Source organism: Platalea leucorodia, assembly GCF_965183815.1.
Source record: "Platalea leucorodia genome assembly, chromosome: 13".
NCBI lineage: Eukaryota > Metazoa > Chordata > Aves > Pelecaniformes > Threskiornithidae > Platalea > Platalea leucorodia.
Window position 1 is genome coordinate 6,600,515 of NC_138835.1, and position 70,464 is coordinate 6,670,978.

The 70,464-nt window shown below is 50.0% G+C and overlaps 1 protein-coding gene across 1 annotated transcript; it reads left to right on the plus strand.

Moving 5' to 3' along the window:
- Window positions 1-7,878: 7,878 nt before the first annotated feature.
- On the plus strand, window positions 7,879-57,191 carry PMEPA1 (prostate transmembrane protein, androgen induced 1; the record flags this gene model as incomplete). The annotated part of the gene is made up of 4 exons (XM_082325632.1): window positions 7,879-7,981; window positions 48,217-48,371; window positions 55,509-55,562; window positions 55,663-57,191. 4 exons carry the CDS (start codon window positions 7,879-7,881, stop codon window positions 56,209-56,211), a joined length of 861 nt encoding a protein of 286 aa, XP_082181758.1. The 3' UTR covers window positions 56,212-57,191.
- Window positions 57,192-70,464: the final 13,273 nt, after the last annotated feature.

Here is a 70,464-nt window from a genome sequence, read left to right on the forward strand (position 1 = left end):
TGCTTCTGTTTTTCCTGGCGTATGTCTTAGGAAACAGAGCACCCTCGGAGAGCCTCGTCCCCAGAGACAGCACGTCAGGTTTGGGGCTACAACACCCCAAGGCACCGCAGGAGGTCAAATGTACATTCTAGGGTTGTTCTCATCTGAAGTGAAAACATTTTCTTTTCATTCTCTTTGAAAATCAGGCTCACAAATTATCAATTTTGTGTTAGAAAATAAAGCCTTGTGAGGGAGGATTCAGCTCTCTGCAGTCGAGTGGGATTGAAACAACCAATTTTAATATCTGTGATTCACCTCTGAGCCCAAACTGTGATGATAGAGTGCATCCGGGGATCAAATACTGCAGAAACTCTCTTTTAAACAAAAGGGGGGGGGGGGGGAAAGACTGCAGATAAAGTACCAGATGTAGGATTTTGGACTATTAGAGAAGAGAATGGATGGCTTGGTTTTAGCATGTAAGACTAATCACTCAGTTGAAATAATTTCAGCAGCTGAGTAAATAGACTTACGGAAAAGGCATTTATGGGAGCATTTGCGTTCCAGGATCCTCCCTCTTTCCTAGTCCTCCTGTTTGTTTGTTTTTCTGTCTCTTTGGTGTTGAAGCTTCCAAGTTAACAGGTTTATTAGGTAGTGATGACGATGTCAAATGTGCAGCTAGGCAGTCCACATGGCCCCTCGACTGCACCGCAGCCGTACGGGCTGAGCAAATGGAGTGCAAGTTCAACAGCCTGTCCGCGAACAATGGGCCTCTCTGCAGCAGCGGGGCTGTTCAGCTGCGCGCTTGGCTCCCCGCCACCCAAAGCCGTGACCACTCCAGCACAAGCTCAGCCGGTACCACACACACACACACACACAAACACACACATGCATCTTGTCGGCTTTTCCTTCCGCTCTGGTGTGATTCCCATCGGCAGCACCCAGCTCGCTGCCCGCCCGTGCCCCAGCAAGCAGCTCGGGCCAGGCCCAGGTGATGTTGCTGGCTGGTGTTTTCCAAGGCATCATGGAGGGGCACTTTGAGGGTACGAAATAACTTATTATTAAGCCTAAAGGAATACAGAGTTCAAGGGCATGGCCGCGGCAGCCTCTGCCGGCCCTGCTGCTGCTGTCTGCGCGCAGACCGCTGCCAAGGGACGGTGCGAGTGCGCGGCCGAGCTGGCGCAGGCGGGCCCTGGCTGTCAGTCCTTCCTGCGGCTGGGCACAACCACAGCTCCGGAGTCCCTGCGGGACGATGCTGTACGCTAGTGCCCGCTGCGGGCCTGCAAGCTGGCCTCGCCACCCCGCGCAGGCAGCATCGGTGCAGCGACGCGCACGCGACGTTTAACTTGCGCCCTTCTCCCCAGCGCGGGCGCCACAGACACCCGGCTCTGCAGCTCCTGCCGGTCGCGACAGCCCCGTCGCCCGCGCGCCCGCCCCCAGGCCCAAGCACCCCGGGCTGGGCCCGCGGCCGCTCGGTGGGTGCGGGGCTCTTTAAGGCGGCGGCGCGGGAAGGCGCGAGCTGCGCCTTTGTCACGGCCCCGGGTCAGCGCGCGGTCACGGCCCCGCCCCACGTGGAGTCAGAGCCCGCATGGCCGGCGCGCCCCGCCCCCCTTCGCTGACTGGCTGCCTTGCGCCCGGCGGCCGGCTCCCCCGCTTCTGATTGGCTGAGCGCTCGCGTCATTTACATACGGGGGGCGGGGAGCGCCTGGCCCTGGCAGCGGGCGCCGCCTGGGGCCGCCCCCGCCGCGGCCGGGGGGATTTAAAGGGGCCGAGCCCGCGGCGCGCGTGGCGGGGGGCGGCCGCGGGGGGTGGGCGCTGCGGGGCGCGCCGCCCGGTTGCGTGCCGGCACGGGGGGGGCGCGCGCGCGGGTGTCCCGGGGAGCGCCGCAGCAGCCGCGGGGCCGAGCCCCCGCCGGAGCGAGTCTGGGCTCGGGCCCCGCGGCGCGGGGGGGCCCTGGCAGCGGCCGTGCCGGCGCGGGGAGCTCCGCGGCCCCGGTGGCGGGCCCGGGTGGGCGGTGCGAAGGCGTTTGCCTGGGCGTGGGGCGCGGGGGTGGCGCAGCGGGGGTCACGCAAACCGCTGCCTGCGCCCCGAGCCGGTACCGGTACCCGCACCCGGGCGGGTGAAGCCGGGAGCGGGGCTGGGGCGTTCCGGGGCAGGGGCACCGCCGGGGCCCTTCCCCGGGGCGGGCAGGCGGGGGCTCCGCGGGCCGCTGCAGCGGAGGCGGGGGGCGGCGGCGGCCCGGCGGGGCCCGGGTTTCCCCGGGCGGAGCGGGGCCGCCCGGGAGCTGCCGCCCCTCTGCGGGCGCCGAGGCGAAGGTGCGGAGCGGAGCCCCGGGGCCGGCGGCCGCGCCGCGCGCGCAGAGCCAAACCCAGCGAAACGCAGAGCAACTGTGTTTGGCAAACGTGAGCGTGCTCACGCGTACGCGTGTATCTGACCCCCTATGGGGTCCATATGGGCATCACGTAAGGACAATTTAATCCACGAACTGTTTGCAGCGGCTCCGGTTCTAAACCGCTCTGCAGAAGGAGCCCAGCAGCAGAGCTGCTGTGGGTGGCTCGGAGTTGGCTTTCGGCATTGCTGGGGGGCTCCCTCGGATGAGCCCGATGTCTTCCCTTCGGAGTGTCAGCTCTCCCTCGGGGAGTTCAGGGTCACCTTTGTTTGCTTTGGAAAGCACCGTTCCTCTCCCCAAATTGCCCGTTGTTCCACCAAGGAAAAGTCGGAGATTATTTTATGTTTATGCATTTAAAACTCTTTCCTTAGCACTGTTTTATTTTACATATGCCATCCTGGTTTTCCTAGCACAAGAAAATGAACTGTTTTCAGCTGGGGAGCTGTGACTTCAGAGGGTGATTATTTTTTGTTAGTGAAGTGATATATTTCCTACCAGTGCCTCCAATAAAATGTAAAGGTAGGGTGGAGTCTTTCCAGTGACGTCAGATGGAGTTATATCAGGCTCCAAATGAGACAGAATGGGTTGGAATAACATTCTGGTGGCTTCAGTAAAAATTTTCATTACAAACAAATACTCATTGACTTTTTAGCCCTCCTGGTTGGGAACCCAACCCAGCGCTGTGCAGAGATGGAAAAAAAGCACTCGGGAGGCAGCTGTGAACGCCCGGGCCGGTGGCAGCAGCTCCGGCCCCAGGGCCGTGGGCCGCAGGCAGCGGAGGGGCTCGGGTGAGGGCAGGGAGGGCACCGCGCAGCCTGCTGCGGGGAATGCTGTGTGAGGGAGGTTATCGACACTTGGCAAAAGGCGTGACGTCTCAGAAGGAAAATGCTTTTGCTGTTCCAAACGAGGATGAAGGCTTGTCTACCCAAGACTGAACTCATAGTATCTCGTACACTTTAAATCGTCCCTGAGATGTAGCTGTACTGACTTCCAAAGGCAAGCAAGCCCTTAGCTAAAACTGGCGAGCATCCCCATCCCTGCCCAGTGCTGTTCTCTTCGGTCGCAGCAGAGACCTTGTTCTAATCGTCAAGGAGAAAACTTGAGCTTCTGGTACCAAACAGTTAAAAAAAAAAAATAAAAATTAAGAGGTTAGTCACCAAGAAGTGGAAACCATGTCTGGAATTGTTAGAAATAAGGCTTGCTTGAAAATAAATATAGAATTATTCACCATGGTAACTATTGCCCTATTGCGTTAGTGCATATTGATTTAACATTAATCTGAAGACTAATGCTGTGAAGTATTTGGTGTCTTTAATGGACAACTGTTTAGTTAACAAAGCTTTGGGGAGTTGTGGAGTTTTTTGTTTTGTTTTTCCTTAGATCACCTCAACCAGTTTTGGAAGAAAATGATTTGACTCTTAGGGTTACTTATTTCTCACATGGAGATCTCTTTCCAATTACATTTTATGAATTTGCCCTTAGTGCTGCACTATAATGAGTATGCAGGGTCGCTCAAATCTTTAACTAATGCTGAAGTGTTGCAGTGAGGAATAAAAGGAAGGATTTAAATGTCACCGCACAGGCAAATGCCTGACTTCTGGTCTGGCAGCGAGTGAAATCGTATTGTAGTCTAAAACTGGCCCGAGCAGACCGATGGGTTCCTGTAGTTCAGTTTGTCCAAGGACCTCGGATATTGTTGAAGCTCCTGTGTGTCCCTTGCCATGGATGAAGAGCCTGAGGCACAGCGAGCAGCCCCGGCTCACCCTGAAATTTCGTGGCAAAACCAGGCAGCGAAGGGAGATTTTGCGGTGCCAGGCTCACCCTGGAGCCATCAGAGGTGTCTCTAGGGAGGACATAAAAAGAAACTGAAAAAAGCTGATCAGTGACAGAGTACAGGAGCCAAAATCAACAAAAGGGTATTCTGGAAGTATCCCACCAGCCGAGCAGCGCTCGCTGCTGGTACAGAAGGAACTCTGACAAACGGCAGTGGGCAGGAGGGTGGCTAGCATTAGTACAAAGAACAGGGTGAAGCATTTAAAGTTAGCTGATGTACTTCTAATTTTTACAAGCCCATCTGGGATGACTTTAATTATTTGTTCTTAAATCATGGTGGAAAAATGCTGATTGTTCTTAAAGCCACATGAGTCGTTCAGATGAAATCGGGACGGTGGTAAACAGTGCGTTTTTAAACCAGCATCAACTTGCAAATAGTTATTTTCCTTTTTTTTTTTTATTTTTTTTTTTTTAAGGAAGGTTAGGAAGATGTGTGAACTTGCAGCAGCCTGCATCTGAAACTGGAGCCTTTATCCACCAAAGCTTTGCAAACTTGTAAAAACTCCCCCTAGAACAAGCTGGCTGATTCACGGGGTGAGGGCGGACGCCGTTCCCCCCGCCGGAGCCGGCTCTTTCACAGCTCGGTTGCAGCCTGGGCACGGCGTCCTCCCAGCCCGTGCTTGCTCAGCCGTCAGTGCTGGGCAGGGGCTGCCAGCTGCCTCCCCCAAGGCTGCTCCTGCCACAGCGCCCGTCCCCAGCGCGTCCTGCCTGCGAGCAGGCCTCCAGCCGTGCCCTTCCACGTGCCGCCCGTCTCCCGTTCCCTGGGCCGCTGGGCGATGCCGTGCCAGTTTGCGAAAGGCAAAGCTGTGCTCATCGCAGCAGAGAGAGGGACTCTGTAACCCACCGGTCAAGGAACTGACCTGCCACGGAAGAATAATACAATGCTTTAAAGCTGCATTTTCTTGCTTAAGACCATTTAAGGCTGTACCGTGTCTGTGTCTTAAAATACAAGAATTCTGACTCAAACACGAACTATGGCCACGTCCACACAGCCGATGAACTCGAAGGGCTCGGCAGCGGTGGCAGCTGGTGCTGGCAGGCGGCTGCTCTCTCCCGCAACACGAGGAAGGGTGTAGAGTTCACCTTGACTTACTTGTGGAGGTAGTATTTTTTTCTAAGTGTGAAGGACTGTTAGTTGCAAGCTGGTGGACTCAGCTTAGCTTACAGCTGCCTTTTCTGGCCAGTCAAGCAAGGTCGATTGGAAAAGGGTCTCTAATATTCAGCTGCCAAGTGTTTTAAAAAGAAAAAAGATATTTCCAGCTAAATAATAATAAAAGCGGGTTCATTGATAAAGCTATCTGAACTGACATTTGTCTGCAGAGTTTTGACCATGTGTGTGCCTCGCTTTAACTTTCAAGCTGGCCTCTCTGGGGCTTGCGTGCTCCCGCCCGCCCGAGGCCCACGTCCCCGTAACAGCGGTAACGCTGCTTCACGTTTTCACGAAGCGTTTCTAGAAATTTGCCTGGCACAAAAGAAACCAAGGCTCCAGGACCAACCTGAAGGAATCGGCCGAAAGGCAGGTAAGAATTACCCCTCCTGCGTTACCCATGAGGAAACCGAGGCTGGGAACAAAGTATGAAAATAGGATTGGAAATGCTTTATTTCCAGTTCGAGTGTAGACCTTTTTCTCAGGTTATTGTCCCTCCTCTCCCCGGCCTGCACACTAACCCCCACCTCCGGCGCCTGCGTTTGGGGAAGGACACTCGTATGGTGATTCACGTCTGCTCAGCACCGGGAAGCACAAACTTCTCAAAGCTCGTTGCTATCCGAGCCGCAAGATCCTCTTCCGTGTTTCCTTTGGATTAGTAATTGTTGGGAGTTACCACCTGTCAAGTGGCAAAGAGTAAAAGATTAAACAACCTGGCAATTCCGTGTTCCTTCTCTTCAGGCATTTTCACAGAACTGGATGGGGCCGCAGGCGTGTATTTAACATTAGTTTGTAAGTAGGCATGTAGAAATAAATTCCATTTTTGAGGGGGGAAAGGAAGGTTAAACCTTGCCGGTAAGCGCCGCTGTGCCTGACCTGGCTCTCGACACCAGCCGTCGTGCGCGGTTTCTACAGCGTTGCACCAGCCTTGGGCCGGTCGCCCGTCCCCTTCGCGGCAGCATCTCCCGGGAGCACGGGCCCAGCTGGGGACTCCTCAGATGCTTCCAAATCCTAAATCAGAGCTATCACGAATTATGGGAAAACATGCTTTCTTAGAAGATAACTGAAGCTGACTTTTATCTCCCGGTAACAGGATTCACCAAGTAGTGTAGCAGCTACTTCGCACCACTGTAGTGAAGCTTGTTTCAGCATTTTCATTATAAACCTCTGTTTTCACAGGTTTATTTCCCAGAAAAAAAAAAAAAAATTAGAATGTCTTGACTAAAACTTGGCACGCTGAGCACTCAGGGAAGAGATGACGTTTTTTCCTTTTACCTGTCTAAAAAGTGAATGGGGCCACTCCATTTTACAGTGGGTGGTTTGAAACAAAAATGGGAATTTCTCTCTCGGATAGTTTCTGAGCTTTGTAGACGAAAGCAGCGTTGTTGGCGTTAACGTTGGCGCCAATGGCAGAATTTGCACCGAGTTCAGCTGTGGCCAAATCGGCGCTTACGGGTTTTTCCCCCCACGTTTCTTTTCCAATCTTTCCCATTTTTTTTCTTTTTGAAACGCGGCATTTGGGAACCGTCTGCGCAACGAACGCCAGCAGCGCTGCGGCTCCTGCGCCGCGGTGGCTGGGGCCGGAGGGGCCTCGGCGGTGGGGCCGGGGGCTCGGGCGGGCGGCCAGCTCCGGAGGCCTTCGGGCCCGGTGGCACCGCGCTGGCGGAGGGTGGGAGCGGGGGGCGCAGGGAGCCCGCACCGGCACCCGCACCCGCCTGGCAGCGGCGCGCTCGGCGGTGCCGGCGACCACCACAAAATGACGTCTGAGTGCGGGTCGGGTGGGCGAGACCCCCGCGCCTCCCGGGCGGCGGCCGCGGGCCGGGCCGGGCCGGGCAGTACCCGCCCTCGGCTTCTGGGGCGCCGGCTGGGCGCCGCTCGCCCGCGGGCGACTGCGACGGGCTGCCCCGCGGCAAGTCCCGCCCTTGCGGGGCGAGTCCCGGGGGGGCCCGGCCTGCGCGAGGCGGCGCGGAGCCCGCGCGGGGCAGCCCGGGGCGCGCGCGCCCGCCGAGCCCCCGCCCCCCCCCCGCGCCCGGCGGCGGCGCGAGGGAAAGGGCGGTGCCCGTCTGGCGCTGACGTCACGGCGCCCGCCCGCGGCTGGCGGCGGCGCGCGGCCGCGTCCCCGTGGCCGTGAATGAGCGCGGGGGGCGGGAGCGGAGCGGAGCGGAGCGGGAGCGGGCGGGCCGCGCTCCCACCGCGCTCCCACCGCGCCGCGCCGCCGCGCCGCCGCGCCCCACAAAAGTGCGGGGCTGCTGCGGCCGGGCCCAGCCCAGCCCAGCCGCTTCCCGGGCCGGAGGGGGCGCGGAGCAGCCGCCGAGCCCAGCCGAGCCGCTGCGGGGGGCGCTGCGCCGCGCTGGGTTTTTTATTTCCAATTTTTGATCGCAGCTGCATTTCCCTCCCCCCGCCCCCCCGCGCCGAGGAGGAGCCCCGGCTTTATGTGGTGCTGCCCGGAGAGCGCTCGGCGGCCGTGAAGTTCTTTGTGTCGCCGTCGCCGCCTTTTTTTTTTTTTTTTCTTTTTTTTTTTTCTTTTTTTTAAATGTATAACTTCATGGGTCTGAACAGCACGGCCGTAGCTATTCAGCCCAATGTGTCCTGCACATGCAACTGCAAAAGGTCTTTGTTCCAGAGCATGGAGATCAGTAAGTACTTGTGCTGCCGCTGCCGCGGGGCCGGCCCCGGCTCCCCGGGTGCGGGGGTGCGGGGCGGTCGGGCGCTCCGCGGCGCCCCGCGCCCCGCCGCGGGCAGGGAAGTTTCCGCGGGGGGCTCCCGGCAGCGCCGGACCCTGCGCTGCGATGCGCTTTCTCGGAGTGACTGTTTCATCCCCCCCGTCCCCCGCCGCCTTCCGTGCGAGCTCTGGTCTCTCATCTGTTGCTGTTGGGGTGTTTCGTGGGGGTGTGACACGGCGCGGGTGAGTGCGTGACACGGCGTGACAGCGCGCGGCGGCGGGCCGGGGGCGGGCGGGTCCCGGCGGCCCGGGCTGGCGGAGCGGCCCCGGGCGGAGCGGCCCCGGGCGCAGCCTCCCGCCCGCCGCCGGCTGCCTGCGGAGCGCGGCCGCTCCCGCGCTCTGCTCTCCCCCCCTCGCCCTCCCGGCATCGGGGTGCGAAGCCCCGGCTCTTCCCCATCTCGGCTCCGTCGCTGCCCGCGTCTCGCCCGGGCCCCGGCGATGCTCCGGCCGGTGCGGCCGCCCCTGCCCCCCGCCTTTCCCTCGTGCGGGGGGTGATGCTGGGGGCCCCGGCCCCCGACCCCCCTCCGGGGGTCTCCGCTAGCCCCGGTGTAAATCCCCTTCCCCTCGATACCGGGGGCGGGGGGAGCGCTGCGGTCCGGGCACCCGAGGAGGGCGTACATTTGGGAACCCGCACCCCGCCTCCAGCCCCGGGGGGTTACGAAGGGCCCTTTGCCTGTTCTTGTTCATATTTTTCAACCCTCGCAGAGTGTCAGTGAGTACGGTGCCTGACCTAAATACCCACTACTTTTCTGTTTGCTCTTTCCCTCTTGGAAATGAAGTGCATGGAGGTGAGAGAGAAAGAATATTATTGCTGAGGAAAGAGAAACGAGTTGGTTTCTCTGGTGATTTAAAGCAAATGGTATTTTCTGTAAAGGGAAGGTTTTCAAGGCATCCCGGGCTGGGTGGGTTGTCGGGACTGTACCCCGCTTCACACCTTGTTCTGTGCTGTGAAATCTAAACCCTACCCAGACTTAATGCAAAATGGCCCAAAATGAAAACTTGGGAAAGAGTCTTGATTTTGCATATATTCCTGGCACTGCGATGGGGCAGGCTCGCACTCGGTGCGTGCAGGGGAAAGTCAGCTGAGCTGTGCCTGTTTCTGCTAGCACAGGATTTGCCCCGTTACCTCCAGCGGGGTTGCAGAGCAGTATTTTAGAGCCAGCATCTGTCCCTTGGTATTTTGGATGGCTTTTGTCCAGTGTCATCTGCCTTCGCCTTCTCCAGTTTCATCGTTGTTTAATTCAGGTGTCTGAGTGCTGGAGAAGGTCTGTAGGCATTTGTATACCGGGTACTAAAATGTGTTCATTCTGAATTTTAGCATAAACCATACCCTTTGTACTGTATGCACATTTAATCTTGATTTAATCTCATTCGTGTTCAGACAAAACTAAGCTGGATTTGCCTGATTTTATTAACACTACCGGTACTGAATAGACCATTATTCTTTCCTGACTTTAACAGGCCGGGCTAGATGTGCATACCAATAGCAGTGTATAAATAATGAAGATACAGTTCTTTTTTGCGTCAGCCGGTTGGTGAACATAAACTGTGTCCCACAGAATTGCAAGGATGAGAGACTTTACTTTGTGTCTGATCAAGGCTCATGGTTATGATAAAAGTTGTGAATTAAAATGTGTAATGTCTTTTGAAGAAAAAGCTTCTCTTCCAGTGTAACTCTTGGCATGAGGCTTTGTTGGAACAACTCAGGCTTTTAATTTAATTCCTTGACTTTTTAGAAATAGCATATTTTATATTTTTTTTCCCATTTTTTCAGCATACGAATGGCTTGGTAGGAGGCAGGTGCCAGTTATGGATGCGCGTGTGTGTGTGCGAGGCTGGGGACAGTGAGGTACGCTGGAGGACACCTTGCCTGAATTCGGACGGGTGTTGCGGGAGCCTGATGCCGTACGGCTCCCGAGGTCCTTCGCCACTTGTCCCCAGCCAGCACTGCGCCTGTCCCCCCGCGTCAGCCACTCGGCTCTGGGGTCCTGACACTCAGGCGCAGAGTTCCCATTAGCTCCTGGGAGCCCTGCATCGAGCTGCCTTAATGCTGCCCTTCCGTATTTCATTTTCGGATGGGTTTCTTTATCGCCAATGTTATTTATTTATTTCCTGCCGACGGCAGGCAGCGTTAGCTCACCTCTGTGCTACGGGAGGGAGGGCTTTGGTTGCACTGCAGGAGCTGTTACCTGATCGCTTCCTCCACCTGGGTGCAGTGGAAAAGACAGAGTTGAGCCTCCCCAACATGAATTCATTATACAGCTTTTTCCTCCCTCCGTTCGCTTGATTTCATTCATCTAATACGACTTTGAGGGAACCTGAGAGCAGCTATCACCAGATGCTATTTAATTTTCTAGCCAAAAGTTACCGCGCAGGAATGCTTCGGGAAAGTGGCATAACTGTAAACTCTTTTAATTTAACCCTTCGATTAGGTTAACTGTACAAGCGATCCCCCCAAATATTTCTTTGCAGGCTTTATTCCGTATGGCAGGCTGCGGCGCTGCGGCGGAGGAAGCAGCTGGTTTCTGTGTGTGGCGCTCCCAGATTAGGATTATAAAAGGGCTTTTTGGGGGCGGGGGTGCGGAGTCTCGCCCGCCGCCGCCGGGGCTCTAGTGCCAATATGCCAGGCGGCGTTAAGCAGCCAGACGTCTGCGGCAGTGGTCTCTAATCGCTTCGGCTGGGTGAAAGAGGTCAGGGGTGATTGTCGTGGCGGAAGAGTCTGTAAATAACTAATTATTTGGCGCAGGGAGCGGAGCGAGGCTGCGTGCCTGCGTCGCCGCTCGCTCGCCTGGGGCAGCTCAGCTCCTGCCACCGGCTCGGTCGGTGTGAAACGCCAGCGCCAGCCCGCTCCGTCCAGCGCCGCGGCCCCGATGGCAGGAGGGGCCTCACGCCTGCGCCAGGGCTGCTTTGCACCCCGCGGGGGCTTCTCCCAGGGGGTTCGGGTGCCAAGGCTGGGGATCCTGCCTCCGCGGGCACCCGGGCGTCCCTGCGAGAGGATGGCTTCAGGCGTGGGGCGTGAGGGCAGGTCTCTCTCTGGGCTGGGTGGCTCTCGGAAGAGAGCTCGTGCAGTAACATTTGCCGAAGCGTTCGGGAGTTTAAGAGGTGTCGTTACATCTCCCCGAGGAGATGAGGCCGTTCCCCTTGGCTGGTAGCAGCGCTCCGATGCGGTGTCGGAGCGGTGTGCCCGGTCAGTTGTGGGCTGGGGCGAGCGAACCGTGAGAGCGAGTTTCTGTCCAAGCAAGGACTTCTAGGTTTTCACATTCTTTGGTTTAATAACAAACCAAATGCAGATGGCTCAACCAGGGATCATGTCTCCTTTCCACTTCAGACTGCTTTTTTGGCAGATACGTTTCTTTCCTGACGCTGCGTCAACAGCAGTTATGGCTTCTTCCAGGGCAGAGAGGATAACAACCACGTACTTCTTTAGTCCGTGCCCCCCCAGGTTTTTCTCCAGGAGGTAGGGACATGGAGGGAAGCCGGAGCTGCTACCAGTGTTTCAGCAAGCTAGAGGGTGTTTGCAGTTTGACTTCAGCCAAACTGGGAGTTCCCTGTGTCTGGCTCTGGCTGTGTGTCTGTGACAAGCACTGCTTTTTGCCCAGACCAGCGTCCCCAGGTACGACCCAGGAGGAGCGGAGCATGGATGGCTTTTGCTTACAGTGGCCTAAGAGCTGTCTGCGTGTGCCCTTGGCCGTCCCCGGGGACCCTGGTGGTCTGCGGTCCCAGCTCTGCGGGTCCCACCTCTCCTACCCAGGGCAGCAGGGAAAGTCCTAATTCCCTGAGCCTGGAGAGCCCAGGGGTCTCAAAATTACAGTTTATTTTGTGCCCTCAGGCAGTGATTTTAATCTTAGTGTTTTATAATCGGTGTTGAATGGGAGAATGAAAAGACACAGAGGAGGAAATGGAGGGAAAATAGTCAAACTTTGTTTTTTTTCCTCTGGGTGAACACCTGGATTGCGTTGTGCTGCACAGCAGGACCAGCACACATGGCACTAGAGGTGATCTGTGATCGGAGGTGATCATATACAATGCAAAGTGGAGACAAGACATGGCTGATTCTTTCTTTTCAGTCAGTATCGGGGTATATTCAGAGGAGGATGTTTGACACAGGGAGTCCTGTTACCTTCTGCCATGAAGGCATCCTCTACCCCATGAAGGCATCCTCTACCCCCTGGATAAGCCTTTGGTTTGCCTTTGTTTTATTTAGGAGTATGTTTTCAGATCCTGGTTGTGAGAGGACCGGCACTGAAGGATGTGTGGGAAAGAGCAACTATATTCCTTTCCTTAAAGCCAGGAATTCCCGAGGTAGGGCCTGGGATCACCTCTAAGTTTTCAGGCTATTGAATTAGCCGAAGTACCGCTGCTTCCTTTGCAGATGGAGAGAAGAGTACCTACAAATGTATGTTCTTACTTATTTTTATTTGCTGTTGCTCACAAAATAGACTAATATTTTTAGGTTTCCCAGGCTGAGAGTTGGTGGCTAGATAAATCTAGTTTTAGAATGAATTTGTAAACCTAAATTATAAATGGGTAGACGTGAGGAGACCTTTCCAAGGGAAGTACCAAAATACGTGGTGTCACTAATAGACAGTGTAATTACAATCTAGCTTCTTTCCTGAGTAACTCATTGTGCAGTCATGTCTGTTGGTCTTGTTTCAGGTAATAGCAACCGTCAGAATTTGGTAACCCTAATTAGCTAAAAAAGGTTATTTATTTGCAATGGTGTTTTGTGTAAAAACTGCCTACCAGTTTGCTTCCTGGAAGGAGATCCCGTGCGTGGTGTGCGGTTTGTCTTATCAGATCCCTCAAGTTCTCCCATACGCAGTGCATCTGTTGCTGGCGGCGTGTTTCATCAAAGTAATAAAGCCTGGCTGGAAAGCCTGCGAGGAGGGAGGTACAAGGGCCACTTTGCTGCAATTAAGTGGAAACTTGGTTCACACCATGAGCATACTCCCAGACGTCCATAAAGCAAAAGAATCATTAATGTCGACAGGGATGTTTTATGCGGTGTTCTTCCCGTCTGTGTAGCTAAATTGCAGGGTGATGACTTTATAATTATTTTGGGTGGCAAAAGGTAGGTCACTTGGGCAGATCCCGGGTGAGGAAACACATCAGAGACCTGCTCCGGCTGAGAGCGGCGCAGCTGAGTCTGGCCCCAAGGATTTCAGCACAAGGCTCCCCTCTGTGAGAGCAGGATCTGACCCATCATCTCCGTCTTTCGGAGCTGATGGTGTGGGCTGCTGCATCGCTGCTTCCTCGCTGCGCTGAACGTAACAGCGGTCTCGGAGCTCCTTGAGGAGCGATGCACGAGCGCAGGGTGCGATGGAGCGGTGTAACAGCAACACCGCTGTTAAGCGCAGTGCGGCCGTGGCAGGAATAAGCTACCTGAGCTGTTAGCGCTTCAGTGCTTGCAGGAGGGGGCCGTATGCGTATACAGCTCTGAGAGCTGACAAGTTTTCAATACTTGAAAAAGTGTTGAGGTAGTGTCTGAAAAAGTATCAGGGTAGGGTCTGTGTATGTATACAGGCATAAGTGCTTTTGTGAAAGTGAATTGATTTAGTAATACAAGAAAGTACTTCAAAATGAACTGGTTAATGAAATAGTTGGTAACCAGAGAATGGAGTTGTGGGGTTTGGATTTTTTTGTTTGTTTTTTTTTAAAAGCAGATAAATTTCAGCTGTAGAAGTTTATCATCCAAATCAGAGGATTTGGGGAGCTATTGAGAGTAAAGAGAGCTTTGATGATTTGGCAAGGAATACAGCTTCTAAGGCAGCACTTTGATCTGCATTTTAAATGCTTCTTTGTAATGACAGTTTCACAATTTCTTTTCTCGTTTTAAGTCAGTTTTGCAGAGGTATGTTTTGAGAGAAAATAGTAACAGCACACATTATTCTTGTTGGCTTCGGAGCCAGCTAGAACTTGTAGTTCATCCCAGATCTTTTGGCTACTATGGTAAATTTATGATTACACAGAAAAGGAAATTAGTAGAGATGCTAAATATTATCAAAGCTTTGCAAATCTTTTGAAATATCTCCAGTGTGAAACCTAAACTTGCATTAGCATTATTGCTGCGGTATGTTGTACAGTATTTATCTAAGTATCCACCTAATATTGCAGGTTCCTGATTTAGCTTTTTCTTCCGGCTAAAGGACACGTTACTGTTTAGCACATGTATCCTTTTAATCTTGCGTTGCACGTGAAGACCTTGATTCTAGTGACTCAAGCTTTCTAAACACAACCTGGTGCTGCTGTAGTGGAGCTATTGGGAACCTTTTTCTTCCCCTTCTATCTACAGCACATCCTCAGATAAACCCTCGGCGGAGGGAGAAGGTTATTGTCGCCTACGTATTCTTATACAAGAGAGCTTGTTGCATTAATTTATGTAGTATGGGTAGAGTAGGAGAGAGGGTAGGAATCGGGAATGTTTATTAAGGCTTTCATTTAAATCTTGCATGGCGTCTTTCCTTCTTGTAGCCAGGTTGGGATAGGGTTTATACCTCTCTTGAGAAATCAGCAGCCTTAAGGGTGAGGGACAAACAAGCAAGTTTTCCTGAATTGATTTAGATCTGTGTGGTAGCTCTTCTGGTGCTGTTTTTGGCCTCTCCTGAGCTATGACTCTAAGCTGTACCAGGCTGGCAGCTCTCTGCTTCTGGACCAAGTTCAGCTGGTGTGTAGAAGAGGGCACACATTTCATTTGCAAGCTAAATTAACCTGTGAGGTTGGGCCTTCAGTTAAATGTAAAGGGTAGCATCACTGGAAGGTCTTAGACAAATAGCATCATGTATACATTTAACTTGCATCCTTTTCCAAACTGTCAGTGATTTTGTTCAGTTGGACGTTATCCTTGTTATTCTGCATGTCTCTCTGGTACAGGATGCTGATTTGAAGCATGTGAGGCTGTGTGTCCCTGAGACCTGGAAATTCAGCCGTCGTGCTCACAGATGCTACAACCGGTGCACTGGTCCGTATTGCAGGCTCAGCTGGGCATCCAGTCCACCACCACCTTTAGGTTTTTTTTTTTTTTTTAACTTAACACTAATTTTTCACTGCATACAGCAAGGCAGCATTGCTAATGTCGTAATTGATAACAGTATCCCCTTTTTTCTCCAAGTAGTCAGACTTCCAGTTTGTAATTGATAGAAGACTAGGCTTATGCTCCATCTAGAAGAGGGTGGGTTTTTCTGTGTGGTGTATGTTCGTGTTGTCACAGGCTGTGGTGTTACATAGAGATACCTTGCACATCTTTTGAAACTTGCCTCACAAGTTGTCAGTGTTGGTGAATGTCCACAGTGCTTTCAAACGGTTCACACGTTTGTGTTCAGTGTATTCAGTCTCACACATACCTTTAATAAAATGCCTCAGACTGGCTAATTTCTCACTTGCAGTATACGTTCAAAAATCTGCATTTAGAAAGGCAAGTGCTTTTTCACATGGCAGTTCTCTGGTCCATTCATGAGACCCGGCTCGTGCCGACAGTGCTGAGGAGTTGTGCCTGTGATGGTTTGCTGGCGTGAGGTGTGTGCGCTTCAGCAGGTGCAAAAGGATTTCCCCCATTTGCAAACTTGGCCCAAGCAGCCCAGCAAAGCAGAATTCAGCCTTGGAGAATGAAAGCTGATTAACGCCCAGGCTTGAAGCATACCAAGAATGAAAAGAGGTACTTGCACAAAAATCAATACTACTTTTCAAGAATGTATGCAGGACGTGGTTTGGGGATTTTTTTCCATCTCTTCATTCTGTCCAATATGTTAAGTAGCTGGTTTGTTACTCTAACCCCCTACAAATGATTGTCAGTAATAATTCTGTAAAACTATGAATCAACTCTGCATGACTTTGTGCAAATAGACTGAGTAATTTCTTTGTTCTTTTCTTCTTACTTTGTAATTGGAGTCTGTAAAAGCCCAACGGTTTAGTCTTGTGGAAAGCATGATTCATTTATTGGTGTCTGTGCCGACTAGTTATCTTTCAGTAATTCCAAAGTGCTGCTACAAGCCAAGAGTGATTCATACATGGCTAAGTGCACAAACAAATGGGGTCATGGCCATCTGCAGAAACTTTTCTAATCTATTTATGGTATCGGAGAAAGAAGTGGGTGTATTCAGGATGATGGAATAGGTGTCAATTACATTAGTGAATATAACCGGTTAAGTAACACTAACCATTACTCAAAACCACATCTACTCATTGCTAAAGATCACGACAGTAGGTCCTATTTAACTGTTAACATAGGTCTGATACGAGAGATGGATTGAGTGTCTAGCTTGCCTCCTAAGGAGCTCACCATCACAACTGCTATGGTAGTCTCTTCTACCTTCCTTGAGATTTAGATGTTAACTTGCACTAAGAGTATTTGTAGTAGCAAAGTCTGGCTCTTTAGACCAGTCTTCTGCAGACCTCAGTCGTTATATGCTTTACGTGCAGAATTCGGCCTAATACTTAATTAACTTGCTGTTGATGATCAGTGGTAGGGTTTCTTATTTGCACATCGAGCAGAATGGCTGTGCAACATCTTAGTAGAGACAGTGGTGGTCAGCTGAGTCACTTTTCCTTTCAAATGCATCTTCAGTGCTTTAAAATCTCAGAGGGAAGACGACCTGCATCTTACGAGGTAGCCTTCCTCTACTTCTGTCCCATTTCACTAATTGTGAGAATTAATTTTCCCTTCTGTAACTCTGACAACAAAACAGCCCTGGCTGCAGCCGCGTCAGAATTGCTTTGTTCAGATTTTGGTCTTTTGCTTTGGGGGAGGCTGTTTGCTTCTCCTGTGCTCGCAAGTGGAGGAGCCGGGCCCCAGGGCTGGCTCTTGGATGCCTGAGTTGAATGTGGGAAGGAGGGAGTCTGAGACTAGCGATAGAAGATAGCAGGGGCAGGAAGCATTCCTGGGGCGTATGGATGAGGGCAGCTGGCAGGCTCGCTCCAGACTGCTTACTGCTACTGCCTGCCTGCTCTTCAGTCTTGCACGCTGCAGCTGGGGCTTGCACCTGAGATACGTGTGTCCAACAAGATCTTGCGCTTGCAGAGCATGCGATGGTCTCACAGTGCTTTAGAAACATCCCACGTCCACAGGATGGATGAGCGGTAGTCCGGAGGCGAGCTGGAGGCACAGGTGGACCAGCACCGTGAAGTTTGGAAGTGGCTGTGGCCCCGTCTCCCCGAGCCCCGGGAGACTCGTGTGGACGTTGCTTGGTTGTGTTTAATTTCTAAAGGACTCAACTGGAGCACAGAGCTCATGGACTCAAAATTTCTATAAATTGAATTTAAGCATCGGCACCGGCCAAAAATATGGAAGAATTTGGCAACATGTCGTTGTTGTCCTTTTACTGACGTTTTGAACACAGCGACTGCTTCTGCTGCACCCTCGCTGCGCATGCTCTCACGGAGGGAGACGGGGCCCTGGCCGACACACAGAGTACGCTGCGGAGGGGGAAGTGACCCAGACTTTTGCCCAAAGGACTGATGAGCCTCTCCTGATGTCTGAACAGCTTTCTTCTGCCCTTGCTTTATTTAAGTCAACAGATTGTGTAAGCCACATGCTAGATTTACCTGCAGGGCAAGTGGGAAGGAAGCAGTGCCATTTGGATGAATTCCCAAAAGACGTCTAACTGCTGAGCATTAAGACTAACATTTCCAAGCCCGAGTCCCTACAACCGTCCTCCTGAATCTGCTCGCCCACTCCTCCATCCGTGTGCAGTGTACCCGTGGCTTTGGCTGCCATGGACAAGTCCCCATGGAAGCTGCCTGCTGCGCCCGCTTGCTGGTGGGTCTGCTGCAGGTTGGGCTCTGTGCTGAGCAAGCTTGGAACTTCTCCCCCTTAGTGGATTCTGTTTAATATGATTAATATTGTTATTTCTAATAAAAACAAAAAATCCCCCCAAAAGTGAAGCTGTGCCCTCAGCCTCCTGCACCCTCCTGTGCTGCGTGTCCTGCGGCGCTGAGGGTACCGGCCGGCTGCTAGAGCCGCAGGGATGAAACCCACAGCTCAGGAGCTTGAATGGCCCTGCGTTGGACTTGTTCTTGGTGCACGCTCCAGACTTGAAACCAGGCTGGATTTCCTTGTGCTCTTCACAAGTATCGGTGCAATGAGACCTGGTTCCTCGAGAGTCGGAGAGCATTGGTGTCCCTGGCGCTGGCATGGTCTGCAAGGGCTCGGCTTTGCTGGAGGCGGATGTCTTGGCTACTTTCCTGGAGGAGCAGATCCTGCGCTTTCTGGTTTTGTTTTTTTTTTTTTTTTCTCATTCTTTCTGCCATTATTCCACCTTATCAAGGGTAGTCTCTTAGCTTCAATAACTTAGTCCAGTATATACAGATTAGGCTCTTTAGCATTGAGCTCTGAAAGTACCTTGGCCTGTTAGGTGCTGCCTTTAGGACACTTAAGGAACAACATGATTTATGGACACCTGCTTCACACAATTCAGAGTAAAATTGTCTTAAATTGCAGTAATTTCCCGTATAATAAACAGCAGTCTCACTTTTATTGTTAGACTTATATTACTGTAATGGGACTTTGCTTGAATTGGAAGATGCATTTTCGAGTTCAGCATCTCCCTCTCCAGTGTGCTCACACACACGAGGTGTGTAACACTTAATGATACTGATCACTGGTGTGCAATGCAATGGATATTTTCGATTTCTCTAGTGTGACTTAATCATAGCAGTACATACAAATTTCACTTTTTCCAGCCTTTGCTACGAATGCAGGCAATGGCTGTCCTGTCGACTGATGCGCCAGAGGTGGGCTGAAGAATAAGGAGAGGGGGGCAGAGGTCTCTGGCAGGGGTCCCGCGTGCTCTGAGCGAGGAACAGAGCAAACTATGGGGTTCTATCTTGCTGATAGCTTTTAATCCTCATCATTCTCATGGATTTTCCTGATAAATATTTCTCAACATCCATTGACTTGCCATCCAGGCCTGAATTGTAAGGAACAATAAACATAATGGACAGCCTCAATTTAATAGATTCACTATGAGCTTTTTATTAGTGCAGCTTTTCTTTTAAACAAAACAAAACAAAAAAAACCCACCCCAAAAATGACTGCATTTATTTAATTTAAGTTCAGAAAGTAGCTCTTTCAAATCTGAGGGAAGCATGCTTGAGTGGGCTCAGTTCAGCTAATTTGGTTATGCAGCGAGGGAAGGATCCATCCTGCTGTGCAGCCTGCAGGGTGCTGGCTGGTCTCGAGCGGGTTAACAGCCACGTGCAGATGCTCAGGAATTTCTCTTTTGACTTGACCGTGGGGTTTTGCTGCTCTTCAGACCACAAGTGCACTCCAGTCACAGCAGGTTCATGAGTTTAGAGATGCTTTTCATCCCCTCCTGTTCTTTCTGTTTGCTCGGGAAGGGATCACGCTGTATCTTGCAGCCATGTGTCTTCCTTGGTTACGCTTCTAGAGATGTGCAGACCCACGTTAAGCATCTATTAAATTAAGCAAAATGGCCTTTAGAAAGCTACATTTCAAGTGGAAGAAATGTTTTATGTAATGTAAGGGTATGTGAGGGGACCTAAATACAAGCTTAAATTGGCTGTTACGAAAATAGGTATAATTGGTTTTTTGCACAGTGATTTTACGGCTTCCGAGTTTAATGTCCTGATGAAATCCTGCATCCAGTCCATGCGCAGCCGAGGAGATGGGGTTGAGGAGCCTGAGTAATGGGACTGGTTCTCGCAACAGCCTTGCCCTCATTTGCAAAATGAGACCTACCTGTCATTTGCTGAGGCGCTGCTTTGTTAGAAAGGTGTCTGGAGCAGCGGGATCCTCTCACCTGCATTGCCCTTCAGTCTCTCCCTGCAGCACTTGGCCGCACCTTGATGGTGCTGGGGCTGGGTAGGGGAAGGGGCATCCCTTACTATGGTTGTAACTACTCACAGGTGAAAAATGCAGAACTCTTGCAGATGTACCCTCCTAACTGCGCACATGCAAAGAACTGCAGCCTTGTTTTCCAGACTGATCAATGCAGTTGAAGTCATTGGGTAATTTAGTAGCTGGATGTGCTTCTGGGGGCTTGGCGTGAGAGCGACTGCTTTGCTTCCCCCCTTGGGGAAGGCTGGGGAGGGTTTCCCTTTGAACTGAGGCTTCCCCGGTCCTGGCCGGGGCCAGGTGATGCTGTGGGCTGCCACCCAGCCAGTCTGGGATCGGAAGCCTAAGGAAGTGGAGGATATCGCGTTTTGGCCTTGCATCCTCGTATTAATCCAGATAGTCTTTCCTGTTTCTATATTTAAAGCCTTTCTGTTCTTCTGTCTGGAGAGACAGCGTTGACTCTCTTGGGTAAAGGCTGACCCATCCTCTTCTGGAAAGCTGGTCCCCAAGTAGATTTTCTCCATAGAAAACAAAGCTCCTCTGAATCTTGCTGGCAGGAACTGGAAGAATAATTTTTCTTATTTGGTGTATCTTCAACCAGTTAGGACTTAGAGCTGGTTTTCCTTCTAGCTTACTAAAGGTCTCGCAAGGATGAAAACTGTTGCTTTCCTAAGAGTGTATTAGCCAACACATGGGAGGAAAGCCTGGCACTGTGAGACAGGGCGGAAAAAGCTGAGACAGGATTTGCTGCTTCTTTGAAACTATCCCTTTTTAATTGTCCAAACAGCGTTTCAAAGAAAATCTCTGCTCTTCTCTATCTTCTTCCAGCATTATAATTCTATATAATCACTTTTCTTTCTCAAAAAGAATAGGGCGTGATTTTTTCTTTTGCAGAAGGAGGAAGGGATAAATTCCAGATGTTGCTGGGATACACTTTTTGCCTCTGTTTAATGTTTAGTGGCTTTCAGTAAATAGGCTGTGAGAGGTGGAGCTGATGTTTTTATTCCAGGACGAATCATCTACAATAAATCCCATCTGCCGACGAGGGAGCGTATCTTGGGTGTGACTTGGTGCAGTGAGGAGCTGATCCTGGCTTTCCGGCCTTGCAGAAAGGCAGCTAAGGCTGAGGCTGGCCCGAGTGCTCCTTTGGGGTCTTTGCCCTTGGTCCTTCAGGGTATTTGCCCTCCCCTTCCCACCTCACTGCTGAGTTCTGGCTCCGTGAGCGAGAAATGCTGTGTGAGGGTCCAGCCCCCTGCCCGTGCGGACCCCGGCACCGTGGGAGTGGATGCTTCTGCTCCAGTCTGACTCAGTGCTTTTTTGGGAGCAGCTCTGATCTGTGGGCAGCCCTGGGCGGGCAAGGGCTGCCCTGTCTGGCATGCCGTCCTGTGTGGGTTGCCCAGTTCAGCAGGACTCTCTTGGCCACGCTGCTGGCAAGCCTGGCTTTTCTGATGCTGGTGTTGCAGCCCAGTAAAGAGCATCCATCTGCCCCACACCATGGCATAAGGCTGGATCCAGGAGCTGGGCTCCAGAGACAGGCAGTGCTCTTCCCTCCTCCCACAGCAAAGCCTTGTCTTTTCAGTGCATGCAATGCTTTTACCTGCTTTTGGAGCCTTCTTGCAGACTAAAACAAAAATTTTCCAGCGTGCGTTGCACACAGGCGTCGTGGGACAAACGCGGCAGCGCCATTCCCTGTTTCGTGTTTTCACCTGTTTAGACTAAGTACATCTTTGTTTTGTTGGCAGCCTATTTGGTTGCACAGACAGTGTAAGACAAAACCACTAGCAGGTGTTGGTCCAGCCAGTATAATTACTGGTTCCTTGTTGCTGCTGCTGGTAGGCAGACAGTGTGAGCCACCCTTCACATGGAGTCGTCTGGCAGGACTGTGGCTGCAGAAGGGCTCCGGGCACTGATCCACAGGGAATATGTGCCGACTGCTCAGCCCCTCCTGTATCTCTTCCCTGCTGCTGATTGCATTAAAAAAAAAAAAAAAAGTTATGCATATATGGAGGAAGGGAGAAGAAGCAAGGGTCGCTCTGGTCAAGTTTATAGCACTGACTTTTAAGTGCAAGTTCTCATTTGCATTTAAAAAGTTGGCAAAATGCATGGCTAAACCAAAAGGCCAAGTGTGAGCACGAGAGCCAGGCGAGCTCAAGGAGAAGCGAGAAGCAGCGTCTTAAAATCTTGCCTGACTTCAGAGGGTTCAGACTCGCTTCTCCCACACATCCCCGGCCATTGCCAAAACATCTTGGGCGAGTCATCATGTGGCGGAGCACTGTGCTCGTATGTGCACAGGGTGTCACGCCTGGGGCGTGCGCAGCGCTGCCGAACGCCGTCGGGGGCATCGCCTGTGCTGCGGAGCAGGGTGTGGGGGAGAGCTGTTGCTTTCTATCCTTTTGGAAATTTAACCAGAGAACAGCTGATACTCATCCGGCCAGCTGCAGGCATGGAGGCTCTTTTTCTCAACCTCTCGCTTCCCTTTGGACTCCCATACCTTTTGGGCCTCCCAAGCCTTTTTGGCTTCCACTTTTTCTCAGCCTCTGCTTTTTCCCTTGCCCTGCCGCCCTTTTTGGGCCTCCAGTTTTCCTCAGCTTCTAACTTCCTTTTGGCCTCCCACCCCTTTTTGGCCTCCTGTGCCTTTTCTACCTCCACTTTTTCTCAGCCTCTCCTTTTCAATTGGCCTTCCACCCATTTTCAGCCACCCACCCCTTTTCAACCTCCACTTTTTTTCAGCCTCTACTTTTCCCTTTTGGGCCTCCCACCCCTTTTGGCCTCCCATTTTTTCGCAGCCTCTACTTTTCCTTTGGCCTCCCACCATTTTTGGGCCTCCCACCTCTTTTCTACCTCCACTTTCTTTTCAGCTTCTACTTTTCCCTTTTGGGCCTCCCACTCCTTTCAAGCCTCCCCCCCCCCCCCCCCCCTTTTTGGTCTCCACTTTTCCTAAGCCTCTAATTTTCCTTTGGCCTCCCACCCCTTTTTGTCTTCCACTTTTCCTTTGGCCTCCCACTTGTTCTCAGCATCCACTTTTCCTCAGCCTCTATTTTTCTTTTGGTCCCCCACCCCGTTTTGGCCTCCTGCCCCTTTTCTGCCTCCACCATTCGGCTGCCTATACTTTTCCCTTGGCCCCCCACTGCTTTTTGGCCATTTTGGGCCTCCCACCCCTTTTGGCCTTCGCTTTTTCTCAACCTCTACTTTTCCTTTGGCCTCCCACCCCTTTTCAGGCTCTGTGCAGCGAGCTGGCTGCAGAGGAGCGAGGAGGAGGAGGTCACAGCCTGTTGCCACATGTTGGTGTTCGGCTCCACAGAATTCCTTTCTTTTCTTCCCCATCACGATCGATGTCGGTGCCGCTGCCAGCGGGGCGGCGGTGGTGTACACGCCTGTGCACGCTGCCTGTGCGAACGCAGGCACCGCCGCACGTTTGCGTGGTCACTTTTGAATGCCTCCTGCGCACGAGGCATTGATTTGCAATACATCTGAACTCGTTCCTCTAAATCAGCCTGACTTAAAATCAGTGAGCTGACTCTGAGCCTGCGGATCCCAACTTATTTAGCTGCTGCAGTAATTTACAGCAACTCTCTGACCTGTAATCTTTTCCTATGGTGAAAAAGTTGCTTATCTCTGTCCTCTCGGGTGCATGGAAAGTAACTTTTTAAAGCTCTATTTTGGAGGAATGATCTGTTAACATAACCCCCTGAACCTCCCAGCCTGCTCTCCTGCACTCGTGCCCGCGGCTGTCGCGGCAGGAGCGGAGCCGCGGGGAGCGGGCGGTGTGTGAGCGCCCGAGGTGCAGCAGCCTTGGCTTGGTGCGGCTGGGAGCCTCCCTTGCTCTTGAGTTAAAGGCCACTTTTATAGGCCAGGAGGACTCCTTTGGCATCAGACTGTGGCAGCTACTAATTAGTACCAATTAACCATTATCAGTGACAGACAGTTCTTATGGGCATCATAAAAAAGTCCTGTACGCAGGTTTTCTCTGGTGAAATCCCCTGCGGGACTGCAGAGCGCTCGCCCAGCCTGCGGTGGCTCGCAGCTCGTCTGAGGTTGTGCTGGCGGGGCCGGGGGGATCCGTGTCCTGTCATCCCATCAGTTTTGCAGATTCTAATGCGCTGCTCACTGACGGGTGAGAAGTCACGAGTTGTCTTTTATTCCAAACTTTTTGCCGCTTTGTTCCTCACTTGAAAATACATCTGCTGGGCATTGCATCTGGGGTTTTGTGCAAGATTTTGCTGTGGGTCTTCAGCACCCCATAGCCTCTGCCCCCCCCCCCGGGGATGGGGTGTCAGGAGACCCTGAGCTTTCACCAAGGCTCAGCAGCACGTGGGGCTCAGCTACATGTGTTTGCAGAGGAGACGGCACATGACACATAGCCCACCGGCACCTTGAAGCGCGCAGTGCTGCCCGGGGCCACGGACAGGCATTCTGGCACTGTGGAACGTGGCGGGAAGGTCTCTGGGGTGGGCTGAGTGATCCCAAAAACTTTGCAAACCTCCATTAGGCTTCAGCATGCCATCAGGTTGTTGGGCGGGAGTGCTGGAGGAGAGCAGTCCTGGGGAAGCCCATGCAGTAGCGTGGCTGGAGAGAACCTGGTGCTGCAACTTCTGGTGTGGGAAAAGCACATGGGGTCATTACCAAGAGTGGTGAGACCCGGCTTGTAGTGCTTTTGGTACTCCTGGCTGCTGCGGAGGTGGTAGGCTTGGGTGCAGATGCCAACCATGGTTGGCTACAGGGGAGGCTCTTTGAGAATGAGTCCCCAAGAGGGGAGCTGGGGTGTGTGGTGCAGCCGGTCGGAGGTGGCTCCCATCACTGACGGATGCTTTCTGTTTTTCTTTCAAATGTCTCCAGGCACTGAATGTTTAGGTCGCACCTTTCCAGGTAAACTGGGTAAGTGAAGTATTTCAAGAGTTGCCAAGATCTAATTATGAAGGCTGATTGCATGATTGCAGCTGCTGTACTGTAAACACCCTGGTTACTCGCTTGATGAAACGGGTGGTACGTTGCCTTGCCCTGACAGCAGCAGGTACTGCTGGTCGGGGTGCAGAGGGGGAGGCAGCCGTGGCTTCAGAGGTTGATTGTGCAAAGCTGGTATTTTTTGTCTATCAATAGCTGGCTGCACTTTGGTAATCCTGGATGGGATTTTTTCTTCTGCTGTTCAATGTAGAAACATCTTCAAAAGCTGAATGTCTTTTTAAACACGAGTATTCTTCCATTTGCTGTTACTCTAGCAAAGTAATGAGCTGCATTACATTGGGCAAAACCACCTGTATTTTGTGAAAGTAGTTTTCCAACCTGAATCTTTTTAAGTCATGGCATGTCAGACTTCTGTTGAGTGTGGCAGGAGCTGCCCATGTTCAGGACAGACGAAACCAGGCATTGGGAGCCCTGTTGAACCAGGCTGCTGGATTTGAGCTGAACCTGTTTGCAGAAGAGTCTTTGCTGGTTTAGTAAGACATCGTAACATTTATGGGTCTCTCTCTCAGTTTAGAATTGAATTTATGAGAGTACCTCAGAAGTAAGGTGTCTTTGCTCAAATGCCGTCTCCCAAGCCTGCTGGGGAAGAACTGACTAAATAAAGTGTTAACAAGTGGTGAATAAATGATTTTAATAAATGGCTAATCAATTGTTATAGAGCCTGGGAAGTCAATAGAGCTTATGACCTTGGCTTATAACCATGCTCAGATCTTTAATGTGCTTATAATACCTACAAATCATTCATTAGGCTTTTATCAAGCATCTATTACTAAAAGTCATAATCTAAAACAAGGCAAAAGAGAATTATTTCAGTTGCTTTATTTCGAGCCTGATGGGACAATTTGGTTGCACAGCAAAATAGTCCTTGCTTGTGCAAAAAAGCTGTAAGACACCACCGGTCCCACCCTCAGCATTACCATGGTGCAGGCATCAGGCGGGGGAACAGCAGGAGCCCGAGGCCGGGAGCAGCCGGTGCATGCAGGGCAGATGCAGCCCCGGTGCTGGGACACTCACACCAGTCTGTAGAGAAACTGTCCTGCAGCAATCAATGATTTATTTGTATTTATTTTATAGTAATGCCTTAAATGACGGATTTCAGCATATGAGCTGGGCGGGTAGAGGGAGCCCCAGTGTCACGCTACTCTGAGCAGCGCAGCTCGGGGCATTTTCACTCTAGCAAAAGGTGTTTGCTGGTGCTCGACTGTTGTAAAACTTGCACCCGTTTTCTTGTCCTGTGATTTAGGAAAGTGTGGTGAGCAGGGATGTATTCTAGCTGTGCTGCTCTTCCTGCTTTCCCTGGTCTTCCCTGTCCCATTTTGTGTGTATGTTTGTGCCTCAGGGAGGGAGGCAAAGATGCAAGTGAAAACATGCGGTTTTCTTAGAATATAAATAACAGAAAATTAAATGTCATTTTTTTTTTGTTGTAGAGTTGTTCCCTGCAGTCTCCAGTTGCTTGCTCCTTTGCCACACTCTTGTACTCTTTGGGGTTTTTTAATCTTACTAGATAGATACTATTTGGAATATGGTGTAGGACACTTTAGCGATGTTGCTGCTAGCTTAATTGTGCGCCCAGCGAGGAGCTGTGTTTGCAGACATCAGTGCATGCCCAGAAAGTCTCCCCAGGCTTCCGAAAGCTGCAGTCTGCCAGACATGGCTGCCTCTATCGATGGCTTTTTGCCTCGCCTTTGTTGTCTGGGTCCTTGTCTGCAGCTACAGCCTGGGCCAGTATTGCCAGACATCGCCGCCTCCAACGCCCGCTTCCTCCAGGAGCGCCCTGGTGCTGCCTGCGGAGCTGGGACCCTTGGGGAGAGACGCCTGTGCCCATCCCCGTGCTGCATGGGCTAAAGCCCTGCACACGGGGTCAAAACACAAACCCTGGGCAGAGAGCACTAACTGAGACCAACTCAAGGGAGGTTTAGCTTTCTTTTTTTTTTTTTCTCCTTGGGTTTTTAAACTGTTCCACCATCTTCGTGGTAACTCCTGGATGTCTCCGGTGTGGATGCCAGATTCTTGAATTTCTGTAAATGACTCGTGGACCTCTCTCATCTGCTGAGAGGGGATCAGTTCAGCTGAGCTGCAGCCTCTGCCCAGAGCTGTGCACTGGGGCAGGGTCGGATGCTGCCGTCGCCCCACAGGGAGCAAAAAGGGGTGCTGCAATTTGTGCTGGGTTTTTTGTTGGCTCTCCTCCTTCTCGCAGAGGGTGGCTGGGAATGGGTACAGAGGGTGAAGAGGAGATGCCCTCACCAAGGAGCCACTCATCTGATTTAGGAGGAGATGCAGTCCTTGAACTCTTTAAAATCAGAGGGCAGGGTGGAGGGTTTGCACAAAACAAAATTCACAAGGTGAAATATGTAACTAGATGAAAATGCGTGGGCTACTGATTTCTTAGAGGTTCAAGTGAACTCTGTCCGAGTGGACACACAGACCTCCCCTGTTTCCTAGAAGCTGGGTCATGCTCTGCATTCACTGCAATGCTCCCCTGTGAAAATGCCCATATGCATCATTCTTTATTTTACTGTTGTGGGTTTGGGCATTTTGTTATATTGGTCTAAATGGGTTTGTTTCCATAGCTGCATACTGCTGATAAAATCCCAGTGTAGGATCTCTCACTCTCCCTGTGCATGTGCACCAGAAATAAATCACATGCAGTTGTCAGAAGATGAGCTGCTGCCATGGCAGGAGCCGGGCTGCGAGGAAGTTTGGGCTGGACCTCACTGAGACTGCAGGTGCGTGGCATCTCGCCCCGGTGCCACCCCACAGTGTCCTGCTGCAGCTCCCAGCTCTGCAGGCAGCGTTGGTGCCTGGGTGGCCCCAGGGACCTGGAGCACCTGGGGAAGGAGTTGCTGCAGGAGGGATGATGTTTTGGAAACGGGGTAGGAAGTGATGGAGGCAGGGGGAGAAGAAACTCCCTGCCCCTCACCTTTTTTTCAGGTAGAAAGGTATGGATGTGGTAGGGTGTGTTGGTGAAGGATTGGCATCAGGTGGGTACCAGGATAATAAAAATCTCTTGCTCTGAATTCAGTGTGTTCACCATCAGCTGTTAGTATTTCACCTCTCATCAGAAGGGGGTGGGCTTTTAATGGCTATGTAAACTATCTCAGCTGCTGGGGCTGATTTTGCTTGGCTTGGGGCTATAACTCCAAAGGTCCAGCCTGGGGGTGGCAGAAGGATGGAGGGTCTCCTGCAGCTGGCTGTGCCCATGGCTGCGGGTACCACGTGGAGCGGTGTTCCTGCCCCGGTGGGTGCTGCTGATGCCCAGGGTGGTACCGCACCAGTGCCACCACCTCGGCACATGTGGGTCTCTCTGGTTTCGCTGTCTGTACAGCTGGGTTGGAGGACGTCTTCTGGCAGAAAACCCATTTTCGAAGGGGTAGTTATCTTTCCTTTGGGAAGAGTGAAACTAATGATTTTTGTTTTTCCAAAAGTTCTGATCTGCAGGTCGGGGTGTTTGAGTGCGGGACCAGCCCCGCTGTCTGCCAGGAGCGCTCAGGGCAGGTGTTGCTCCCGCTGCCTGCGGCGGCATGGTCGGGGCATGGCCAAGGGCACGGCCGGGGCGTGGGAGCATCCCTGGGGAAACCCTTGTCCTGAGGGCGCACGGGGGGCGGCTGGCCGGGAGCGCTTCCCCTCGCTGCTCTGCCAGGGGTGTTCTTAAACCCCTGGCTACTCGCTCTCCTTTAATCCATCTTTTTAAGTACTGGGTAATAGTGTTTTCTTTCTGGCAGAGATGAAGGAGGGCTTTTAATAGGTCTTTTGTTTTCTCTTCCCTGGCAGTAACCTGCCATTAGCTCTAGCATTTATTTAGGGCATTTGTATTTTTAAATGTGGGGACCTACAACGCTGAGAAGCCAAGGGGCTTGTCCAGGGTCACGCAAGAAATAGTGGTAGAGCTGGGTCTCGACTTCAGCTTTTCTGAATGTTGAGCTGATCTCTAGGCTTGGTGGAGAGGGAACATCTTGCTTTGTCCTCTTTTAACTGAGACAGACAGGGAAAGCAGAAAATAAAGGCTTCATGGAAGGAAGCATATTTGTTTTGCTCTCCTGTTGGTGATCTGCACAGAGCTGGAGTGCAGGATGGTTGCATTTGGGAGTGTGAAGGTGGCGTGTGTGAAATACATGGAGGCAAAGGGAAACGCAGGGCCGGTGGGGCTGGAAATCCAAAGAGTTCCTTCATCTGCGCTGGGCCCAGCTGTGCTGGGAACCGGGAGCTGCCCTGAAAGCCACTGCTAAACCCTGTGCTGGTGAGGAAGGGTGGGCTGTGTGTGGCCTCCCTCCCTCGATAACCTGGCGCGTTTTGGGGGCGATGCCTGCCGATCGCTGCAGCTGGGGTTTGCACTGCTGCTCCTGTCCCGCAGCGCGTCTGTGCCTGCCTTGTCTGAGGCAGCCCCTGTGTGCTGGCAGCACAATGCTCGCCTTCACTCCCCGTCAGACTGGAGGTCTAGACGCTCTCCCTGCCTTTTGTTAGCGGGGTCACAGGTTAGGGAGCGTTCCCAGTTCCTTTTCCCTCCGCTGGTCAGGAATCCTTCCCAGAATCAGGCGCTCCAGTCGGGACTGCAGCGGGGACCCCTCTGGAGGGAGTCACCCCGCAACCCAAACACACTTAGATTTAAAATTATCGTGGCAGCTCCCAAAAAGAAATGTACTTTTGAAATGCAGTCGGGATCACCCCCACTCCAGTTCTTGCAGGCACAGATGCTCAGCTGACACCAGCTAAATAGAAACCTTTTAGCCCTTGCCAGTAAGTCTAGAGCAAACTGCCAAAAAGCATCGAGGACCAAGATACAAAACGAAGTCAGGCCTGAGCAAAGTACTTACAAATGCAGGATGGAACTGATGTGCTCTGTCATTTGATTTTTAGCACATGAGATGCTTCAGTCTCGGGGTTTTGTTGAAATACAATGGTGGAATTTTAAAGGTTTTCAGCAGATACAAAGCTTGTAAGTCCCCTAGCAACAAAGGAAAGGGTTTTTTTTCCCCTTAACGCAGGCATTTTTGACATGAAGCATTTGTGAAATTTCCGGCCCCCCCCTTAAAATCAAAGATGAATTTTGCTGAAGGAGACATTTTTAATGGCTTTTAGACATATTCAGAGATGGGACTTGAACCCTTGATGTGCATCTGCTCGTTCCCCCCGGCCCAGCCCACCCTGGCTGGCGGAGCGCTCCCGCGGCCTCAGCCGTCGCCTGGCCCGGAGGGTGCCTTTGTGCTGCTGCTCAGGAGAGCAGCCCCTTGCCTGGGGGGGATAAGGGGCAGGGAACGGTTCGATAAATAAGTTGAGAGCAAGTTTCTTGCATGGTTTCTTCTTCTTTTTTTCTTTTTTTTTCCTTCCTGGCAAGAAGATGTAACAAAAAATTGGCAGGTTCATACTTTTTATTATTGAATTAAAATCTATTAAATAATAACAGTGAGCCAAAACCTGAAATGGCTATTAGGCAGTGCTCTTGGTGAAGTGAAATGCTTCTGGATCTGGCTCACATCTGCATTTTGTGTGTATGTGCATGTGTATTATGTGTGAAGAATGAGTATATGAAGCTCAAATAGAGGTTTTAAATAGAAATAACACTGGCAGCTCTTTCTCCGTGAATCCAAGGCTATTATGTGTCTGGCTCTCGCCAACATGAATTGCAGAGGAAGTTCATGTAAACTCCATGGCTGATTTGACAGCTGCACAACCGTGGCGGGTTCGAAGCCTGGATGCTGTCGAGCAGAAGCGATGACATTTTTCTATGTCTGGTGATTTACCTCTTTGCAGAGGGTGAGGGGGGACCGGGGGAGCCTGTTTCTCACCCCAGCCCTGGCACCCACGGTGCTGTGCGGGGATGGGCACGAGCTGTTGGGTGGTGGTGGTGCCTCCTGCCCTGCCGGGGTCTGGTGCTTCCACGTCTTGCCGAGGGGTCGTGCTTCTGGAGTCGCTGAAAGCTGTGCCAACGCAGGCGTGCGAGGTGACTGCAGCCGAGCGTTCGTCAGGGACCTTGGTTTATCCTTATGGCAAGCCCTGCAAGTTACAGTCAGGTCAAGGCTTGAACTTCTTCCCTAAAGCTTTATCGGTGGTCCTGGATGCTTCCTCTCTCAGGTGAAAGTCACTGACTCGTGCTGCCTGGGGGACGCAGTGGGGACGTGGGCCATCCCACCGGCGGTGGTGGAGACACGTCAGCTGGGCAGGGTGTCAGCCACCCGCTCCGCTCCCGGGACGGCGGGGCTGCTGTGGAGCTCTGCTCCGTGCATCCGTGTAGGGGCTGTGCTGCAGAGCCCGGTGGGTCGGGTGGTGTCAGGCCCCTCCAGCACCGCGTCTGCAGCCCCTGGATGCAAACCTGCGCCTTTTGCCCCTGTGGAAATCCTAGTGCAGCATGGGGAGCAAAGTGCACCTGTACGCACCGTGGCAGCAGGAACAATTTGAGGTTAATTCCTCTGCGAACCCGCAATGCACTGAATGATGCTGCTTATATGGGGTGGGGGGGGAAATAATGTTGAATTAAACTCTCCGTAAGGGAAGAAAAGCATCCAGCCCCATTCTTTACTGCTCATTTTAGTAATTTCTTCCAGATAACCTACACATCTGTGTCAGTGCAATTACAGCAGAAATTCTGTCTAATGAACAGTTGTAGCCCTTGGGCTATTGCAGAATGAACAGTGAAGTTGGAAACAGTCTTATTAAAATAATAATTAAGAAACAAGGGTGGGGAGACAGAGGGAGGTGCAAACGAGGTGGCGGTGGGATGCTATAGGGTGAGGAACAGAGAGGACCTGCAGTCAACCCGGTTTTGAACTTGCAGGGGTGACTCTGACCCTCCCGTAGAAGCGACTGTATGGTGCGGTTGGACCCGGGGCCGGGCACCCCCCAGTGCCCCTCCCTCGCCAGGGGCATCTGGTCATGCCGCGTCCCAACGAAAGTCTTTAAAAGCCAGTCTTGCGCTTTGCTAAGAGCGGCTGCCTGTAGGGTCGCTGGAGGCCGGTGGGGCGCTTGCTCCATCGTGGGCAGTGTTAGCCCTCCTGTTAAGCCAGATCAGCTATTTTGCTTATATATTTTTTGGAGATTTTCACTCTCTAACAGGTGATAAAGCTCAGGAAGGGAGAAGAATGTTTCTTGTGTTAGACAGGATTATATCTGGTTTAGCTTTTTCCAGAAAGCTGTCCTTTCTCAGTAAAAAAACATGCTGTGCACACCCACATAGTTTGCTTTAACTTTTCTTTCTCTCTTGCTCTCCTGAGGACAGTGACTGCCCAGGCTAAACTAGATCAGTGATGGAGACTGGCCAGTTTCTCTCATGTGAGATAGTTTATTCTTTTGCTTTTAAGTAAAAAAAAAAAAAAAAAAAAAAAAAATCCTTTCCAGTGTTAACCCTTGGAGTTATAATAGTGTCTATCTGCAAGTCATCATTTTATATGAATAAATGAATTAATACTTGGAGCTTGCTTTTTCAAACTTAATACACTCCTATTTAGAAAGGCATGTGCTGCAGAAAGCTAGTGACGTCTCAGATTAACACAATAAAAAAAAAATAAGCAAATGCCATTAAAAAAAAAAAAAAGGCCAAACAAATCCCACTGGAATGATACATTGGAATGATTTTAGTGGGATTTATATCTACGAGCTGTGGGGTTTTTGTGGTTTTTTTCTTTTGAAATGGTTGTGAACCAGAGTGATTACTTATCATTTTCATTTTAACTCTATCTGACAAATCGTTTTAGATGAAGAAAGCAATACTGCATCTTTAAATGGCTACTCTGTCAGCGCATCTTGCAGGGCTTTAAATGCCCTTTGTTATCGCAGTCTAGACAGGACGCAGGCGGAATATTTGATATGTTATAAGGCAAAGATTTGACAAGGTTGAATTAATTTACTGGCTTATTTAGAACTGAATTTCAAAACATTTTTCCATACAAACTTGTCTTTCTCTCTCTATCCTGTATTTTTTTTTCGAAGTTAGTACAGTACGTTTCAACTGTTTAGACTGGGAGAGGAGACATTAGCTTACTGCAGCCTGCAGTACTTTAATTGCCCTTTTTATGACTGTCTAGACATCATGCAGATGCATGTTTGTGGTGAGAAGACATTTCCCCTCTGGTTATACGATAGTCTGAAGCCTTTACATTGCCTATCTCCTTACCCCCTCTGTCTTGGAATGTGCTTTGCTCCCTCCGTCTCTGAAAATCACTTTTTCCCCTGTTTTATTTTTTGAAGGACACTTCAGTCCCCATTTTTCCGTTCTTTTCCGCATGCTTATTTGCAAATGCTAATGCTTTCTGGGGGAATAAAGGTATGTGGAGCAAATCGCTCTTGGAGCCTCACCAGCAGGTCACGCTGCCGAAGCCACAGCTGAGGGATGGCTTTGTGCACTGTTGTTTCTGTGCCCTGTCCTGTGTGTACCTGCATCTCTCCGCGAGTACAGCAATACATATGTATGGCTGTGTTTGTTTGGGTTCCCCTCGCCATAAGAGCACAGCCTTGCAGGCCAGGTTTAAGAATGAAAATATCAGCGAGGTTTGAATGGGTTCAGAGTTTTAGTTATGCAAATCGGATGCATTAATTAACCCCGTTGCTATAGCTACTGCTTTATTGTTAAATGCAGTGAAAAGGGGACAAGCTGTGTCCGTGGATAATCCTCCCCTCTGTGCTCTATCCCCCTTCCCCGTCCTCCCGAAGTCGCCCTCCGCCCCGGTGCGAGGGCAGCTGCCGCCCTCCTCCCGGGGGCCGGGGTGCCCACCCGCCGCCCGCGTCCTCGTCCCCCGGGCAGGTGGCGGGTGGCCTGCGGGGCCGGCTTGAAAACCAGCTCTGCGGAAGGGATGGGCGAGCCGGGGGGCTCCTCGCCCCCATGGCCTCTTCTCTCCAAAACCCATTGTCGGGGCTGACCTCGCGGGTCGGCTCTCCACCACCGCCCCGTGTCATCAATCTGTCATCTGGGGGCTGCGTGGGGACGGGACGGGGGTGCTGGGGACAATGGGGCGCGCAGGAGGGACGCAGATGTGCCAGGGGACGGGGATTGGGATGGGGCGGCTCGTCCCGCCACGGCCAGGCAAGGGGAGGCCATGGGAACCCAGCCCCGTTCTCGGCTCCGAAAACTGTCTCTGCTGAGCAAGCGCTGCTGGGTTTTACACGGGAGAGCAGCTTCTCTTTTGGTGCGTGCTTAGAAACTCAGAAATGCACAGTGCCACAATAAAATATGGACCTTCTAGGATATCTGCTGTAGGAGGTAAAACCTTTTTCAGGCTGTTGCTGCGGCTGAGGTGGAAGTAAATTTATTACCTTCAATTTTATCAGATTAGGTGCATTTTAACTCGCCTCCCCCATTCACTCTGGCATGTGTATGTGTGTATATATAAATATAATTTTTTTTTTTTTCCCACATCTCTGTGAAATGCACATGCATTCGCTCCCATCTGGTGGTGTTCAGACCAGTTCAAGAACTGAAACTGAATATTGCAGTGACCAAACACACTCTGTGTGTCTGGGCATTTGCATGCATTTTGCATATTTTTTTCTGCAATGCATAATTATGTCTGTAACTTAAGATTGTCCTTGTTCCATGGGCGTGACTTACCTTGTGAAAGGTCACTCCTTTTGTAAGCAAAAGCTGCAAAACGATATAGACGATAACGGCGGTTAGGAGGAGGCAGAGAAGGGAGAGGTGTCCTGCTGGACGGGGCTGAGGAAATCCGGTTGCAGTTACAGCCCTGTCATGACCTGTGTGGTTTTGGCCAACTTGCTCAATCTGTGTTTCGACACCCGTCTGCGAGCCGCTTGTCGGGGCAGCCCGTACAGCGCTGCTGCCCGCGGCTGTGTCGCCCGGAGGCCCCAGGGGAGTGGCAGTGCCGCGGCCTCAGGACGGGGGCCCGGCGGGGTCCCCGGCACTGCTCCCCAATGCCGATGGGCTCCTCAGGGCTGCGCCGCGTGGATAAGCGAGACGGCGTGGGGGGAGCCATGCCGATTCACACAGGAAAAATGCCACAGGAGCAGAGGTTCCCCGGCCACAGCTCGTGGTGTTTCGTGGCTTCTCTGCGCCTCTGCCGCATCCCTGAGCTGGGCGCTGGGCGCGAGCTGATGGATGTTGTGCTTGTGGCAGGGAGGCGCGGGCATTGCTGCTTGTCCCCATGTCCCTCTTGGGGTGCCCCTGCTCGAGCGCGGGTCCCACAGGACTTGCCAGGCACCGTGCTGGGGGTCTGGTGCTGGCACTGGGGCACCTGAGCCGCAGCTGGCTCTGCCGGGGCCATGGCATGTTGGGAATCGGCCAGTGAATGGTTTTCCCAGAAGTAAGTGAAAATGGAAACTTTCTGGAGGACAGCCAGGGTGGAGGGAAGTGGAAAGTGAGGACAGTGGGGAGGGAGACACGGTAAAACCCGGTATATACAGTGTTCAGCTGGGAGAGGCTGTGGTCCGTGCTGATGACAGCCATAAACCTCCGTCTCCGCACCCGCGCGCTCTCGCCGCTGGCTGATTTGCAGTGAGGTGTCCCACACGGAGCAGGAAGGTCTGTGCCATCTCACCGCTTTGCAGGCGAGGAGGAAGCTTTGCCGTTGCCTTTCCTTTCTGTGCACACAACAAATGCAGTGTACTGGATCCTCGTGACCTGCAGAATTAAAGTTGCCTTGTTTTGATGGGCCTGGTGACTAATGAAATGCATGTTCCTTAGTGTCTCCACAGCAGCAGGAGGAGGGAGCAGGCTACGGCACTGCGGGCAGCGGTCGGTGGCATGCACCGGGTGATGTGGCACAGGCGGCTGCGGCCGACTGTGAAGCCGCAGGTGCCGTCAGTGCGAGGCAGCTCCATTGCAGCAGGAGACGGGGCTCAAATGAAATTGGAATCGGAAACCCAATCCCTGTAATTGCTGTTAGCTTTCTGGAGAGGTGGCAAAGCCCTCCCTGGATGGAGCACTTGCTCTCCTCGGAGCGTCCGTGACTGGCAATTTGTCTGTCGAAACAGATGTGGGCAGCAACAAACATCTATTTCTATAACTAGAAACAAATTTGGTAATTGCCTCTTTCAACAGGACTTGCTCAAGCAGGAAATGAAATTCCTAAATGGCAGTTAGCAAAAGTATTTATAGCTAAGTTCATAAATGAGATGTGCTTTCCTTTGTCATGAGTTTCTGCTGGGTGGAAAGAAAAAAAAACCCTGTACTGTAGCAAGCCACATATTGATCAGGAGTGTTTCCAGGGTATACGAAAATACTTATTAATGTGCTTATTTTTACTAGCTGTAGAGATACCCCTGACAAAATCTCTTTGGTCTTTTAGGGTCGGCTGGCAGGGTTTGATCCGGATATTGTGTACTGTGTCTTTTCACTCGTTCTTTGATAGATATTTTTCTGGTTCGTGCTATTTATGTTTGCAGACTGTAAACTCTTGTTCCTGTGTCCCTCTCTGGATGCTTGTGCTCGAGGGGGCGAGGTGACACGCTGCCCTCGCCCCTGCCCCAGCCGTCATCCAGGCCTGATGCCGTCGTGCCACCTCTCGGGGAGCAGGAGATGCTCTGGTTGTTCTCAGCTTGGTAGGGGCCATGAGCCTTTCTCAACGTTTTCTAGTGAGCAAGCAAATTTACCTATCTTTTAAGTGCAAAATCAAAATTACTTTATTCTTTTAATCCAGTTTAGCTGTCCTTACCCTTGGGAATAACTTCAAAAGCAATGTACTCCTTCCAGTTATCTCAGTAGACTGGGATCAGGCTTACCGTGCATAAAATATGTTTTCTCAAAACCTTGGAAAAGGGGAGGGCGAGAGAAATGGGCACAAAAAGGGAGGGAAAGGGTTGGCGTATGCAAGATCTTAGAGAGTCCAAGTGTCCCAAAGAACCTCGTTAGTTCTCATTGCTCTGAGGGAGCTGGTTGATGTCTTTAGGAGTTTCTCTAAACAAGTCTGCAGTTGACAGGTCCCTGCTCAGAGCCAGGAGGTGTCCCAGCTGACAGAGCTGCTGACCCCAGCTCTCACGTTTGCCATTTCCATGTAAAAACTGAGTGCTGCCACGCCGATGCTGCCAGGCCGATCCTGCCTTTCTGGCCCTTGAATGCAGCTCCCACTCCCTGCAGCTGCTGCCATGGCCATGGTAGCTCAGGAAGGTCACCTTTAAAAACAGGCACAGCAGTGTGATTGGGACAGTTACCGTGTTTTAAGGCCTAAAAAGTTTTCTGAGGCTTGATCAGTTTGATACTTTCGTGGCTATAAGCATGAAATGGGGCCATTTCCTTTAAAACAAACAAAAAAAGGGGGTGGGGGGTGCAGGATGAGGCCATCATTTGCTAGTGACTCAGAGGATGTGATGCTTTATTACCCGGGGTGACAGATGAAGAAAACTAACTATATTAAACACACAGTTATGGCCCAAGGATTGACATTTTGAACATGACTTCTTGGGGTCCCATCACCCATTTTCCAGCAATGTTTTTCCTCAAACTGCCTCCTTTTCTGAGTCCCACTTGCTCTCTGCCCTCCTGCCCTATTCTCAGCCTGCTATCACTAGCTCGCACGGCATTAGTTCTGCTTGCTGCATTGGAACCGGCCATGTTGAATCTGGAAATGCAATTTAGCTGTTAACTGTATTGATGACGCACGACGCAGGACCAAATCCAATGGGCTCTTCCCAGCTGTCCTGCCTGTTGTCACGGGCCTGATCCTGCTCTCTTTGATGCCCCGGTGCTGCTGCTGCAGCTCCAGCCTCAAGATTCTGCTGATCAGTGGCAGCAGGGGCAATATCAATATCAAGATCATATTCTCTATCTCCAGTACTTCCTGTGCTGCCTTGTAAACACATACAATTGTTGACAATCTGATGGGCCCTTCGTATGTGGTTTTATGGAGGTATTATTTAGAAGATAAATGCAGCAGATAAATGCTAACACCCGAATATTGCAGTAATGACTTTGCCTGGTCTGCTTGTTTCTAAGATGACCTAACAGGCGAGCGGCAGAGGGTGAGTAATCTGCCATCTGAAGTTCTTTGTTCTTTCATCGCTTTTTCCCTGTCCACAGGTCTCCGAGAGGGAGAACACTGGTCTCTTTAACAAGTGGGGCTCCGCATCTGGTGGGTGAAATGGCCTCTGCAAACCAGGAGTGGTGTTCGGTGCTGCACCTCTCTGGCAGCCTTTGGATTCCAGCTGTTGCCTGGAGCTGTTTTGGTTCTTGCTTAAATTAGAGCAGTTCAAATGTAATGTTTAGCATAATGGGCATGTCCTCTTTCCAGGCGGGGCTGGGAAGGATGGGCCAGGGCAGAGCTGCTTGCACCGGGCTGCGTTGCTGCCGTGCCAGGGTATTTTCCTCCATGCCGTATGTACGAACAGGGGAGGGCGAGGGGCTGCAGTCAGGCACAGTCCCAGTGCTGGCCCTGCTGCCTCTCCCGTGGGATGCTGCAGAGTCCAAGCCCCTGCAGCTGCTCGCTGAGGAGTTTTGAGTTTATTCCCTGCTAAAATCATAGCTCCGAAGGGTGACTAGATTCAGATGGCTCTTCTCAAATTCACATTCTTTAGCCTTGAGTAGAAAAAATGAGGTCCACTCTTTGGCTACATTGCTTAACCCACATCCTTTTACAGAGGCTTTGATGAGCATCTGGCATAACAACCGCACTTCGGCTGGACTCGATTCTGCTGAGTTTAACCCTCCGGTCCTTCCAGGGAGCCACATGCTGCTCCAAAGTGTGCCCAGATTGTGGTGTAACGTCTATCCACTGCTCTGTGAAAGTGTACTTGCAGCTGGCAGACATAAATGCAAGCTCTTGGGGCAGGCGTAAAACCTGCTCTAAACCAAGCCCAGGTAGGCGTGCACGAGGACCAGGCAGACCTAGGCCAGCTCGTGCACCCGTCTTTGGTCCAGGCCTGCTGCACATCAGTTCAGTGATGTCAGCTCCTGACCTTTCCGGTTCTCTACTTGCAAAAGATGGTGTGTTGGTATGTGTAAGGCAACATGGTACAGGGTGTTCTCGGCCTTCATTTTCCAAAAGTGATTAGGACTTGTTTTGTCCCCTAATTATTGGGGCATGCAAGGTAGCAGTAGGCTCTCAGCTGTTCGTGGCAAGGACTGTCCTTGTGCTCTCCTTGTTCTCGATGGTGCCTCTGGGCAGTGCTGAAGCTGTGGTGCTCTGAAATGCAAGCGAAGACTGAGGAGGGGAGCGGGTCGGGCTGTCAAGTAGCTGACAGAATGGATAAGGGTGTCTCTCCTCCTCCGCAGCCTGCTGGTGTCCAAGCCCCTGCCCTTGCCTCTGCCTTCGGCCAGGGATGTGGGTGCTGAGAACGGCTGAAAGTCAGACCCATCACTTCTGGTTTAGGGCAGTGTCTCTTCCTACCCATTGGCAATAAGTTTTGTGCAAAGATGGCAGCCCAGGTCTGTCGGAGAAAATGCTGGGTCATGTGCCTGTCGGAGCCCGTGGGTGGGGAGGGGAGCAGGCAGGGACCTCTGGACCAGCGGCTGAGAAGGATGCTCGCTATAGGATGCGAATGAAGCAGCCCAGGTTTTGGGTGCTGACAGACACTGACTGATGCTGGAAAAGGGGGACCTTGGTCCGCCCCTATTCCGAGACTTGTTTTCCATTTGATCTTTGAGGAGCTGTACAAGCTTGTTCAGAAGCCTTTAAGATTACTGGCCTGAAACTGTTCTTGGCTGAAAACCTTGAACGTCCCTGCTTGGCATCCCACGAAGCTTGTAAGTGCAGAATTTGAGGAATCACAGAAAGGGAGGAAGGATGCATGGACTCTCTTCAGCTCCCAGCTTCAAATTATTGCCAGTGCCAGTCCTGTTTGGACTTCCATTTCTCCTTACCACCGTCCTGATTACTCTTGGATAGCCTTATTTGCACATGCTCCGTCAAAAAGTAGCTGTACCCTTATTTATGTCTTTTACATGCTTTTTTTATGCAACTAGAGCGCTGCCATCAAGGGCTACAAGGAACCTGTTTAAACAGAAGATGCCCAAGGGTGGGGGTGGATGAAAAGATGAGAAAATTGGGAGGAGAGGGAACTGCAGTCAGGGCTGTGCACATCTCTGCTGCGTCTTGCTCTGAGTCACGCAGCCAGGGCAGCTCTGTGGATATCAGAGGTGTTAATGGAAAATCAGGATGAAAGTGCTTGCTGAAAATTTGTGAACACTTTCATTAATTCATCCAGTTAATTTTGCCGTGTCTGGAAAAACTCCGTGTGTGTGTGTGTGTAGAGATCTTCCTTTCTGGGGTGTGAGAGGGAGGTGTGTGGAGGAGGGAGCGTTGCAGTCCATTGAACTTACCCTAAATCCCCAAGGATTATGGAAGAAGCCGGGACATGTGGTGTGACATTACAGTGCCACCATATTTAGCCAGTGGTAGGCAGCAATTCATTTACGGATTTCATAAGCTTCAGGACCAGACATGACCTGACTATCCCTGGTCTCCAGTGGCTGTGCTGGAGGCCAGTGCCACTTGCTGGGTGCTGCTGTGGGACGGTCCCCGGCGAGGTGCCCCACTCCACGTCTTGGCTGGGATCTGTTGAATCACGGTGCTGAGTCACCCGCGTGAACCAGGCTCCATAAATAACCACAGGCACTCCACGAAGCGGCTGTGCGCAGCGAGGAGTGGAAAGTGCTGCTTCATAGTTGGAGCAAGGGTTCCCGGGGCATCCTTGTCTCAGCTCTGCCACAGCCTCTCTGTAAGCATCTCCTCGCTCTCTGCACGGTGCTGTCGGGTATCCTGCTGCCGCCCCGCAGGAGGCACGTGCTCGCCCAAGGGCTGGTCGCTGGCAGAGGGCGCGGGTGCCCTGTGCCGTGGGTTCCCTGCTTATGTCAGTAGGCTCGTCCTGCTGCTGGTGGGCTCTTCAGCTCCGTGCCCACACTGGAGCCATGCTCCTCCTGCAGTCCCAGGAGGGACCAGGGTCCTCGGCAAAGCAGATTGAGAGATGAGTCTCATTCCTGGGCTGAGTGACCCAGGGAAGACTTTGTCCCTCTGTGGTGGATGGGCTGGGAGCCTCAGCTTGCCACTTGGCCACTGATCTAGGTGCCCAGGGTCAGAGTGAGCGCTCCTTCGCCTTGCCGTGGTCTGTCCTTCGCTGCCAGTGGTACATCTCCCATGCCAGCAGCAAAGGCTCCAGCTTCTCACCCTCTTTGGCTTCCCAGGGACCTTAATTACATCATTCCCTGCTGCCAGCCCCATATATTTGTGCAATGACTTCATCTCTAGGCTAAGGCTCTGCCGCGGGAGGAGGAGGGAGGCTGCAGTGTGCCCACCGCTGTGGGCAAAGCCTTGCTCTCAAAGCCTGCGTGGGCACCTGCGGGCCCTGCTGGGGTGGTCAGGGGTGCTGCAGGGGCAGGACGGGGCGAGGGAGCTCAAGCTGCCTGCCGTTAGGAATTGTCCTTAGCCTGTGTCTTCTGGAGGCTGGAGAGACGCTGCTCAGGCTTGTACAAGACCTGATTTACATCTCTCTGTACTTCAACAGGCAAGTTAGAAAAGTCTCAATCTCTTTCTGCCCATTTTATTGAGGCTTGTTAGGCAGCAGGAGGAATCTCTGTACAAAACTTTCCCATTCAGCCTTGGTGTAAAAGTTGTTGTGTGTCGGAGAAAGCGAAGACGAGAGGTGAAGGCGCAGTATGCAGCAGGGTTCCTTGGCTCTTGTGTTAGGTGCTCACAGGATGTTTCTCTGGGAAAATAAGTGATGTAATTAAAAATAGTCTCTATGTGTGGTGGAAAATGGCTGGTCTGGAGATTTCCATACAGCTGGGTCACAGAGTAACATCCCAGCATAGGCGGGGAGTCTGTTATCTCGGATGCAGGTGTTTGTGGAGGGTCTTCAACAAGACAGTCCTTGCACTGCGGTGGGCTAAAACCCAAGGCTGGGTCAAACGCTCGTCCTGCCCGGCGAGGAGCCTGTACCCGCGTGGGCAGTGGTGGCACAGCGGTGATTCAGGGGAAATACTGTTTCCACAGTTCTCTGAAACTTCTGAAGTAGCAAAATCTGCGTTGTTCTCAGCCTCTTTTTAGTCTCCCTGACTCTTACTCACTTCCTTTTCAATTTTTCTACTACTCAAATTCACATCAGTTTCTAGGTTAGGGGAAACTGCTGGAGATAAGCTTTCATTTTTAAACCCACTTTTTTTGCCTTTTCTGTTCCCTGTGCTGTTGCAGATGTTGGGGCAATGCTGGCAGTTTCCCGATAGCGGTGGGGCTGTGCCCACCACTCCCAAAGCCCAGTGAAGGCTTTGCCTGCCTCTGTTACCAGCTGTCCTCTGCACCAGGCACATGGAACAACCTCAAAACACAGTTTTAGATGTATTTTCCTGAATACTGATGAAATGAGTGATAATAGGGCTCTGATGCTGAGGAACCGTCACAGGAGCATCCAGCAGCTCAGGTGCATATCCCATCTGTCCTGGATAAAAATTAACTGATGCTTCATTAACTTTCAACAGCGAGGCTTGCTCGGGAGGTATCTCATCCTGGCTTGAAGCAGTGTTGGGTTGCCTCACACCGGGCTGATGTCCACCAGAAGATGAAATCAGCAGCAGGAGTTTTTTCTCCACACCCTTAAGAGCATATTTTTGGTAGTCTGTGTAAGCTTGTGATTGGACTCATCGTGCTTGAACTGTCCCAGCAATCTGTTTCGAGTCAGAACTAAGGGGGTTTTAATGATTAAAAATACCCAGAGGAAGTGAAAGTGAACATTGGAGAAGCAAAGTATTCTGCAGGGGATTCTCTGCTTGCTTTCATTTTGTCTCAGCAAAACAGACTTGGGTTTTAGCATGGTGCACCACAGGATTTATGACAACTAGTATTTTTTTTTTAAAACTTTTTTCTTAGGAATTGTGGCTAGTGCAGCTACATTTGTTCAGCTTAGCCATTATCTCCTGAGTAATTTCACTTCTTCTCATCACTTCTCAAACGATATGCAATTCCAATATATATAGAAATCATAATTGAAGCTTAGAGAATTGTTTTGACCTGCAGATGTGTATTACACCCGGCTGAAAGCAAAGGTCATCTTGGCTGAGACCCTGTCTGAAAGCTGTTCTGTCCACTTGTAAATGATAGCTGGAGTATCTGTAATTATTGCAGCAAAATGCAGGTGTATTTTTTTTTTTTTTCCCTTCTCTTTATACTTGCCAGTGCTTTGGAGCGTTTGTCTTCAGCAGTGATACTCTACGTGGAAGGAAGAGCATTAATAAACTTTATAGTAAGCATTTTATGAACTGTAGTATAGCTGTAAAAAGTAAGAAAACGCATTTAAAGTATATCATAGCCTCACCTCCCCTGCGGCCGTTATGAACTCTGTGTGTGTGTGTGTGTGTGTGTGTGTGCAGAGGCTCAGCACTCCCAGCGTCACCGTTGACTCAAATAGCTCTCCCTCCTTGCAAAAATATTAATGAATTTTAAACCTGTGGGTGCCAAGTATTGTTCACAGGCGCTCGAGGAAGTGCTGAGATGCACCTTTCTGCAGCCGCTTCTGTCAAGCCGTGAGCGTGGTCTTCGGTGGGAGGAGCGGGGCCGGGTGCCCCGGCAGCCGTGCCGGTGAGGTGCCTCTGCGTCCGCACCAGCTGCCAGCCAGCTGCCACTTGCATGAATTTCAGACACTTTAGAGCCTTATCGTCTTGCTTGGCCAGGCAGCAGCCCGGTGTGGGCAGCAAGGGCACATGCTGCCTTCTTCCAAAAAGCCCTCTGAGCAGGAGAGCGGCCGCAGCCTGCGCGTTGCAGAGCCTGCAGGCTTTGGGAAGCAGCGGAGTCTCCTATCGTTCATTAATGTAACGCTATAATCTACTGTGAAACCCTTATTCCAGGCCACATGTGGTTTAAAGTGGCAAGCGAGTAATGAACTTGAAGAATGGGACGTGACAAGTGATTTTACTTGATCACGAATATCCAGTTTCAGGATTGTGAGAATCTGGGGGAAAAATGCTTAGTTGCAAAACAGTTGCACGCGTGCTGACCGGCTCCCAAAGCTGCAGCGTCTAGACAGAAAATACAGAAAAGCAGGTTGTGTCACTTAAATGTGATGTCTGAACCTGTTAGTTTGAAACGTATTCTGGAATAAAAATTATGCAAAATTAAATTAGTGTGACCTTACTTTGCATTTGGAGGCTGAATATGCCCATCTTGTAAAGCCTAGTGCATTTATAACACTTCCCTTGGGGAAAATTACAGAGAGAAATGGAATGAGGTCTCTTCTAATTGAAAAGTGACAATGATTAGGAAGCCAAATACAAAATGTGTTGAGTATTTTTTTTTCTTGTTTTGTTGTGTGTGTGTTTTTAAGAATATCAGTAGAATTATAAATTATGTGCTTTGCAGTTTGGCTTGTTTTTTATTCCCCAAAGGCTTTTTATTAGCATAGCAGCTGAACTGCACTTGTATAATAACGTATTAACTCAAAGTTTGGGTTTTTAATGATCTTTCTTCATTAGTTTTACTGAGCTGCTTGGATAAAATCTTACCAAGTATATTCAGCTTTCCAGTGTGTTGGGGTTTTTCCCCCTTCTGCAAATGAAGCCCATGAAGACAAGTTAAAACAGAGGGAGAGTTGGCAGAAACTTCGACGCCTCGAGTGCGTACGAGTCTCTTGAAACTTGAAAAGCACAATTGAGTGTGTGGGACTCTTTTTTTTTTTTTTTTTTTGTTTTGTTTGGTTTGGTTTGATTTTTATTTTATTTTTCCCAAAGGCCAGATTGGGCAACATGAGAGTTCTCGGATTAAAGCTTATCTCAACGTACCTGATGTGTTTGCTCCTAGGCTCTGCGAGGTTGTGCTGCTCCTCGCAGGCTGGGCTGGGGGTAGAACAAAACTGGGGGCACTGGGTGCCCTCCGCTCTTACCTGAGCTCCTGCTGGTGCGGAGACCAGAGGGCCCTGGTGGGTTTGGCCTCCTCGTGTATACATACAGCACTGGGAAGAAATTTTAATTTCAGCAGCACCACCGAAGAAGACATGGGGGCAAATACACTTCTTGTATATGATGCTTAAACGCTCGAGTGCTCATCGGTGTTGCGGGACAAGGGTAGATGTGCTCCGCTGCAGCGATTGAGCTGTTTGCATCCCCATGCTAATGAGGGAGATCGGAGAAGAGCAAGGCCATTGGCATGAAAAGGCCAAAGTCCGAACAGGGGGAGCTGATTAGTTTTTATTGTTCAGACACATCTCGCCAAACTCATTTACAGAATGTTAATTTGCAGCTTAATTGTTCTCCCTCCTCCCACAAAGCCAGATATTAAAATCACTCTTCTATTGATAACGCCAGCGTGATTGACTAGATTCCACACCGAAATAACCCAGTTTAGAGTTTGAAGAGCAAGGCCTGATGCATGGCTGAACACTGCCTGCGCCTCCTGGCCTCGCCCTGTGGTCCCTGGGGGGGTCCAGCCCATCCAGATGTCCAGCTCCAGGAGAACATGGGAGGGAGAGATGGGGCAGGAGGACTGTCTCTGCTGGAAAGCAGCATTCCCTTCGTTCTGGTAATCATACTGTGCCTTACTATTGCACCTCTTGGCAACTCTTTTGTAATACCCCAATTACAGGACTCCCAGAGCCAGAATAAACAGCATTCAGGGCTGGATGGGGATGGATGAGATGCCGGTGTGTTGTCCCAGATCCTGACGGAATTCCCACCCTTTCTTCTGCGTCAGGCTCTGCTCATTGTATGTCCGTACATGTGTGCAGGAAGCTTGGCTTAGGTTGTTTGTAAATGCCGCGTCTTGCGTGCGTTCCTTCCTGGGAAGGAATAAGGGCGGCGCTTCCTGATGTCCGAAACTTCACCTGTGTCACCAAAGTACCGTGACCAAGTTAGCAAAGTTTGGTTCATTTAAGGGACCTCTCCTCCTGGAAAGGGACTTTCTTTTATAACTTGTTTTTCTTCAGAAATATAACTTCTTTTAACAGAAAAGGAAGTTTTCCATCACTGGCCTCGTTTATATTTTTTTCTTGTATTTTCTTACCGTGGCCAAAGTACATGCTGCATTTTGAGGCTAAATTGACTCATCTTCCTAAAAACTTTGGTGGGTTTTTTATTTTTTTGTTTTGTTGTTTGGTTTGTTTTTTTTTTTTTTTCTTTTCTGTAATGAATTCCACAAGAAGTGGGCTCTGCACCCACGCTGGGTGGCTGCTCTCCAGCGTGTAGGCTCTGCTGCCCACGTGTAGGTGAGGCAGAGGGGCTCTGGGTCAGTGCCCCCCGGGGTCTGGCTCTTTGTGGGCGGCCTGGAAAGCACCCAGGGGAGCTGTGGGGCATCCCATGCCTGGCTGGGGTGCTGGGGCTTCACCTCGCCAGTCGGGTGCTGGAGATCAGCAGGGATGCTCTCAGTGCCTCTGGGTGCAGCTGGCGCTAGGACGTGCCTTTGGGCTATGTAGGGATACTCTCCTACGTAGGGGGGATGACATGGGAAAAGATGTTGCCCCCCCCCTTTTTTTTTTATTTTAATGGTTTTGCATCATCCTCTTTTCCCAGCCCTTCAAGTTTTGGTGTGTTTGCGCGTCTGGTTAATCCGATTTGTGCGTAAAAGAAATGAGCTCCTGTTTCAGCCTGTTCCTCTGGCACAGCGTACCCGTGGCAGCTCTTGGGTCCAGTCACCTGTCGTTCCCACAGGCGAGCTGCGCCGCTGCTTTGGGGCTGGATCATAAATTGTTGAGAATGTGGGTTTTTTCCAGGCTCTTCCCTTCACAGTGGCATTCAAGCACCTTGCCAGAGTTGCTGTGAAAGACCCAGAGCTCCTCTTTTAAGAAGATGCCTTTAGCTAAAAGGCATTTTTAAGGCAAAACTCCTTTGCAATGTTTGGCTTTTAATCCCTCTCTTCCCACCCCACGTGCAATGTTCCAGTGTAGAGGCAGCTGCATTTTAGGAGTGCTGTTAAGTATATGGGCTCCAAGTCACTCATACATATAACTTTAAGTGACAGATAAAGTTCCGGCTTTCAAGGCGTAATTCTGCTTTTTGAAGGTGGTGGGCAGAGCTGGTTAAGCATTTTGGGCAATGGCAGAAATAGCTGCTGTTTAGGAGAATGAGCTCCAAGGTAACTGGCAGCCCTCACCACCTGGACTGCTTTCTTGACATTTATTTGCTTTTACTGGCACTTAAATGCCACCTGCTAGGAGAAAACTTTCCATAAAGAAAATAAAATTAAATTTGCCTGACTCAGCAGAAACCACCCCAGCTGGTACGAGCGGTGTGATGCTGCCCTTCGAGGCATGATGGGTTTTCCTGTGTATCTACAGCTCTATACGTGTGTGTGTCTGTATAGATAAAATACAGGTGGCAGCATCCATGATAGCTTAGGGCACAGCTTTCCAAAACTGAATTTTATAGCTGTCCCTACTGAGAAGCAAAGTTTAAATCTCCAGAACTATTGAACTTTGCTGGTCTGGCCCCCCCTTTACGATGAGCACTGGAGTTGCTGCTGCCCGGTCCTGGGCACGGCGAGCCCTGGGCGCTGCCGGCACGAGGGGATCTGGGGGGAGCAACTGAGCAGTTCTGGGATGGTGTCTGCTCTCTGGGTGCCAAACGCATGGAAATGATGACCCCAGCGCTACATTTGCCTCCAGTACTTAATTTTCCTTAGCTTCAGAGAGGTGTGAGGAATTATTTCCTTAGGAAATTTTAGGAGCGGCTTCTTATTGCCTCCTGCCAAGTGTCTCTGGAGTTAACCGGACAGTCTGTTGTTTGCTTGTTCTTGTTTGTTTGGAGGATTTTTTGCATTTTTCCTTTATGCCAGTTCAAGCCACTCAAGCTGCCGCTGTCAGCTGGCCGAGCCGTGAGCTGGGGGATGTCTGGAGCTCCGGGACGTGGCTCCCATGGGCAGCTGCATCGCGCCCGTCTGGTGTCTCGCTGAAAAGCAGGAGGTCTCCCTGCCTGCGTCCTGCGGCAGATAGGCCAGCCTTGGGAAGAGGGAGGCTGCCAGCGCCGGTGCCTGCTGTGCTATGCTGTGGGCTCCCCCGTGCCGCTGTCTGACCCCCGTGACAGAGGGGACATGTGCCTGGTGCGAGGCTGTGCCGAGGAGGACCTCAGTCCGGTCCTCCCTGGAGGAAGGAGTGGTGGTGATGGGAAGACAACTGCAGAAATCTAGCTTGCATTTAGCTAAATTGTTTCATTAGGCTGAATTATGCTGGTTCACGGCTCCATGGCCTGAGCAAGGCACGCTCAGCACTGAGATGCTGCGGGTTTTGTACCCGGCGATGGGGGCATCCAGCACACTGCAGCTGGGAGGGCTTTGGGGAGTCCGGTCTGCATTGTAGCTTGGAAACACTCTGCTTTGTAGGTTGTCTTTAAAGATCGCTCCTAGAGACTCTTCTGTGGCACTGAAGAAGTGAATTAATAAGTTTTTTTAAGTACGTAGCTGGGCTTAAAGCATGCAGAGCCCACGTAGGCATGTGTGAGAGCTTTATGGGGGAAGGATGCAGCAGTGCCATCGGCGTCTTGGCCGCATTAGTTCTTCTTGTGCTCAATTACATGCTGCTTTTTCTGGTGGCTTAAAGTCTGTCTGTCTCTCTTGCAGCGGAGTTGGAGTTTGTACAGATAATCATAATCGTGGTGGTGATGATGGTGATGGTGGTGGTGATCACGTGTCTGCTGAACCACTACAAACTCTCTGCGCGATCCTTCATCAGCCGGCACAGCCAGGGGAGGCGGAGAGACGAGAACCTCTCATCAGTAAGTCACACCCTTTTCTTCCAATCCACGTCATCCTGCGCCGTTTGCCAAATGATACGACATTGGGAAAACATTAGAGCCAAAGGCATTCGTTTGGGTCATGTTTGCCCATTTGCCACTTGGCACTGCATGAAGAGACACCCTCCAGGCTGGGTCTTGGCATCATCTTCTGTCTCTCACTTATTGGGGACGGGAAGGGTGGGCTGGGCCTTTTAGGGATGCCTCTGGCTCTTTAGGGTGCTGTATGTTGTAATATATGGGCAGCCATAGCCTCTACCTTTGCCCTGAGCTTTGCAATTCAGACTTCACATCAGTAAAGTAACCGCACAAGGCTGTTCTTGGCGTGTCCTGTTCCTGAAACCGCCACGTACCCTCGGCTGGTTGGGGTGTGTATGCCTTGCCTTTAACAGCCCCAAACTATTGAGTCCTTTGGCGGCTCCAGTTGGAGAGTCTCAAATGACTGTATAAAAACTTACGGCCTGCCTTTAAGAGAATAAGAAATCCTGAAAGACTTCCTCCAGTTTTCACCAGTGGTGCTGCCATTACTGTGGTGTAGGGGTCAGAAAACACTTGTCAGCCAGAGAAGCAGAAATCTCTAAGGGGATGCTCAAGAGGTTCCCTGTGTAACCCAGGCTCCCTGCTTCATAAAAGCCCGAGGAGAAACGTGTTAATTGTACCTCTGATGGGGACTCGAGGGGGAGCTTCTCCAGCCTCGAGGCAGATGTTGGTTTATGCAGTTTCCTCAAATGCAGCAGCTCAGACTTACAAGAACCTACAGAGAAAAGACATCACATTTTCTTGGAGGGTGAGCACATACTATTCACCGCTGCCTACATGACTTTGTCTTCAATGGAGGGATATCTTGTACTGGTACTGTGTGTTTTGGTTTTTGTTTGTTTTTTAGCATTCACCCTGAAGGATCTTAAAGCTATTTAAATGATAGGGCTTCCTCAAGGTCATTGCTTCGCACCCTCTCCTCTGCAGGCTTCCAGGGCAGGCTGAGCACACCGGTGCTGCCTTGTGGTGGTCTGTGTGGGGCCGTGCTCTCTGCTATCAAATCCGTGCTTGCTGCAGGAAAAAGATCAAATAGTGGGATTGCTTTCCTTTTTTCCTTTTCTTTCCTTTTTTCCTTTTCTTTCCTTTTTTCCTTTTCTTTCCTTTTTTCCTTTTCTTTCCTTTTTTCCTTTTCTTTCCTTTTTTCCTTTTCTTTCCTTTTTTCCTTTTCTTTCCTTTTTTCCTTTTCTTTCCTTTTTTCCTTTTCTTTCCTTTTTTCCTTTTCTTTCCTTTTTTCCTTTTCTTTCCTTTTTTCCTTTTCTTTCCTTTTTTCCTTTTCTTTCCTTTTTTCCTTTTCTTTCCTTTTTTCCTTTTCTTTCCTTTTTTCCTTTTCTTTCCTTTTTTCCTTTTTTTTCCCCCTCCTTTTCTTTCCTTTTTTTCTTTTTTTTCCCCCTCCTTTTTTTCCTTTTTTTCTTTTTTTCCTCCTCCTATTTCCTTTTCTAAAAGAGAGAGACATCTAGCATCTTTTATTAAATAAGTCTTCAGTACCGTGTTGTTGAAGGCTGTCCAGCCAGCAGACACCCAGGGCACAGGCTGTCCTGCTCTGTAGCTGCCCTTTTTGTCGCACATTACACACAGCAGACGAAGGTCCCTTATCGGACGCTCTGTGCCGAAGTGAGGAAGGCACCCCTTGGGAAGGAGAGCTGTGCAAACCCTAAGCTCAGTTAAACCACCCTTCATTTTGTGGGCTGTGGAGCGCCTCTCCGGAGGGCACGGCAGCGAGCTCAGCTCACCGTCGTTTATCGATGCTGTGCAACAAGATCAAAGTGTCCGGAGTGCGTGATCCCGCATTAAACCAGCCGGTGCGAGGGCGGTGAGTGCTCACGCACCTGTCTGCTTTGGGGATCAGAGCTAAACTTCCCGCATGTATCCCAGCTCCTCCCGGAGTTACAGAAATCTTACGTCTCTTCTTACCGTCCTGCGCACCCGCTTCCAACAGTAGCAGAATGCCGGCTTCCGAGCGCGTGAATTATTAAAAACAGCAGAAAGATTATTTTCCCATTTTCAGATATTTTACTATTTTATCATGTTCAGAATGTTTTACTTGCACAAGACCAAAATGTTTCATTTTACCTTTTCAAAGCAAATACGAGATCAAGCCTTTTTTATTTTAATATACTAATTTCTGTTTCCTTAAGTGGCCTGTTTATTTTCTTTAAAAAGAGGAAAGAAGGCTAACATGGAAAGAGAAGAGCAAATCACATGGAGATTGAACAAAAATTTCAGGTTGAATCAAAAATTGTGGGCTGTTTTAAAAAATAATGCCTTCCCCCCGTTTTTTTCTTTTTTAATTTTTTTTTCTTTCTTGAATTTCACCAAGCCAAAATTTCCAGTCATTTTTTGGCCCAGTCTCCGCACCAAAACAGCTCCGTTATTTATTCAGCCTTCAGACGCATCAGCGATTAAATGGCTTTTGAGCAAAGGTTTACCTCCATGCTTCTGCTAGACCTCGGTGAGGTTGTGGAGTCTTCAGAACCTTTCTCAGAGCTAGGGAGAGAAACTGTGAACATACCATTTTGGGGTTTTTTTCCCCCCCTCTTTATAATTCTTCCCCTTCTCCCTGCCCCTGTCTGTGCTAAGAGTGCAGCGTTGATGGAGTGGCAGCCAAGCTTCCCTGTGGTCCAAGCGCTCTCCTGACGGGACAGAGAAGCCCCTCGTGCGCTAAGCGGGAAGCTCGTTACATCAATCATAGTAAAGATCTTAAAGGCAGCTCCGTTTGGATTCGGCACAGCAAGTCTTTTTGTAGAAAACAGCTCCGGTCTAAACGAGTGCTGAAGGCTGGCAGGCAGAGGCTGCGCTGAACCGGATACTGGTTTATGTAATCCATTAAACTTGCCCTGAACTGGTGTTGGACTTCTTAAATCCCAAACTTCATTTTGTTGTCGTGACCGCAGACAGGCACCGCAGCTGCATACATGCTTTTCATCTTTTGAAATATTAAAGTAGTTCATCCCATGGTCAGGAGGCTGCTAGGTCTGCCGGAGTTGTCTTTTTTCGTTGTTGTAGCTCAAAAATTACAACTGAAGGAGAAATTGATTTCCCTAAAGATTTTTTTGATGCGGTTCTTGCTAGCAAGGATTTCTTGTATTATATCCTGTGTTTCTCCGTCACCGTTCTTGCTGTACTTAAACTCTGTCTCCTTATAACGAGTACCTTTATTAAGAACATTTAAGAAATGTTACTAAAAACTGTTCTGCAATAAGAATGACACTGTCCCTGCACCTTTGGAACAGTGATATCCCACTCCCCCCAAGAAAAAGTGGTTTAAATGTAATTTCCAAGCAAACCTTTGTCTCCCAAAATGGAAGATATAAGTCCTCCTGAAGGCTCTAAGACTTAATCTGCACCATGCAGCTTTACAGAGAAAATTCTCTGACATTACTAAAACAAGCGGTTCTATAAAAGTCGAAGATTGATCTCTAAAAAGAAATTTAAAAGTAATTTTGGATTCTGCAGTGAGTTCTGGAATACTTGTGGAGGCTTTTACAGCTGTATTGCTTGTCAGACAGCAGAATCTCAGCTTTCGTTTCAGAAAACCATAGCTTTCTAGAGTCAGCCATTGTTGAGATGAATTCAAGTCCTAAATATTCCAAGAGTCGGAGGTGAGCGAGGAGAGCCCCGCGGACGAGGATTTACAGCGGTGATGCTCCCTCACAGGGCAGTGCAGCTTTGCTTGGCTCGGCGGGGCTGCGTAGCCATCTCACGGCCAAAGCGCGAAGGCTACAAGTACGTACGTTTTCTGTCTCTGAGGCTTTGCCCTCCTCTGACTACTGATTTCCAGCAATTAATCCCACTATTGAGTTTTTAGGAGAGATGAGCCGTTACCCAGATGGGCTTCACAATAGTGTGTGAGGCAGAGTTGATGCTGGTGAGCGTGCTTGTGGTCGGTCAGCTCTGGGCACGTAAGCGTGTCCAGGTCAAGCCCTGGAGTCCTGGGAGAAGTGGTTAGTAACAGTTGCAGAGATCCAGCTCCTACAGAAAATGGGTCTCCTGTCTGCTCCTTATCTCTCTGCGGATCCTGTTTTAATGGTGTTTCTACTGGTTTGCTGCTCTTGCATCTGTGTGTTGCCCGGAGCATCGTTCCTGGACCTCAGCTGTACAAACACATGAGTTAATGTGTGAGCCAGAGCTTTTCTTCTGAACGCCTGGGTGGGGTATTGGGTGCAGGCTTTGGGTGAGTGGGTACTTAGGGGTAGGGTACAGTTTGGGTGCAGCGCCTCACGTAAGGGTGTGTACGTGCCCTCCCCATCGCTTGCCGCAGCGGGAAGCCCCAGCTGAGCGCAGCGATGCTCCGCACGCCGGGAAGCACTGGGCTGCAGCCGCCCTCGCGGGAGCCGGCTGACATCACTCCCGGGAAAGGGGGAAGCAGATGGGATATTGCCATGGCACTGCCCACTGCCAAGTTAAATATAAAACATCTAGCAGAAGGCAGCGGGGTACTCGCTGCTCAGGAAGTCTGCCACGGGGGCATGGCAAAGTAAACACAATTTTCAGAGTGCTTCCCGCTCCTGCCCGCTGCTTCGGTGTCCTTCGGGATGAGGTGAAGGGCTGGCAGTGTGTGTGGCAGCACTGGAAGCCCTCCCCGTGCGCTGTGGTGTCAGCACCGTGGCTGAGCCGGGGCTTAGAGGCAAGGATTTGATCTGCGGCAGATGCAGTTCCTCTTGGGTCTTTTGGCTTCTGGGGGAATTTGAGTGTAGACTATCCCTGCAGGCAAGGAATACATGTAGAATGGACCAGACTAAACAGTTGATGCTTGTGTGAACAGTTGCATATTGAAGTCTCAAGGTCTGTATAAAACATGGCGTTGCATTGCTCAGGAAGGGCTGTGCGGCGCACAGCTCAACCAGCGCATACATTAGCTGTAGCCGCGGAGGGTGCCGGTACTGCGGCACTTAACCTCTGCTCCAAGGAGATGCTCCCTAAAAAACACCGACAAGTGGGAAGAATCTGGGCTGTCTCATTTCCATATAAATCAGTGTTTTCCTTGCCTTGAGGTTTATGTGCAGAGCTGAGCTTCAAAAAGAGGAACCTGATGGGATTCTCTCCATATCTGATACCACGCGTGATGCCACAACAGAAAATATATTCCAAAGCTGGGGAAAATAAAGAAGAAAAAGGGAGGCGGGGGGAAGGAGGAGGGAGGGGGATGTAATGGGTGGCTTTGGAGATTTTAACGTGGTGCTGGTGCTGCGTTTCGGGCAGTCGGATGCGTGTTGTGGGATGCCCGGGTGCTGAGGCTCCTGCCACAGGGATTGGGGCTGGCTCTGCCCACAGGGGCACCCCCGGTCTGTCCGCTCTCGGAGGCGCTTCTGGGGGGAGCGGAGATGCTGCTCGGCCGCTTACTGGGATAGCTGCAAAGGCATGCAGCAACGTTTTCCCTTGCATGCTGCAGCCTGGTATGAGGCCAGATGTGCTTCACAGCCGGGTGAAGTCCAGGGAGCATCAGACAGGCAAAATCCCTTCTGACTTTGTCAGCGAAGGTGTCTGTGGTGCTGCGGTTGCAGCTTCTTGCAGGCTTCCACTGGGGCACCAGGCTGCCTGGACCGCCACCACGGTTACTGTAGAATCATAGAATGGTTAAGGTTGGAAAAGACCCTTAAGATCATCGAGTCCAACCGTTAACGTGTCACTGCCAAGTCCGCCACTAAACCATGTCCTCAAGCACCACGTCTACCTGTCTTTTAAATACCTCCAGGGATGGAGACTCAGCCACTTCCCTGGGCAGCCTGTTCCAGTGCCCGACTACCCTTTCGGTAAAGAAGTTGTATATAGAAGTTATTATAGAAATAGGTATTTTCATAGTAGGAAAGTTTGTGGTTCTGCTGCGTAGGCTGGGCCCAAGAATGGCCTTTGGATGGGACACCTTCAGGGGAAAAAGGGGAAAAAGAAACACCCTTGGCATTTTTTTTTCCACTGGTGGTAAATACTTCTGCCTGTGCCTGACTTACTGGTGCCAGAACTGGAGATTCACCTGCAAGGAACTGAGAAGTGTCAGCTATTCCAGGTTATAATTATGAGCCTTCTGGCTTGTTTTCCTCTAGCCCTGCCTGCCGGAGGGATGTTGCTATATGTGAATATTAGCAATATTTAAATATTGTAGTTCTTAAGGCAAAAGTGTCTAAGGTGAACTGTGTATGCTCAGAGTATCACCAGCAAATGGGAAGAACCTTTGTTTGTTTGTTTTGATCATGACTTGTAAACTAATCTCATGGTTTGGGGGAAATTGGCTTGTGGCTTTATCGTGCCTGGGGTTGTTGGCGCCTGGGTTGGGATTGCAGGATCAGGGTGATGCTTGCAGTGTAAGGAAGCCTCTAGACCACAGTTCCTCAGCCTGTTTAAGCCAAGGACAGCTTATCCGTTTGGGGGAAAAATACTCTAGAACCATCCTGTTGCTACAGATTTCTATTTTTTTTTTTTAGCGAAATCAAATTTAGGCTTAACATTTGGTTGTTTGCTTATTATCTTTATTTTCCCATGATTTCCTTGATTGTGTGCATCAGAATGTGGGTGTGAGGGTTTTTTTGGGTGTTTTGTTTTTTTTCTTGTTTAATCTTGTCATTATTTCATGGAGCATTTTCTGATGTCTTGTGAATCACCCACGGCTCATGGATCACAAATTGAAAAATTCTCCTCTGGCATGTTTGAACCAGGGAGAGAAACATGCTGGGTGGGCATGGGTGGGAGGGGGGAAGTCTGCAAATGGGAGAGCGTTGTTTGCTGGTGTCGTTCTCATCATTCATTCTGCAAGTGATCTGTTAAATACAAATGGAGGTGAAAATGGAGGGAAATTCTAATCAGAAGTGTTGTTTTCAGTGGTAATATGCTAATACCGTTAGCATATGCCCATATGATAGCCAGCATATATGATAACAGCTAATACCCCTACTAGAGCTGGTTGCCCGCTTGGAAGAGGGTGCGTGCTGTGCGTTGCTGCAGCCGGGGCAGGAACACGTTGACGGCAGCGGCAGCGTCCTGCCTGGGCTCTGGTGCAGGATGAAACCTGGCACGAGCCGTTTGCAGAGGGAGCTTAACCACTGCTGGCAGTGAGACTCACTCTGCGCTCTCTTCTCCTTTCCAATGCAGGAGGGAAGCCTGTGGCCTTCGGAAAGCACCGTGTCGGGGAATGGAATAACAGAGGTGAGGGCGATGCGGATGCGGGTGCTGCTGCCTTTCCCCCTGTCCTGGGATGCAGCATCTCACGCTTCTCTCCGTTTTTCTCTCTTTTTGTCCCTTTCAGCAGCAAATCTACACCCCGAGACCCAGCGACCGCCTGGCAGTGCCATCCTTTCTGCAGAGGGACCGCTTTAACAGATTCCAGCCAACCTACCCCTACATGCAGCACGAGATCGACCTGCCACCCACCATCTCGCTGTCGGACGGCGAGGAGCCCCCCCCGTACCAGGGACCCTGCACGCTGCAGCTGCGAGACCCCGAGCAGCAAATGGAGCTCAACAGAGAGTCGGTCCGGGCCCCCCCCAACAGAACCATCTTCGACAGTGACTTGATAGATAACTCCGTGTACGGGGGGCCGTGCCCCCCCAGCAGTAACTCTGGCATCAGTGCGACCTGCTATGGGAGCAATGGTAGGATGGAGGGACCGCCGCCGACGTACAGCGAGGTCATAGGGCACTACCCTGGGTCGACGTTTTACCAGCACCAGCAGAACAACAACGGGATGCCCTCCATCTTGGAGGGCAGCAGACTCCATCATTCACAAATCAATGGCCTTGAGAGCACAACCGTGTGGAACAAAGAGAAAGAGAAACAAAAAGGGCACCCCTTTTAAAAAAAAAAAAAAAAAAAAAAAAAGATAAAAGGAAAAAAAAAAGCAAGAAAGTAAATGAAACACTCTGCACTTCTCATTAAAAGAAAAAGGAGAGAGAGAGAGAGTTGAGGAAGATGAGCAAAGAAATAAAAAAGCCCTTCCCCATCTCTCCATGTATAAATATTTACTTGTTATGTCTGGTCTGAATGCACAAGCCTACCAAGCTTGCAAAAACATTTCTTTATTGAGCTGTGTCTAGACGTTTAAAAAGGAAAAAAAATCAACTGTAGTCCATTTTTTTTTTTTGTTTCTAGTTGAGCTGTGTGTGAATGCTTTTTTTTTTGTTTGATTATTTCACTTATCTTTAAAGACAAAATATTTGCACAAAAAACATTTTGTTTAAAGATCTGCAATATAAATATATAAATATATATTAAAAATAAGAGAAAGTGTATGTGTAAGGAGCAGGAGTATTTTTGTATTAGAAGAGGCCTATTCAAAAAAAAAAAAAAGTTGTTTTCTGAACTAGAAGAAAAATGGCAATTTTTTGAGTGCCAACTCAAAAAGCGTGTATTACATTGTAAAAAAACAAAAAACAAAAAAAAATCAAAAGCAGGGGTTTAGAGTTATTTATATAAATGTTGAAATTTTGCACTATTTTTTAATATAAATATGTCAGTGCTTGTGTTGGTCAAAGCCTCTATCATGTCTACCATGAACCTGTTAAGGGATATATGTTGAAGTGAAGAACAAAGTAGCTGGAAGGGGGTGGAGAAACGCTGAAGTGGAGATGCCAGCCCTGGGAGGAGCGGTGAGCGAGACTGCATCTTATGCAAATCCTTAATTTCCAGAGTCCCTGCGCGTGGCCGCTGACAGTCACGGCTTTACACATTCCCTACAAAGCAAGAGGAGTTGGTGTGTGTCTGTATGTCATCCGGTAGGATTATTGGCATAAAAAGGTAAAATAAAAACTCCCTGCTTCTGAGAGTCAGTAATGACCGAAGCAGACAAAAATTACTTGATTTTTTTTTTTTTTTTTTGGGGGGGGGGGGGGGGACAACCTCTAACTTTTTGGAGGGGGGTGGTGGGGATGAGAATAAACTTCTGTGTCTGAAGGAACAAAGTGTTTTTTGGTTTATTTCTTTCAATGTTCAACTGAAGGGCCCTATTTGGAGCTAAAGCGGTGATTATGGAAATTAATGTGAGTAAATGGTAACGTACCCACTGGCTGCCTTTCAGCTGGGGTTTAAGTATCTCACTGAAAGTATGAGCTGAAAAGTGTGGTGGTGGTGAAAGTCATTTTCATTTTGTATTAACCTCCCAAACCTCTATTTGGGTTAAACGGGTGCAGCCGTGTCTCGCAGCTCTGCCATCCCCTGGCTGCCTCTGGTCATCGCTATTTTTTTACTTTATTATCCTAGCTAAAGAGGTGTCAGATACAGTAGATGGAAATTAATCTGCTCCTGTGATGTATTAATTAAAGGCTAAAGAAATATGCTTAATGCTTTAGAAGCAAACCCCCTTTACCTCTTCTGAAGATATCCTCATCCACAGCAGCACGGTCCCACCTGCTCTCCCGCCCACCAGGTGTTGTGCGTCTTTAATTTATCTTGGTTTTGGAAGCATTTTCTCTTACTATGTTATTGTTTACATTTTTATATTGCATAGGTGTCTGGTAGGTGTTTTTACCCTCATGGTGAATTTGTATGTGACGGAGTGAGCGAGTGAGAAGCCTGAGAGCGCGTGAGAGAGAAAACAAAAGGGAAAAAATCTGTTCTCGGTCCCGTCTCCCCGGCCGGGAGAGCATCTCTGCGAGCGCGAGGAAGGGTCGGTAGGGGAACCACAGAGAGCAAAGATTTTACAAGGAGGTGTGATTTCATTTTCTGCAGGATGCTATCTAGTAGAGTGACATAAATGAAAGATATAAAGGCAATAACTATTGTTTTTAAGCAACTTTTCTATTACTTGAAAAAAAAAAAAAAAACGAGAACGGTTTTGAAGTTCTGACCATTTGAACAATATTTATATATATTTTAAAGAAGATGATGAATAGTTGAACTTGAAGTTTGATCATTATTTTTTGCTTTTTTTATTTTTGCCTAGAAATAGTCCTGTACCTTCTCAATATTTCAAACTGCTTTTCCACAGCTCTTGAAATCTTCATAGCTTTACAGCCGTATAACCTAAATTTTGATGACCTAAAAAAAAAAAAAAAAAAAAGCCACAAAAAAAGTCATGCAAAGGAAGAAATCTAGTTTGTCATGAAAGGTACAAAACTGATGAATTTATACGAGTTTTTAAAATGTATCTTTCCTTTATGTAACATGTCTATTTAGTGCCTTATTAAAGAAACAGTAACCCTCCCTTTTTAGAGAGGGGAAAACAGAATCATCGTTAGCGTCACAAGTAACCAGCGTCCGGTCTCTTGCTCCTTTGGGCCTTGCATTGCGTTTTCCAGTCCCTTCTGCGGCGGCCGCGCTGCCTGCTCCCGGAGCAGCTCCCGGGCCGGCCGCGCAGGCTGCTCCCTCTGCCGCTGCGCCGCTCCCTCCCTCTGAAAGGGAACTTGGACACATTTATGCACATTATCCTACCCGGGGAAGTAGGAAACTGTGGTGGATATTGTAAACGAGATACCAACCAAAAGAGAAACAGAAATATAGTATCTACTGCCCTCTTGAGCCAAAATGCGTGAATAGTGGTGTTGGGGTTGGGGTTTTTTTTGGGGGTGGGGTGGGGGGATGTTCTGTGATCTGAACTGGTTTGTTTGCTACAAAAAAAAAAAAACCTGGTTACCTCAGCAGGTTTTGGGTGGAATATGCATCACACATTTAAAACCGAGCAGTGAATAAGGAGGTGTCAAGGGGACCGGAGGTTGTTAAGTAACGGGGTTGTCTTGTGGTGCGGCATCACCTGGCCGCCAAACGCACGGAGGTCAGGGAGGCGGGTAGGGCCTGGAGAGCCGCGGAGGGGCCGTGGGAGAGGGTCTACGAATGCAGTGCAATTAAACCCAGCTCTCATGCTTTGAAGTCCTCAAAATTTCAACCAATGCTCTGGGGTTTTTCCCCTATTTTTTTTTCTCTCTCCCCAATCCACTCCCTGTGTGAGCTTTTATTTCTCAAGCATCACCCCAAGCATCTGCAGTTGAGCGATCAGTTTGCCGAGTTCCTGGGTCCAGTTTCATTTACCTCTTTCTCTAGTTTAGGGAATTTAATGAGTGTGAAACAGGGTGGCTCATCAACACCAAATTTCTATTGCAAATGATGCCTTTCAGTCCCTGCCATGCACAAACAAAAACCAAGCTGCCACCTTTCCCACGGCTGGTGCAGGTCCCCGGGGAGCGGCTGCAGCCCCGCTGGGGGAGAGCCCTGGGTCCCAGGCAGCGGGTGCAACTCGAGTCCACCTCGACAGAGCCAAGTTGTCACCTTTTGTCTTTCTTCTGTCCATCCCTCTGCTTTGCAGTCCTGAGAACTGTGTATTTCAAGTGCAGATACCAGATCTGGGGCCCAGATCATCTCCAAGTTCTGAATGGCTGTTTAGAAATAATGGTCTGTTCTTTTTTATTATTATTATTGTTGTTGTTGTTGTTATTGTTGTTATTATTATTATTACTATTTAATGTTACTTTTTGCCTCGGGGTCCATTTCTTCCCAATTCCCATGTCCCGTATTGCCACCAAGGCAGAGAATCTGCTTTGCACACCCTTGCTGATGTCTCGGTTCGTTCCCTTCTGGCCTTCCCGCAGCTCGGGACAGAACTGCGCCAGGAGCTGGACCGTGGTCCGGCTCCCTAGGAGTCTCTAGCGTCTTGCAGCTGCCAGCAGAGAGATTCAGGCCCCTTGAGAATGATTTACTTTTAAACAAATACAGAAGAAACAAGGCATTGCTAATGCTTAGCAACCTCTTGTCCTAGCCTGCCTTTCTGCTCAAAGTTTTAAGAGTCACGTTAGCTTTAAAAGGGGTTGTTAATCTTACAGAGTTTCTTAGCGTACAGTACGGCAAACAGCATCTTTAAAGTGCCCCCAAATCTTAATGGCCTGGAATGGGAACGTGGCTTTGTCGATCAGGATGGTGAGGAAGGATGGGTTTCATTTGGGGCTGACACTGGTAAAACTTGTGTTCCCTTCACAACCCTCAATGTCACCGGTTTGAAGATTCAGCTTTATTAATCTAGTGCGTTGTTTCCATTAAGTGTTAGGAAATTCATAAATATCTTAAGTGGGGGTATAAGGAAATCCAATTGCTTTCTGGAGAATCACCCTTTTGTACGTGTATTGAACTATAAAATTGCACTAACTGCTATATTAAAAAATAAAGAAATAAAAGCCCAACATTTTTACTAAGGATCGGGAAAAGACTGAATCCAGATGTGTGGCATTATAACAATGCTAGGCGAGAACAGAATGAATTTTTAATCTCTTCTGTCTCTGTATCGCTCAGAGATTTTCTATGTACGACACAAAGCTACAAAAAAAAAAAAAAAAAGTTTTCCAGAAACCGCGCTTCAAATTTTTGCTGTACTATAGAAGCTCATGAAGGACAACATTAAAGTCCTAATTTGCCTGCCTTATAGACACATTTCATTGTATTAATATTTTCTTAAACTTCCAGTTGCATTGCTTTGGCTTTGGAGTTTGTTATAGGCAGTCCTGTATCCTGAGTTCTGTTCAAGTTTAAACTTATGTAAACTATTGACAGCACATGCAATGCAGTACTTATCTATATTTTGCTGTTTTAGTATGAATATGTACTCTGATGCCAATTTACAAAAATCTGTTGTAAACGCTTATTGTGTAACAGTAACCGATAGTGGCAATTATATGTCATTCTAAAAGCTGCAATACTTATACAATAAATTTTACAATACTTTGGAAAATTTGCCTTCACCTTTTGCTTTGTTACCCAAAAATCAGAGTTTGCCAACACAATGTAATTTCAAAAGCTCTTCCTGTTTTCTTTTTGAATATTGGAAAAAGAATTATTCTCAGTTTTTGATATTTGTGTGGTTTTCCCCCTTCCTCGTTAAGTAGCCTTCTGAATTACAGGCCAACCTCTGTATTGCCATGACATGTTTTTTCCTGTGAAGCTGTAGCTGGTTCCCAGTGTATTTGCATGCTCGGTCTGTGTGTGCGTGCGTGCGCGTACAATTCTGTTTTCTTTTGAGTAGATCAGGTGTCGCAGCTTTAATCCTAGAAGAAGCATTCCTGGTTTGCACCTATATGTCCAACCCTTGCGATCCTGCCTTTCAGCCAAGAACATCACTGATGGTCAGAAGGTCTTAACTTGAATAACTGTCAATCAACAAGAACTGTGTAGATTGACTCAAATCCTAAGCACAGATAATTTGTGTGACTTCTTCCTTTCCTAGTCTGTGGTCAAATTGCAGTGATCACATTAAAATGATTGAAAACTGAACTGTTTGCAGGGGGTTTTCTTTTTGTGTTTCTGAAGGATCTCCTGTAGATTCACCCAGACCTTGGGTTCCCTCTTGGGACTAAGGAGTGTGTAGTAATTAATCCCTGGGCTTTGCCTGAAGGCTCTCAGCTCTGCCCAAGCCCTCAGTCTCCCCAGCCCTTCTCTCTGGCTGATGGCAAACCTCCGTTTAAGGTGGCAGCATTTTTGAAAGTGGCCCCTGGCTTTTACAAGTGGCCCCTCCAGCTGATTTGGATGGGCAAGTGGTGGACAGTTGGCTTTAATTTGGGGGAGCCATGAGCACGAGGAGCTCCTGTGGACTTCAGCGGGATGCCTGGATGCTCCGCACGGCCTGTTACTTGCAACACAGCCCCGAGCTGATGGCCAGTGGGGAAAATATCACTAGTAATGACTGAAAGCAACTTAACTGCAGCTCAGGAAGGAGAACCCCAAATCCAGCCCTCCGGCTCTGATCCTGGAACTGTGCCACTCGCCTCCTGGTTGCAGTTTATTTTGTGGGATTCCTGGTGTCCTCTGTGCATTGCTGCCGGAAAGACAGTCCGAGGCGATACAGTACTGGAAAGCAGCCGCCCTGGGTTGGAACACTAATTTTTCCTCATGGTAAGCTATCGGCTGCTTTTAATACCGTGCCGTTGCCTGGCTCGTTGGCGGGGCTCTCCTGGCTTCAGGGAACACTCGCCAGTAGCTGACCACAGGCTCTGATGATACCCAACCGAGTCCAGTTTGGAGCCCTTCTACCTTTAGACCCAAATTACTCACCATACCCTGGTGTCAGCAGCTGTAACGTGGCTGGGGGGGTGTTCGGCAGGGGACTGTCCCCACCTGCTCTCAGGGCCCCGGCGAGCGGTGGGGCTTCAAGCCTGGCACCGTCCCCATGCCCCGAGGGAGCCAGAGGCTGCCAAAGAGCTGGGGTACTGCCTGGAGGGAGAGTGCTTTGCCGTGCAGGCGAGGTTCATGAGCAGCACTATGGGTTAAATTGCTCTCATCGCCATTTTAGGCCACAGGACACCAGCCCCAGCAGTCTGGGCTCTGGGATGATTTGGTGAGTGATGATTTGGAGGGCGAGTGGGCTTCTCGAGCCATCACGGAGCACTTGAGATGATGTATCAGAGGAACCGAAGAGTGTGCTGCATGCAGTACTGCTTTGTGCTGCCAGCGTTCAGTGCCTTCCAGTCCATTTACAAACCACCAGCTGTTAGCCAGGAAGCCTTTTTGCCTCTAAATCATGTTTCAAATGAGCAGAACCCTGCTCACTCCATTTTAGCGACTGACCAACTTTCACATGAGTGCTTGGAGCTGAAGTTTTTACCCATTTGCAATCAAGAGTGATGCTTTGTCCCGAAGCCAGGCTCTCCCGGGCTGGATTTCTGGTTTCCTTTTGGGACAGTACCTTAGCAGCTCAAGCAGGCTTGCGAGGAAGCCGGTGGCAGCTCCCGGGGGAGCTGTGCTACGGGATAGCTTTTAGGAAGCTAAATCCGCATTTCAGCCTGAGTGCATGGACCAAAACCACCCCCGGTGCGTGTGTTCGAGCAGGTAACGAAGACGTGAGTTCTGTCTTCGTTGCAGTCTTCATTAGCCCTGCTCCTGCCTCAGCTGCCACGCAGGTGCGAGCACGGCCGGGATTAACCCTTGATACAGTGGGAGCTCCGCAGGAGCTGACACGGCTCGCGGAAACCGAGGCCCCCATCCTGAAAAGACACAGATGTCTCATTTTATGCACTGTGAATAACCCAGATAAAAATTCAAATGGCTTACTCAATGTATAACACTGCGCACAGGAGTCTTGTGGGATCAGGGCCGGCAGGAAGAAACAAGGCAAAAACCCATGGCAGGAATGAGTTGATTCGCTTTACCGACACAGTGCTTGGATTGACAAACGTGACACTGTGCGCTGCGAAGGGGCAGGATGGCCCGGGTGGGATGAGGAGCTCGGTGATGGTGCTGGGATGCCGATGGCCCCAGCGTTGGCTCCAAACCCGCTTTCCCGTCCCACATGCAAAGAAACACCAAAATGCTACATTTCTGAGAGGGGGACAATGCCCCTGCCCCAACCTCAGGATCACAAGTATCCAAGTGGGAAACATCCACCTTGCTCCAGGCGCGGCGAGGCGGGGGAAAGGGCAGGGTTTGGTTTGAATCACTGTTTCGAAATGACATTTTTCATTTTTGGATTCACAGCTGAAACCAACATCTTCCCACAGAAAATGGGAACTCAGCTGAAACCACATTTTCCAAAGGGGAATTTTCTTAAATGAAAAAAAAGCCAAGTTCAACCAGTGCAGTGCGTGGGAATGGGCAGAGAAATATTGTTACTAAGCTACCTTTCTGCAGCTAATGAGGTGATCTGGGGACACTGCAGCACGGCTGATTGGCAAAAGATTATTTTTAACCCTTTTTCTCTTTTTTTTTTTTTTTTCCAGCTCAGTGGAAGAAACAATTTTGTGACTTTTGGAAACCACAAGTGGCAAAGCGTTTGATTTTAAACAGATTTCTGTGCTGCAAATTGAATAGGACTTAAGAAATCAGATTTAGCTTCCCCTGTGCTTCCAGCATTGAAACCCTTTTTGCAGCGCTTCTGGCCCTCCCTGGCTGAGCTCGCTGGAAGGTGTAAATTCCAACTTCAAAGTATCTGAAGTTCACAGCAGCTTTTTTTTTTTTTTCTTTTTGTCTCCATATTTTATCTGCTTGTCCTAGTCCAAACTCTTCCCCTCTGTCTGCCGGTGCCTCCTCTCCGCCATCGCCCTCCTTGGGAGCCGCGTTAATCCCCGCTCCTGCTCTCCCCGGGCAGATGATTCATTTCTCGTGCAGTCGCGGCGGCAGCTTGTGCCACATCGCTGCCTGCACCTGCATTTAATCCAGTTTGTGCCTGGAGGGGACGAAGCAACCGCCCCCAGGGCTTGTTCAGCTCCAGTCCCAGTGCTCAGGGATGGTCCCCACCACAGATTCCCTCCCAGTAAAGATGGAGGAGATGGCTTGGGGTGCTTTGAGGTGGGGAAAGCGTGAAACCTGGAGTCAGCCTCTGCTTTTTAACCTGCTCAGGCTGCTTTTCCCTTGGGTTGAGTTATTGGAGGGTTTTTTTTCTCCATGCTGCTGGCCCCAAAGCTCCTGTGCAGGCTGAGACCTGCCTCACCACTGAGGGAGGGGAAGCCTTGACCAGGGAGAGAAACCCCCGAGTAAGGTGGCTGGAAACACAGATTCTCCCTCATGGCGAGTGTCGCAGTGATGGGTTACATTGAGATTTATTAAGAAAGCAACTTGCTCTCACAGGAATCCTTGCTGTTGACTATCCTGACTGTAATGGGAATTTACTCCAAACACTTGCCGCTAACCTTTTTTTTTTTTTCTTTAAAAAAAAAGTCTAGAAATTCCTACTGCTTTGACATAAAACAGGACTGTGCAACAGTGTTAGCAGCAAAAGCAAAAGACTGGACAGGAGAAAAGAGGAAATAATTCCTGCCTTGTGCTCCTAGGCATGATCAGGCTGGAAAAGCACTGCTCAAGATTCACTTCATTTAAGGTCTGATGGGGTCAAAACTGCTTCCCCCTCCCTCTTTCCCCTTCTCAGGAGCCCTACAGACAGCTCACCCCTCTCCTTTGAACCCAGTGCAGGAAGACTCATGGGTTTTGCTCAGTGAGCAGGCAGGGGCAGGCAGGGGCAGGCAGGGGCAGGCAGGGGCAGGCAGGGCAGCTGGCCCAGCTGGGGGCTTTGACCCAGGTGGGCACCATCCTGCCATGGCCCAGGAGGCAAATTTAAGCAGCTCCAGGGAGGGTGGTGGCTGGCTCTGGGGGGTTCTCTGCTCCTCTGCCAAGTATGAGCTAAAGGCAGTTTTTGAAGTGGGTACTGCCTGACCGCCCTTTGCAGCCGCATGAGGTGGGACTGGGTTTTGGTTCAATGATGCCCCAGGTTTCTGAAGTTGCCTGGGTGATGTGAAGGAGAGACAAATCTTCTGAAACAGCAGCCACTTCAGTGCTTACTCTTTTTGAGGTGAGATTGAGATTTATGGTATTTTTTTAGGGTACCCAAAACTGGCCTTCAGGGTGTCCTGGAGCCACACGCGGCAGGAGCTGTAGGTGTGCCTTGTCTTGCTCTGTGGCTGAAAGCGCACCGATTGCTGCAGCTCTGGGGCCTCCTCCCTGGCTGCCTCCCCCCGGGGGAGCGTGACCCGCTGTCCCCTGCTGAGCGTCCCTCGCTGCCTGCAGGAGAGCGTCCCTTGCCTGCTGGGTGGTGCTGCCCAGCAGGTCGGGCTGGTGACTGCACCGCTCCCCAGCTTCCTTCCCAGCTCTGCATATGGAGAGCCTGCTGTCAGGTAAGATTAAAAGGTGCATAAATGAAATTTAGAGCTCTGGCTGACCAGGCTGATGGCTCTGGACTAGGCAGAGGAGAGGCGACATGAAGCACTCTATGCAGTGTTCTTGGAGAGGGTTTTGCAATGCAGAAATATGGGAGAGCGTTGACTGCTGGTCAGGATTCATTAGTCGTCAGCTCTTGGTGGGTGTTTGTTCCCCCTCCCTTGTGCAGTCCTGACTCTCAGTTCAAATGCACACGGTTGCCTTGAGATTGATTGTTAGCAGCAGCAATAAATCACAATCACAGCAGCCAGTGGTGAGTTTTGGATGCCAGTCAAAATGCAGCACCTTGGAGTATTTATCTCTTGCAAAGGCAGGGAACCTGGACATTGAACAATTAGATCAGTGTGGCTCTGTGAAGTTGCATTTGATTAAGGGAGTAACTCTGAAGTACAAAGCTATTGCTTTGGTGTTGATGTGCATTGCTAATAAGCAGCCTGGCTTTAAAAAAAAGAGACCGGAGACTTAAGTATAAAGCACCTCCGCCACATTGCTCACCAGGTGATGTGCTGCACCAAGGCGGGTGGCTTCACACCAGGCTCCCACCTTCTCCTTTCTGCTGTGGCCTTGCTATTGTCAAGACATAAATGGAGAGAAAAAGGTGGCTTTTGCTGCATTGGAAGCTTGGCACAGATGTCATACCTCATTTCCCAATACCGCAGAAGCTACTGGGCTAGTTCAAAGGCCCTTTACGGTGGATATACCTGACCCAGGGAGGGGAATGGCTGTGCTGTTCTGGGGACCACAGCAGCTCTGCTGAGTCACTTGTCAGCAGGAGGTGGACGTGGCTGTAAGTCCCAGGCAGTCACTGTAGCATCACGGCTGGGTATTCTCAGTCTGCCGTGCTGTGTCCCCTTTGTGTTACCAACAGAGGATGGGCTGTGGCTGCAGCTCCTGCTCCGATATCGTAGCGTTGAGTTAATATCATCAGTACCGAGTGCAGTCACCTACCTCTTTGCAAGGGGAGTTTACAGCATTTTAGTACTTGGGCCCATTAAGATGGGTAAGAATTATCCATCCAAAACACTTTAGGAGCTCCAAAATAGTCATGCAAGCATGCAGTCATGTGTGGCCAGCCCCTTTGGGGTGCTTTGTGCTGTTCTGAGGGGAGGCTGGGTAGGTCTGGGGTAGTCAGCAGAGCTGGTGTGAGTGTGAGGAGTCGGGTCGGGTTTTAGCTCGGGTGAGTGCAGACCAATGGCTTTCTCGGGGAAGATGATGAGCTGTAAGCACGTGTTCACTCCAGACAACTTATTAATATACTTGTCTGTCACAGTGTACACAGACTGGTGGTTTGTTTTTTTCCCCCTTGAATTTCAAACCAAGGCTCTGCAAGGTTCAGATGAGCAGAATCAGGTTAAAAACCAAAGGATGCACAACCCTGATGGGCCCCACTGCTTTCTTTTTCTCATCTGTATCTTTCTCTTGTGAGAGCTGCTCTTTCCCTCTGCTCTGCTAAGCAGGTCTGTAGATTTTCTGTTCCAAGGAGGAAAGCTTGAGGTTCCCCAAGAGCCTGGCCCTGGTGCCCTGCTCCCAGGGCAGCCCTCCCGTGGGCATGGAGGAGCTGCAGCTAAATATAAGCTGGGGCGGGGGGGGAGAAAAAGGGGAGAAGGGAGGAGAGGGTGAGCGAGCGGATCTGTTTATTTTCCCTCTGATCTCTGAGCCCTGTTATGTTTTATTGCTTTGCAGACAGGAGGTCTGGAAAGCTTCCTTTCCTCCTGCACCAGTGCAAGGTCAGCTGGGTGCATAATTCCTGCGCTTGAAGGAAAAAATATTAAATATGACTAGATTTACAGAGAAGTTGTAAGAGTGACATGAAACTGGAACTCTATTTACCCTCTCCAGGCCAGATTTTACTGTAAATGCCCAAATAAACTTTTTATATAAACAATTTATGCAAATTTGCACAGTGCCTGGATGCACTTGCACCACACTGCTGAGAATTTAGATCTGATGAGTAACTTGTGGCAGAAGGCCGACTTCTCTTGCAGAAAGCCCCTATGGAAGGCAATACAGGCAGGCGCTTTACGTGCAACGGATCTCGAGGAAGGCGAGGCACATTCAGCACACTTGGTCTTTATGTACGCATAAGGATGTGGTCGCCGTTGCCTATAGCCTGGCGGTGCTTCAAAGGAAGCCCTTCCATTTCGGGGTGCATGGTGTTTGAGTAGCTGTGTTGGAGAACAAAGGGACAGTATCAAGGAATATAACCGAGACTCCTTGTGGTGTAGAAAAGCACAGTATGAAGCAAAGCTTTAAGGAAGTAGACGAACTTTAAAAAAAAAATTGTTCAAGTTTACTCAGCTTTTCCGATTCGTCAGAAGATTCCTGACTCCTCGGTGAGGTTTCTGCCCTGAATCGAGGTTGTCTTAGACTGAGTCATGAGCAAACGTAACTAGTTGTGAGTAATTGCTGGAACCAAATGTGAGTTTGGAAAACGGGCTTTGCCTTTTCTCTTAAAGTTTTGGTTGATGTGAAGAGGCATTGGTTTCGCTTTCCCGCTCCTGGCTTTCAGTGCCATGTGTGGGTAAAAGTGCAGCCACGAGTTGCTGCTTCTGTGTGTGCTGCCCGTGTGGGGGGGTTTCGGACACCCCCAGGACACCATGCCCATCGCTCACTTTCTGTCTTGGTCTTCAGCTTCTGGACTGACTTTAGGACTTGGGCAAATGGCACAAATGTCAACCAGCACAGGCACATGTTGCTTTTAAAGAAATTCTGCGTTATCAGAGAAAAGAACCCAAACCCTCAGGGATGGCATTATGTTGTCCTCCATCCCTGCGTGCTGTCCTCCTCTCTACTTCTGGGTTCCTGTTAATCCGGGACTTGTTCATGGCTTGAGGAACAAGGATCAGCTGCAGAAACAGCCCAGTCCTCCAGCCCTGTCCTTCGATGCATCTCAGCGTCCTTGCTGCAAACTGACGGGTGGCACTTCCCACTGCTGCCACCCCTGATCTGCCTTTCCTGGAGACCCTTGTTTCTTCTCCAGATCTGGACGAGATACAGGGTGGCAGTATAGGACTTGACTGGAATCAAAATTGCATTTTAATTGTAAACATTTGTCCAGAAATTAATGTTTCTGAACTAATGTTTCTCTCCAACCAATGCATTTGGAAACAAATTACCTTTCCTAATTGATTTTCCCCGTACAATGGGAGATGTACATGTAGAAAATCAACCACGCATAATTGAAAATTCCCCTCTTTCAGCAGGTATCCACATAATCACTCAACTGATGCATTTGCTTGTCCTCTGGCAGTTATCACCTAGGAGTCGCATGACTGCCTGGAGGGGGTTAATTTTTCTAATTTTTGTTTCTTGAGCTGAATTAAGTATTGAAAATCACTATAAACAGGCTTCCATGTCTAATAAGTTTGCTTATGGTCCCAAAGAAGTGTACCCATAGGGGGAATGTTATTGATGGCTTCCTCCCTTGGTTTGTCCCAATATGTAAAACGGTTTTTAGCAACGTCCAAGGGCCTTTTAGCAGCTGATCAATGGCTCCTCCACAGTGAAGGTACTCAGCTCCAAAGCCCTTGCCTTTGCTGTGCCAAACCAACTGCCTCAAAACCCCAGAAACCTAACAGAGAACCGACAGTCTGAGCGAGTGGGAGCAGAGTATAAAAATAAGTGTAAAATAAGTTGTAAAACTGAAAAGCTGTGATTCATTGCCTCTCATACAAGGCAGGTGAGATCTTGCCCTGCTGCAAACCAGGTCTCAAAGGTGACAACAAATTTCAGTTGCTTTAGGAGGGTAAAAGCAAGTCCTGCACATAGCTGGTGTGTAAATTAGTGTGTTAAAGGAGAGCTGAAGGGTCAGTGTCCTGCTCAGGAGCATCCCTCGCCATCCTTTGCTGTTTTGGGTGCCTTAGCCCAGCAGTGCATGAAGTTCTCCTGCCAACAGAGAGGGGTTTCCTCTAGGAAGTGTAAGAAAAAGTCAAAATGCAACAGCTATGCTTCATTTGGCAGTCTGTAGATGCCAAAGGGAAGCCAGGAAAGCCCAACAGGGGAGGGAGCTGGGTCAAAAGGAGCAAATTGGCTTTGACATGTCCCTGCAGGAGGGGGAATAGCGGCTCCCAGGGAGCTGAGTGGATGGCTTGGCCCTTCCCAAGGCGCTTGTGGCAAAAAAGACCCCACCAGAATGGCACCTGGCCAGTGCAGTTTGGAAAGCGGCGTTTGCATGTGGGGAAGTCATCTGTTTACATGAGCTGGGTTTAACTTCTTGTATGATGCAAAACATTACAAGATGTTTGGGGCTCTTTGTGAAAGGTGCTATGAAATCCAGGAATTGAGAGGCTGCTGAAAGCATACTTAGATGGGATGGAGCACTGGATGACATGGTTTTATTTAGTGGTTGCTTGAGGGCCAAATTCTACCCATATGAGATTTGCAAGTGGCCATGAGATTACAGGACTCTGCTTGCACCAGGAGTGACTACACAAATGCAGTCTTTGACACTTTTGAAAGCTGGGGATTACATGGAGCAACTTCCCAGCCATTGATT